Source organism: Aythya fuligula, chromosome 1 (assembly GCF_009819795.1).
Source record: "Aythya fuligula isolate bAytFul2 chromosome 1, bAytFul2.pri, whole genome shotgun sequence".
In the NCBI taxonomy this organism is placed as follows: Eukaryota; Metazoa; Chordata; class Aves; order Anseriformes; family Anatidae; genus Aythya; species Aythya fuligula.
Window position 1 is genome coordinate 82,846,540 of NC_045559.1, and position 68,832 is coordinate 82,915,371.

General features: G+C 47.9%; 4 protein-coding genes across 11 annotated transcripts in view; 3 read left to right on the forward strand and 1 right to left on the reverse strand.

Annotated features, from left to right (window-relative positions):
* ZNF384 (zinc finger protein 384) overlaps positions 1 to 15,399 on the forward strand; it is a 21,482-nt gene extending 6,083 nt beyond the window's left edge. For 5 of the 7 annotated variants that reach the window (XM_032196695.1, XM_032196704.1, XM_032196713.1 and 2 more), the window contains 5 exons: positions 10,527 to 10,751; positions 11,410 to 11,592; positions 12,414 to 12,492; positions 13,330 to 13,488; positions 13,620 to 15,399. In XM_032196695.1, coding sequence (XP_032052586.1) covers positions 10,527 to 10,751; positions 11,410 to 11,592; positions 12,414 to 12,492; positions 13,330 to 13,488; positions 13,620 to 13,898 — 925 coding nt within the window. In that variant the 3' untranslated portion in view covers positions 13,899 to 15,399. The remainder of the gene's footprint in view (positions 1 to 10,526; positions 10,752 to 11,409; positions 11,593 to 12,413; positions 12,493 to 13,329; positions 13,489 to 13,619) is intronic. The other 2 variants (XM_032196743.1, XM_032196734.1) reach the window with 1 other exon arrangement.
* An 8,696-nt stretch (positions 15,400 to 24,095) lies between these two features.
* On the forward strand, positions 24,096 to 34,447 carry ING4 (inhibitor of growth family member 4). Of its 2 annotated transcripts, XR_004254539.1 has the most exons (9): positions 24,096 to 24,148; positions 31,037 to 31,108; positions 31,511 to 31,677; positions 31,844 to 31,958; positions 32,280 to 32,388; positions 32,743 to 32,890; positions 33,281 to 33,342; positions 33,577 to 33,750; positions 33,844 to 34,447. XR_004254539.1 is itself a non-coding variant. In XM_032207856.1 (8 exons), the coding sequence occupies exons 1-8, from the start codon at positions 24,112 to 24,114 to the stop codon at positions 33,614 to 33,616; spliced, it is 750 nt and encodes a 249-aa protein (XP_032063747.1). In that variant the 5' UTR covers positions 24,096 to 24,111; the 3' UTR covers positions 33,617 to 34,447. The 2 variants fall into 2 exon arrangements, 1 of the variants encoding a protein (XP_032063747.1); XM_032207856.1 differs by having other exon boundaries at positions 33,577 to 34,447.
* An 8,005-nt stretch (positions 34,448 to 42,452) lies between these two features.
* ACRBP (acrosin binding protein) lies at positions 42,453 to 55,305 on the forward strand. The gene is made up of 10 exons (XM_032181007.1): positions 42,453 to 42,477; positions 42,717 to 42,926; positions 46,053 to 46,147; positions 46,289 to 46,405; positions 46,674 to 47,071; positions 53,688 to 53,820; positions 54,017 to 54,196; positions 54,291 to 54,449; positions 54,522 to 54,608; positions 55,192 to 55,305. Exons 1-10 carry the CDS (start codon positions 42,453 to 42,455, stop codon positions 55,303 to 55,305), a joined length of 1,518 nt encoding a protein of 505 aa, XP_032036898.1.
* Positions 55,306 to 56,153: 848 nt separating this feature from the next.
* LOC116491168 (protein Wnt-4-like) lies at positions 56,154 to 58,784 on the reverse strand. The gene is made up of 5 exons (XM_032190976.1): positions 58,720 to 58,784; positions 58,133 to 58,371; positions 57,281 to 57,412; positions 56,976 to 57,118; positions 56,154 to 56,621 (listed from the first exon to the last, which is right to left on the reverse strand). Exons 1-5 carry the CDS (start codon positions 58,782 to 58,784, stop codon positions 56,154 to 56,156), a joined length of 1,047 nt encoding a protein of 348 aa, XP_032046867.1.
* Between the last annotated feature and the right edge of the window lie 10,048 nt (positions 58,785 to 68,832).

The window sequence follows — 68,832 nt, forward strand, 5'->3', positions numbered from 1 at the left end:
AACCAAAGCTTTAATTATAGCTCCTTGTTTATTTGTAAGTTTGGAAATAAAAAAAAAAAAGCCAATGACCAGGTGGAGTGACTCAGCAGAAACTTTATGAACATGCAGAGTCTGTGTAACTGGTCATGGGGAAAAAATGAGTTTGTATGTGGGAGCATGTCAGCAGGAAGACTTTGTCTTCATGCTTAGTCCAAGTGTGGTACCTCTGCCTCTTCATCCAGCCCCCATCCCAACCTGGGCTTCCTCTGGGCACTGTTAAGGTGCAAGACAGCTACGTTGGTATTTACTGAAGACCACCAAAGATAACTTCTGCCTTCCTTGGGGTCTTCTCTTTGTCTGCTGCTTTCCATGCGCAAGTTTGGAACTAAAAATAATTGTTCCAAAATAAAAGAAAAGGCTGTCGTCTTTCGCAGCTGTGGAAGAGAAAATCTTTGCAGTGCAGTTTGTGCATAATATGCATATGAATGGGCTTGCGAGTGAAAACTTTGAGGACTCCTGGGTTCCATCTGTATTCCAGATTACGATAATTTGGGGAGTTCCCATTACTATCACACACAGACATACACTAGCCAAATGAAGGCCGTGTGAGGTTTGTCTACTGCTCCCTTCTCAGGCTGAAGGAGGAGTTGCTTGCGGTGTACGTGGGGATGTGTTTGTATGATTTCATCGATTCTCACGGTGATGCACTAAGGACAAGCTAGTCAGATGCCTGGAAGGAGTTTGCCATATTGATCAATCTGTTTATTTTTCAATAGTTCATTCCTAACGCCTGGAAAGGTTTTGTCAAATTGATCTTTTTTTTTTTCTTTTTAAGTTCTGTGAGCTGTCTTGTGTGTGTCAGAGCAGGTGTCTGATGTTGTGAGCTCCAGACTCATAGTGATGCAGGCAGAGCGAGGCCTTCAGCAGGTAGCAGTGCGGGCAGGTTTTGAAGGCATTGGAGCACAAAGATGATGCCCCCAGTGCAGATCAGCCCACTGAATGGAGCGGTTCCTGCTCCAGCAAATGGCAGATGTTTTGCTGCTCTAACATCTCCAGAAGTGAATTAGTGAAATTGGTGCAAGAATCTTTTATGACCAGGTTTTTCTTTGTAAGGAAAGGCGTGAAGCTTTTGCTAATGGTGTTGCTTGCAGATCTCAGACATCCAGCCTTAGGATCAGTCTGGCACAGGCCTTGGCGCTTTGCTTTGTGGCATTAGAAAAATGCTCGTAGCTGAAGGGGACAGCATCTGAGCCAGTTCCGTGAAGCCTTTTCCTTTGTGAGTTATGTCGCTTCAGTCTTGTCTGGATTCAGTGCAACTTTATTAATCTTCCCTGACATCCTTGCAGAACTTTTTCTGTGGAAAACAAGATCATCGAGACAACACATTTCTAGAAAGAGGCAGTGTGTGAAGCACATGGTTGCTCATCAGAACTTCAAAACATGCTGAGGGAGAGAGAGAGCATGAATCCTGGAGGCAGTAGGGTCATTTCTTAGGACTGTTGTAGTGCTTGTATGTACGCGCTTCTTGAAGCTTGTGGTGTGGTGTGTTAGACGAGGCTGATTAAATGGCTCAGCTTATCTGTTCCAGATCATCCGTTCTGTCTCAGAAAACAATTCTCCAGATAGTTTGATCTTGCATTTGCAAGAGGAAGAGAGCTCTTCATATGTGTTGCTTGGTGGTAACACTGAGTTTGTAAAGGCTCTGGTTCTTAATCTGGAATGGTTTTGCAAGCTATGCCTCTGAACCTAGTACACCCAGAGAAAAGTTGTTGCCTTGAGAAGAGCCTTGCTGTGATACTGTAACCAAAGAGCTCCATTTCCACTTTCAGTTGTGAGTTCCCTTACTTGCAGTAGGGTGTGGGCACATCAGGGTGTTCTGGTTTGGAAAACAGTAAGTAGCTAAGGGACGTACGCTTCTGTGGTGTGTCCAGGGAGAAAAAGCGTGCAGAAGCCATGGAAGGCTTAGCAAGAAACAAAGATCAATGAGCTGTGGAGGGGGGAAAAGCCAGGCAGAGGACCTGTTAAGGAGGAAATTAGGGACACAAGAGGAGCCAGTGGCTTGAATACAGCACGTGGGCATGTTCTTAGCTCATTGTCAGCCTTTTTTTTTTTTTTCTTGCTCTATGCTGGATTTAATGTTGCTCTTCAGTGACTTTCTGATTTTTTTTTTTCCTGGATTTGAAGTCAGGTGATTATGGCTTTTCTAAGCCACAAATATCTGTTAAAATGTGGCCAAATTTGGCCAAGTCGTAAGCTTTGAAAAAAAAATCTGTTAAGCACGCTTTGAGACGCTTTATACTTCAGTAGTTGAAACAGGCAAGGCTGTTAGATCCTCTTTGGTGTTACTTGAGGCCTGCATGACTCCAGGCACTGACCAGCCTGTCCATCTCCACGGAGGAACCAAAAGCACTCTGACCTCCAGGCATCTCTGAATGCTGAAGGGCCAAGCACGCTTTTCCTTCAGCCGCAACTCCTCGTTCTGCTTCAGAAGGGAGTCCTGCTGCCCGTGTTTACAGGAACCTTCCCCCTCCCCTGGGCACAGCAGCAAGGTGAAAGAAGGCTTGATTCAAGGGTAGTAGGGATGAGAGTGAGGGTATGGCTAGCACCTAGAGCTGATTGTGTCTAGGAGGTCAAGAAAGCTGGCAGAGCAGAGATGGGAACAGAAAGGAGGGAGAAGAAAAGACTGGAGCCTGCAAACCAGAGGGGATGGCGGAGAGCGTGCTTGCAAGGGAGAGGGGACTGAGAGAGGCTAGGAGGGGCCAAGACTTGAGAAGGCAGAGAAAGAGCAAATCTACTAGGGGCTGAAAAGTGAATGGGTATCTAGAATTAGTGGAACAGATGGGGACAGGGGCATGGGATGTGGACAGACAAAGAGAAATATGAGGGAGAGGACACAAATGTGAAGTGTGAGAAGGAAACTTTGAATATGCACTGCAGTGGAGGATGAAGTGGGGCGCGTGGGACTGGGTCTTGGTGCAGGAGAGAGGGGCTTGCAACGGGCTGGAAGGCTAGGGGCAAGGGGAGAATAAAGTTTGAAGTATCAGGCAGAAAGTTTGACCACATTCCCTCCAAAGCCTAGAAATACTAAATCCAATGTTCCTAAATTTGGCCGTGTGTCTGCTGTCAGCACGAGAACGTGCCCTCCTCTGGCACAGAGCCTCGCCCCCCTCTAATGCTAGCGAAAGGTGTCAGACTAGCACTGCTGTCACTGATTGTCCTTGCTCTGCTGGCAGAGGTCTGTGCAGCGGATCTTAAGATTGCTGATGACCAACGTGGGTGTCGGGACGATGCCACATGTTGGAATTTCTGTTTGCTTTTTTTAACAAGTAGTTCCGTGAGCAGCGGAACTAATGAAGCCTGGTTTCCAGCGGCTCTCTCCTGTGTGGATTCTCTGATGTCTAATCAAGGGTGAGCTTCCTAGCCTTTCCCTCAGCAGGGGGCTCCACGAGGGTCTCTCATCTTTCCCAGCTGCGTATTCTTGTGAAACTTGTAGTGACTTTAAAACCCTTCCCCCTTTTTTTTTTAGCTTTGGTTGAAATTGGCTTATGATTTCAAAACGAAGGAGGACAGGTGTGCATGAACTTCCATATCTACACACACCGTACACATGAGCTTTGCTTTGGATATGAGTGCTGTGCTTGAAAGTTAGAAATGAGACTGACCGTATGCCTCAGGATATAGTAAGGTGGAAGCTTGGTGCAAGTTCTCTCTCTAAAATTAAAATGAATTTTAATTTTAAATTAAAATGAATTTTAATTTTAGTGCTTTTTACTTGCATACAACCATTCTACTGATGTGCAAGGGAGTGAAGGGCCAGTTACAGTTTCAGCTGGAGAGAGAGAACGTCAAAACTCTTCTGTCACTCATCTATCTGGTCACACCTTAATTTGGCCCTGTTGAGTCAGTGCACTTCGATACATCCTTGATTACTGTATATGTGATGGCCTGGCAGCGTCCTGCACAACTACTTAGAGAAAGGAATAATTTTGTCAAAAATAAAGTAAAAATGACTTGGGGTTGTGGCCTAGAGAAGGATGATTTGAGGAAGGCATTTGACTGCTGGTCTGAGGAACTGTAGGCTCTGTTTGCTTCTGCTACAGATTTCCTACAGTATTCTACAGCCACGTGGTTCAGGCCTACAGATGATCATGCCTTGAAGCCTGTGCATATATGAGTTAGGTTGAGCTTTCTGTGGATTTGCATGTGCTGCAGGCTAGGAATGACCATAGACAGTTATCCTGAAGTAATTAACATTTGGTATTCCTAAAACCATAATCCCTTCAAGTGTCATAGAGTAGTCCTCTGTTACCTGTTGGATCCTGTTTTGCTTTGCAGAGGCATTGGATCTTATATGCAGCACAGAAGTCCTTCAGGAGCTGTGATTTAAATGTAAATAGCATGAAGTTCTTTTAAAAGAAAAATAGTGTTTGCGGGCATCAGAATTACGTCCTCCTAATTGTTTTTCACTCCTCTGTCTTCTGCTGCACCCTTCCCTTAAAAATAAACAGGGGTGTTGTGGAAATAAATGAGTGTCTGAGGAGCACCGATACTTCTGTGGGGGTCCAACAGAGGAGTAATTCTGCCAGCTGAGGTCAGAATTGCGTGCGGTTGATGAGGCTCAAGGCTGTTCACATCACAATGGTGATGAAGAGTACTGAAGGCTTGCTTGTTAACTATCTGTGCAACATGATAAGGATGCAGTTGTGTGGGAACAGTCAATAAGGATGTATCAGGACGTCCCTGCATTGCGGAGCCAAATTATGGTGACATAGATGACCGTAACTTCTGGCACTCCCAAATTTGTTAGTGTTTTCTCTTTTGTGCTCTTTCAGTAATAACACAAGGTATTATCACTGCACGAGGAAACACCTCGCTGTGTTTCGTTGTTTCGCTGCTCTCTTGCTAATGGTGACTGATTTCAGAAAGTGGTAGAGAAGGTCTTAGGCTTGATGTTGTTCAGTGATTTCGGAGATCAACAGGAAATTGTGGCTGACAATTTACAGGTAGAGGCAGTGCTGGTGGATAGGTAAGGAAAAAAATGGGAAGTTGTGTGTGCTGGTTAAGCCAGAACCATTCAAACAAAATGTGTTTTTATTACAGCTGAATGGAAGGCTTAGTTTCTTGGTTTATTAACCCGTGTGATTTCTCCAGCGGAGTCAGGGATTGAAATCTAGATACTCAGACACGATATAAACAACCATCCAATTAGGCCTGGATAGAATTGGAGCAGGAGTTGGACTTGACGATCCTCGTGGGTCTCTTCCAATGTGGGATATTCTGTAATTCTCTAAAGTGGCCTGTTGGCTGCTGTTGAACACCTTTGATCTAAAGATACGGAATAATAGTCATGAGGAAACAGTATCCTGGAAAGCAATGGCTATGAAAAGGACTTTTAGGAACTAAATGACATCATGTGAGCTCCCAGTGCGAGGCTGTGATGAAAGAGGGTAAATGCAATTGCTGAAAGCACAAGTGCTGAAGTGATTAAAAGAAGGCAGGCAACTTGTGAAGCGTGCTGAAATGCCACAAAATTCTGGTTCCGATGTTTTTCAAAATGATCTTTGAAAAATGGACAAAACATTGGAATCCCCTCAGAAAAGTAGAGCTGGAAAAATGCTACAGGGTGTTAAAAGAAATATTCAGTGCCTTGCCAAGAGCGTGATGCACACCTGTTTTCTGTAGCCTTATCAACCACACGAGTGACTGAAGGAGTGTGGAAATAAGTAGCTTCAGACCTCAGTGTAGCTGATAGATTTGGTAGTGTATGTGTCAATAGTGTAAATTGGCAAATGGAAGCATGTTAAATTTTTAATGTGATTTGGTGTAGAATTGGAGAAGCAGAGGTACAATTGTCACATGCTTTCCTTTTGGCATTTCTGTACTCAGGCTTTATTTAGGTCTTATCCGAGTTTTGTAGCCGTGTCTCTTAATTGTTTGGCCTCCTTCCCTCTGCCACTTACAAAATATTAGTAAGCAAATGTTTAGCTCCAGCTTTAAAAAATTGGGGAGTTTGAAGGTTAAATCAGCATTTATCATGCACTGTGCATCCATTATTATGCTATGATTGCATTAGTTACTTCATTAACTCTGCATTGCAAAGGCAGTACATTTCTTTCCCTGCTAAATATCTGTTGACTCGGAGAGCCTAAACTTAGATCAGGAAGGCGGGAAGTTAAACTAGTTGGTTTTTTATAAACAAGCAAACAAAAAACCTTGTTGGTCTGGTGTTTGTAGCCTAATAGAAGGAGCAAGGGTTCAATTAAATTCAAGACCAATCTCGGCGGATACTAGGAAATTGAATCCTCAAGGCTGTGTATAAAAGCTTGCATAGTTTTCACAACTGTGATACCAATTAATTAAGCACTTGATTGAAAAAATGCTGTTAATCCACGTTAGGCAAATTTTACTATGAGATGGTATTTCAGATGGCATTTTATCTCATAACAGCATCTGATGAATGAGGCGGAACATTCCATGAAAAGTGGAAAGAAAAAAAAAGGCCCCGTGCGCCTCCGAGTTGTAGTCTGGTTGCTATAAGCATAATTTTGTTTATGACTCATCGTGATGACTTTCATATGGGTGCAGAATTAGAATTGTGCATCCACCTTTTACTGGCATTTCATGATTTTTGAGGGTGTTTGTCTTAACATGCACATTCTTTTAACGTCTCGCTTTATTTCTGTAGATTCCTTATAAAAAGAAAGGATTACAAACACTGGAAGGGGTTGCTTTTGATCTCTAGCACGTTGCTGCGTATGGAGTTAACTATTTATATGGAGAAATACACCTCTGCGTTGTTAAGAATATGCTCTAAGCTAAATTTGCAGAGCCATAACAAACAGTTGTAGGGATGTTGTATAATGCTCTCAATGGGAATGCTGCAGCCATTGCTGGTACGTGCTCTCCGAATACAATGGCAGTAGTAGTAGTTTAGAAGCACGATGGGGAAAAAAAAGATCAAAAATGTTTATTAACAACAAACAACAACAGATTATTTCACATAGCACTATGTTCATGTTTAGCAGGCGGCGCTGCCAACTTTTCCTATCCCCAGCAAGGAAAAATTCACTGAAATGAAGCACTGAAGCCTTGCGAGTGTCAGATGCAATGTTCTCATTATCCGTATAGATTTTAACATTTTTTTTGAATCCATGTTTACCCACTAGAGGGCTGATTGCATCTTCCCCTTTAATATTTGATGATGTCTGAGGCAAAATGCAAAACCCTTAATTAAATGGATCATTTGTTCCATTGAAAATGCCTGCTACCACATCATACAGAACTCTCTGAAGTGCAGCTTTCTGCTGTATTCCAGGGCTCTTTTAACTTACAAGACTTATGACTTTGTTAATGCTACATAACGTTCGTGCCCTCTCAGGGCTAATGCTCGGTAGATTATTGGAAAACGAGTCCCTGCAAGATTATTTTTTTTAAATGTTGCTTGAAAAACACTGCTGAAATGTCTGCAGCTGCTAAATTCAGACAGCTAGGGTTGGTTTCTTGTTTGATGGGTTTTGTTTTCTTCTTATTTTCTGGTTTGTTTGTTTGTTTTGTTTCTAACACTCAGATTTATCTCCCATTCTCATGCAGGTGCCAGAGAGGTTTTGAAATACCTTTTTTTATATGTTTACTTTGAAAACGGAGAAGGACGTTCAGTCTCTCTCTTTTCATTAAAGTTTATTCTAGGGAAATTCTGCCCTGAAGGCAGATACCTAACAAAGTAAATAAGTAAAGGAATTGGTGCACAGCTATTACGGAAAATAAAGTAGATGGCTTTATGTCATTACAGACTTAAGGGGCTGGACTGCTTAGACTTGATGACATAGTAAAGATCATGAATTTTTCAAAAAGGAATAGACTTTTAAAATCTATGGTCATGCGTACAGCACAGAGGAGATTAGTGCCCAACATTGCGTTGGAGCTCAAGCAAAACTTCTAGAAAGGTATTACTCACTGACGGGTAGCTGAAGTCTAAAAATATTAATTGTAGGTGCCAAGTGGTTGAGATTGTAACGCAGCCTCGGAGTTGTGCCAAAGATGCATTCTTCTCATGGTTGGAATGATTTTGTTTCTTGGATTTCTCGAGCTCATACTGTCAGCTACTGTATCTCATGGTACCTTTGCTGCATAAACCAAGCCCACAGTCATTGATTTTTTTCCCTCTACGTAGATTTATACGGTTATTGACCAAGCTATCTTTTAACCTTTCCCCCAAACCAAACCTAGATAGACCGGGCTCAGTGAGTCTCTTCTGTGAAGTAGATTTTCCACACGCCATCATTCCCGAGCTCTCTGAACTTGCCTGGATCTCTCAGTACTTGTTGACTGTACAGTCTTCAGCGTCAGGCATGCTGCTGCAGGAGTAGTTGCCCCATTCCCACTTAGAGAGAGCTGATACCTGCTATTCCCCTTTGATTCATTTAGCCGTATTAGCACAACATCGCACTGGGAGCTTGTTCTCAATTGAATGATTCATCATCAGAGGAGTGACACAGTGGAACAGGCTTCAGCTGAGAATAGTGGCAATAAACATCCACTGAGAGGGAGCTTGATAGAGTCACGCATGGGGTTATGAATTAATTCCTTGCGTTAGCAGAGAACTGGACTTGGTAACTCAGTGGTACTTTCAGCTCAGCGTTCACTTAAGTTCTTTCTAGCATTGCTTTGTTCAAGGATACAGTCCTCAGCCTCTAAGTATGACTTGATAACTGCAAAATACGTATGCTGTCTTCAAGTCCAGCTGTCCTGTTTCAGAAAGTCTGGAGCAAACTGGACAAGTGTTTGGAGATAATTGGATTTATAAACCAAAAGCTGCTTTTCCTAAAAGGTGATCCCGATGTGCCTTCTTACTCCCTGTATCTCTAGCAGACCTAGGGACAAACAGCCAAATTGCTTCTGCTCCTTGATTCCAGGCAGGAGCTGTGTATGTGTGAGCGGGGAGCTACGTAAGGATGTGTTTAGCTTGTGCGTTGTGTTCAGGTGTGCAATTAAAAGGGAATAAGAGAAAGATGAAGGTAGGAAATGCAGAAGCAACTGTTAGAGGTGATCATGAATGTAAAGGAGGAGGAACAATGTTGTGGCAGGTGTGTGGTAGGATGCTTGGTAGGGAGGCATGGCTTCCAGTTACATGGCTCAAAATCAAGCTGTGGCTTTGAAGGGCCTGTGGAAGTTAAGGTAGGTGCTGGATAAATGTTGCCTACATTACATACACCAATTAGACCGCACACTTCCTAAAAGCTTCTGGCTCCAACATCAATAGCCGCAACAGTAGATGTAATGATGTATCCTCCGAGGAGGAAAAAGAAGTAGCTGAATGTGGGCACAAACAGGATAAGCTCTCTGTGGTGTGTAGTACTTGCAGAGACTTCTGTCACTGGGTATCTTTTTTAGACACTGATAAAACTTAAGGAAATTCCCAGACAAAAACATAATGAACACACCACAGCAGGCAGAACAGAGGTCTCCTAGGTGGCATTGTTCCCTCAGATGTGACCCTGGAAGTTCCAAGTGCAGCTTCCATTTTGTCTTGTTTAATGGAAAAGCCTGCACATGGAAGGACTTAAATTCAGAGAAACTTTAACTCTGCTCCTTGTTGTCACGCATTTTTTGAAGACAAAAAAAAAAAAAAAAAAAAAAAAAGGCCAGCAATGGGTGCAACCTCTGTGGTTAAAATGACAGAGAGACAAAATCTTTTACCATCTTGAATTGTATAGCAGTGCAGGCTTCTCCCAACAACCCGGTGTCATGACGGAGGAACAGTTTTTAACAGCAACATCCATAGCAGATAATGCCAACTGCTTCTTCCTGTTCGAAGAATCTGTGTTACCAAATATGTTTCTGATCTTTATGGGAACAGATGGGTCCAAATTCCTAGACAAAACATTGTAAAACATCAGTAAGATAGAATTGGTGAAAGCCAATTAAACCAGTGAAATAGCTGATTACGTTCTCAGAGTATCTTTGTGAGACCCACTAGGAAAGTAGCCCTGTTATTTCCAGCATTGCCTTCAAATACGTGAATGTCTTCCCCAAAAACGGGAGCAGAGTTAAGTGTTTTGGTCATAACTGCTTTTGCAGACTTTGCAGTACGTGGAATTAACTTTTATTATGAAGACACACCTTAACCTGGATTTTCAGGTTTTCCAACTTTTTTTTTGATTGAAATAAATCATAGATGAACAAAGTGTTTTTTGTCTGGGAATTCTTATTCCTGTCCCCTTCAGATTGCCCTTGGAAAATTTCCCAAGTGCTACCCTGTCTCCCTTGTAAGCCTGATAAATTAATCTCTCTGATTCTTCCAAGACCTTTCCTTGTGTGGCTGCAAGGTATAAGTCTGGTCTTTCCTGCCCATTCCTAGCTTAGGTTTGTCCCTCTGGGACTGGAGTACTTGCAGCTGAGCGTAGTGGCCGAGGCGAAACTTCCCCTGGTCCGCATGGTCAGAAACTCTCCTTTACTCACTCAGTGTGGAAGACCCCTTCCACTTAGAGCTGCTAGATATTGGGGCCCGCCCCGTGTGACGCTGTCTCTTCCCCTCGCCCCGGTCCCAGGTGCCGGATGTGTTCGCTGACCTTCTACTCCAAGTCGGAGATGCAGATCCACTCCAAGTCCCATACGGAGACAAAGCCACACAAGTGTCCTCACTGCTCCAAGAGCTTCGCCAACAGCTCCTACCTGGCCCAGCACATTCGCATCCACTCAGGGGCCAAGCCCTACACGTGCAGCTACTGCCAGAAGGCCTTCCGCCAGCTCTCCCACCTGCAGCAGCACACACGGTAAGGGCCAGAGGAGGCTGGGGGCCCTCCGCACTGCATGTTGCCGTCGTCCCAGCATGCCGTCAGCACCTCGAGTGGGTGACCGCCTGGGGAGACCCTGCTGTTTTCCGCGGGCTGGTCACGCCTCAGACAGAAAACAAAGCGGCGGTCGTGGTGTCTGACACGTAGTGCTTGTCATTTTCCGTGCGGGGCTGGGTGCGCGCAGAGGTTCGTGCTGCTGACTCTAAGGGGCGTCTGCAGCGGAGCGGTGTTTTCGGACAGAAGGTAGCACTGGCTTTGTCAGCACGAGCATAGAGTTGGGCGTAGGAGGACTGTTCCCTGTCACCCCAGCCTAGTCCTGCCAAACGTCTCAGTCCGGGCTTGCAGCCCCCTGCTATTTCAGCCATAGGCTTCCCACACAGCTCTGCCAATGCCCCTCAGTCCAAACTCTGTAGTTCCTCTCTCTGGATCCTCCCCCGGTGCGGACAGACCATGGTCTCTTGAATCCACGGGGAGCACGGTTTGAGGCCGAGCCAGCTCCGAGCTAGGGCCGTGTGTGGAGCTCCTCTGTGTAGCAGATAGCGTGGTGCTGTCCCACCCCCTTTGTGCCCTCATTCCATCAGCACTAGCCAGATGGCGGTCGTGTCCAACTGCTGCTGCTCCTCCTCCTCTTCGGCAGGATCCACTCCAAGCTCCACACGGCGATTGTCAAGCCCCACAAGTGTCCTCACTGCTCCAAGAGCTTCGCCAACACCTCCTACCTGGCCCAGCACCTCCGCATCCACTCGGGGGCCAAGCCCTACACCTGCCGCTACTGCCAGAAGGCCTTCCGCCAGCTCTCCCACCTGCAGCAGCACACACGGTAAGGGCCAGAGGAGGCCGGGGGCCTGGCCCTGGCCCCCCCGCGCTGCCGGCATGCACCCTGTGGAGCACGCGCGCCAAGCATGCGGGGGGCGGGCGGGGAGAGCGCGGCCGGCTGCACCCCCAGGAGGAGGCGGCCCAGCAGAGTGGACGGAGTGGCGGCTGCGCAGGAGGCACTGAGCACACGGCAGGGCAGAGGTGGGCACGTGCTGTCCCGGGGGAGCCTTGGTCTGGCACCGCGGGGGGCACAGAGAGAGAGAGAGAGAGCGATGGAGAGAGAGGCATTGGCCGTGAGGGATCCTGGCACCACCACGGGGGTTGGACTGAGCGTGTGGAAGCTTGTCCTGGCATTGCAGGGGGACAGGGACACGTGAGCACGTTTCCCCGGTAGCGTGAAGGGAGGAAGGCTGTTGTCACGCGTATCCTGAGAAGGAACAGAGCTGTTTTCTCGGTGCTGTGCAAGCAAGAGAATGAATTCCTCTTGGTCACAGCGTGGGTCTCCTGAGCTTGGAGCAGGGTGTCTGGGCCAGCAGACCCCCTGCCATTCTTAAGTGACCCTCGTGCCAAGCATTCATAAGCTCTTGCTCCTCAGTCCTAGTCACGTTCTGAACTCTGCTTGATGGCACATCCTTTCTAACTTCTAGCTGGGCACAGGAGCTGGGCAGAGCTCTCTTTGTCCAGGTAGAACAGCATCTGGCGGCACTGTCATCCCCTTCCCCGCGCTGCTGAGCGGCTGTGAGATTGCATCACAGCATCAGGCCCCGGCAGTCTGCGCTGCCTGTTTGCTCACTGCCTCCTGTTTGTGCTCTTCCCCCCCGACAGCATCCACACCGGGGACCGACCCTACAAATGTGCTCACCCTGGGTGTGAAAAGGCTTTCACCCAGCTTTCCAACCTGCAGGTAAGGGGCTGGGCAGGCCCTGCTCGACAGTGGGGGTGGCAAATCTGGATGGCGAGTGGGAGGAGATGGAAAAACTGGGGCAGCTGGGAGGAGGAGTGAAGGAATGCAGAAAAGGTGTTGAAGGGCTGGACAGGGGAGAGATTGGTGGCAACAGTGACCCAAATAAGTCACATAAGTGGTTACATCCTGTAAAATTGTAAGATTGACTTGCAAGCGGTGATAGCTTGTTGGAGTTCCTCTGATCTGTTCTGCAGACGTTTTCTAACATAGCTGGGGTAAGGCTTTTCCTAAATCTCACATGTTGAATAAAATCTCAGGAATAGGTGTTCTTGTTTTATAATGAAATGGGGGACGTAAGAGTAGGGATTTAGGGAAGCAGAGGTGGTGCCTCCTGTTGCAGTATCCTGGAGGAGGGGAACTGTAGGCAATGCCAACTGGCAAAAAGCTGTGAATGCCTGTGAGCAGTGAAAGATCCTGCCTTGAGAGTTGACAGATGTGGAGAGTAAATGTGAAGAGAGGTAGAAAGGGCGCGGGGGGAGACTGGAAGAGTTGCATGGAGACTGAGAAGATGGGGATTGCGGAGAGTTGAGAGACTGCTCTTCAAATGCCTAATAGGGCTGAGAAAATACGGCGCCCACCAGAAAGCTCTGGGGACTGGGGGGCGGAAATCACCGTCCTGCTCTAGGAGCCAGGCGTCCCTTGCTCGGCATCCTGGGGCTTAGGGAACTTGGAGGCTGGTGGGAAGGGAGTGTTAGAGGTAAGGCAGCCTCCAGCGTCAATATTCGCTTCCTAACCCTTCTTGCCTTCTCTCTTTTCCCACCCCGCTGCCGCCCCCAGTCCCACAGACGGCAGCACAACAAAGACAAACCTTTCAAGTGCCACAACTGCCACCGCGCGTACACGGATGCCGCCTCGTTGGAGGTGCACCTGGCTACGCACACGGTGAAACACGCCAAGGTCTACACCTGCTCCATCTGCAGCCGGGCCTACACCTCGGTGAGTATTTCCTCCCCCGGAGGGGGTGGCAGAGGTGGAAGTGCTCCTCGGGGAGTCCGTCCTTGGGGTCCCCGCGGGCTTTGGCTTCGGTGAAAGCCGTCCCCTCCTCTCACGCTGCCGTCCCGTTGCAGGAGACGTACCTGATGAAGCACATGCGGAAACACAACATCCCGGACCCCCAGCAGCAGGTGGTTCAGGCCCAACAAGCCCAGGCCTCTCAGCAGCAGCAGCACTTCCAGCCGCAGGGGGGTGGGGCAGCAGGGGGCCCTTCTGGAGACACTAACCCACCCAACCCTCCCCCTCAGTGCTCCTTTGACCTGACTCCTTACAAGACTTCAGAGCATCACAAGGACATCTGCCTCACTGTCAGCACCAGCGCCATCCAAGTGGAGCACCTCTCCAGCTCCTAGAGAGACCTCAACCCAGGGAGCAGAAAAGCCTCTTGTGCATAGCCTGCGCCCGGGGCACCGCTTGTGCAGCGGCCCTCCTCGTGCAACAGCCTCCGGCCTCTCCTCCTGCAGCAGCCTCTTCTGGCCGTGTAAACCCCGTTCGTGGCAGCCCCTTGAACGACAGCCTTGTCTCAAGGGGGTGCTCCTTCCGTGCAGCAGCCTGCCTGGTAGGAGGATGCTTCCTTGTGCAAGAGCCCCCCTTCCTGTGCCGGGATCGCTTCCTCACGCAAGAGCCCCTCCTTTCAATCCCAAAGAAAGGCCCCTGCTCTGCCTTCTCTCTCTCGCTGTAGGCTGTGTGGGAAGGGGGTGGGGAGGCGTTGAGAGGTGCGTGGTGTGACGGGACGGAGAGCTGGGCCTTGTACAGGCGGGGGCTCGGACACGTTTTCAGCGGGCCGCAGAAGAACGTGGCAGGGGGTCACAGCCGGATGGGTATTTTTGAGGATTTCCTTGAGTTGTCTGAGAGAGAAATATCCATTCCTGTCCCTCCTGCTTTGCGAAAGGGAGGAGGGGTCGCTTGTCCTGCCCCGAGGACCGGATGGGAGAAGCCTTCTCCCCAGCGGAGGGTGAAACCGGTGTGGGGGAGAGGTGAGGCGTGTTCTCTGGGCTGGACAGGTGCCTGCGCTGCCCGAGGGCTCTGGAGCGTTGCACTCTTTCTTCTCCCCTGGCGGAGAGCAATAGAGAGAGGAGTCTGGCTGAAGGGGCTGCCGCCTCTCCCGGCTGTCTGAGCAGCGTGACGGCCAAGGCCCCGTAGGAATGTGGGTTCCTGCTCATTGCTCTTCCTGCCCATTGTGGATGATGTCCTAGCAGCTCGTACTTCTCCTCCTCTCCCTCCTGCTTCCCCCCCCCCCTCCCCCCCCAACCTCCTCAGAAAAGCCTGCAGGCATCGAGAACAAACCAAAAAAGCAATGGAGGGGAGGGGAAGAGACTGCCAAAATAACCATCACCCTTCTCTCTACTTCCTTCCCCGAAAGGCGGAACAGCAGCAGTTCTGACTCTTCCACACCTGTCCTGCCCCCAGTTTCCCAAAGGGAAGGAGGAGGAGGAATAGCCCAGGCTTTTCGAGGAGCCGGCAGGTGTCAGGGCAAGGCTAGCTTCTCTGCTCACCTCCCATCCGAGCGCTCTCCCGGGCTCCCTCTTGCCAAGACGGGCTGGACTCACGTGGCAGTGGTGGCCTCTTCTGGACCCCGAGCGTGGGAGAGAATCCCCAAAAGGCGGACAGTGGAGAGAAAGGGGCGAAGATCCCCACAGAGAGACCAATCTAATGAGAAGGGGGAGCCAAAAAGAATAAACTGAAGGCCCCTTGAATTTATATATATATATATATATAAATATCTATTCCCCGCCCCTGGCCCGCTCTGTCCTTGCTGTAACTGTTTCTATCTCTGTGTTTATAAAACGCATTATCCTGGCGAATTTTTATTTTCAATCTTTGTTTGTTTTTCCCTCTCTCTTCGTCTTCAGATTCCCTCCCCCTCTTTTTTTTTTTTTTTTTTTCTTGTTTTTTTTTTTGGTCCACATGACTACTAGTCTTGTGTGTCACTTCTTAGTTTCTTTGGATCATGGAGGCTGACTGGGAAGAGAACGAGAAGGCAAGGGAAAAAAAGCATGTGTTGCACTCAAACCCTATAGAATCCCAGACTTATGTATGAACAACCGGTAGGGGCTTTTATTATTATTATTTTTTTTTTAACCACCCTGTGTAGAAATAAATTGGTGTAAAAGGCTCCCTGGAGGTGCTGCTGCGGGCACCCTGCCCCTGTGCCGTGTCTTCCTTCCCCACGCACACCGAAACGCGGCAGGAGCGTCCTGGACGGGCTGCGGGAGCGCGAGCGGCGCGGCGCAGCCCTGCCCTCGGGCAGCCTGGTGGTTTGCAGGGTGGAAGGGGAGCTCTGCACCTGCACAGCCCGCGGGGAGAGCTGGTGCTCTGCGCTTACTCGGCAGGGTTGGCTGCGAGGGGTTGAATTGTTTTTTTTAGGTTCACAGATCAGGCTGGGAGAAGCCCTCTTCCTCCCGCGTTTTCCAGGCGACGTTTCAACCCATCTGTCCTGTTCTGAGCCTCGGTGACTAACGTGCGTTTGAAGTACGTGTTCCCGAAATGGATTGGCTTGATTTTGAGGCACGGGGACACAGCGAACCCCTTCCGTTGGTGGCCTGCTGCAAGGGCTTTGTGTTCTGGCTTGAAAATATCCAAGCCCGATTTCACTTCTGGATTTGTTTGGCTTTGGCTTCTAGTTACTAGTTCAGGCCTGTCCATCCCACCAATTCAGAGACCCACAGAGCAGAGTGGGGCTTTCTCCCCTGGTCTGGTGTTTAAACGCTGTAATAGCACCTCCTCATCTACTCTTTGAGAAGCTAAATGGATGAAAACTCCTTCAGTCTTCCACTGTAAGGGATTTCCTCCAGCCTGTGAATCACTCTCGTCTTTTATTTCTACATCTTGGCAGATCCTTCAATATCTTGTAGACGCGTTCATGTCAGAATAAAGTGTTGAAGCCCCGTGGCCGTGGACAAGGTTGCCCTGCCCTTTGCCTTAAGTCTGCAGAGGACTGCGTTTGCCCGTTTCTTGCAGCGTTTTACTGGAGTTCACATTAGCTGCTTACCTGGTGTGACTCCCAGATCAAAGTCTCAGCTCCCCACAATAGCGTTTTCCCCCTTTCTGCAGGCATGGTCCGAGTTCTTCCCGGTTACTGAACGTGAGTCTCTATCAGTCTGTTGTGTGTGAACAGACCCAGCTTGCCGATGGTCCAGGTTGTGCACCACCCTGTCCGTTTTGTCCACCACAAACTGCATCAGTTGTTACTTTTTACTTTTCGGATCCGGGTTGAAAGTGCTATGTTGCATCTGACCTACACTAACTTGAAAAGCATCGTTCAGTGCAACTTTTTATTAGCTTCTTTTTGAGACTTGCAGGCTAGTAGTCGTTTCTTAATCTTCTTAGTATGTGATTATGTACAGTAAATCTTTTTGACTTACGGTGCTAGGTCAATGCCTTACAAAAATTTAAGTATGTTGCACCTATGCAGTCCCCTTTGTTAAACCAAATGTATAATGATGTCTTCAAAGAATGAAATTAGGCTTTTTTTTTTTTTTCTTTTTATCCTCTACAAAATCTATATTCCATAAACCTTCGGATTATAGGTTTTATTCTTCATTCGTTCATTCTTCATCTCAACAGCTCTTCCATTCTTTTGCCTCAGACTAATTTTGACGTTGAATCATTTCAGTTGCCTTTTGGGAATACTGTCACTGAATGTCTTACGGTATTTCTCTAATATCCCAAGTTGAATGAAAATCAGAATCAATGGGCTGGAGAGCTTGTTAGTCAACTGGAAAGACTCCTGCTTGTTTGCTGACTTGAAAATATATGTCCCCGGCAGATGTTGTCTAACTTCCTACTTTGATACTAAGGTACTGGAGAGAAGTTGCTATTTTCGTACTACTGCCACACTCTGTTTCTTTCTGAGTATGGGATTAGAAATATTTTGTTGACTGATTGTCCTTGTTCTGTGTCACTAGCAATTTAATCATTTTTATTTAGCATGGATCAGTACTATTAGTAATATTTGTTTACTTTTTATTTTAAAAAATGAATGAGAGTTCCCAAATCCATATTATCTGTAGTTTTGCTAGCTGCAGAGCTTTCCTTACCAGTTTTCTCTATTTAATAATACCTAATTTATGTCAGTTGCTGTCTGGCCTTCCCCTTTTCAATGTGTTATATTTCGGCCTTTTCTCTCTCTTTTTAAGTTGTTTCTTCTTGCTCACAGACTTTCTCACTGAACCCAGGACAAGCTTTTACCCAGTTTCCCCCTCTTGATTGTGGAATTGGAGCTTTTTTGGCCATATAATAAATTTTTCGTAATAGTTTTCATTCACACTTTTCCGTTTTACATTTTTTTTTCTCATGGGCAACTCAGTTTACAGTTTTGCTCACTTTGGAAATTGGCTTTGAGAAGCACAGACAGGATAGGTTTATTACTGCTTGTGGCTCTCCTCCGCATGCCCGTATTCAGTAGGAACAGGACAAAGCTGCCAGTTTCCGCTCATGTTTTTGTCTTGTCTTGTATGCATCACCTCAAAGTCTGAAAAATTGACCTGGTTTGGGTGCAGTGTCTTGTATTGAGAAAACTAGTTTTAAAAATTGGAAGTATATTTTGCTGACTGGCTGGATTCCTTGGGGAGTGTCTTGCAAGTTACAATTCCTTGCAGTGTTTTTTTTTTTTTTTTTTTTCTTTTTTAAACGTGTTAAAGGTGCTTGAAATCACCTTACCTTGTTTGATGTGTTGTTTTCAATGTCTTCTATCCTTCCCCTTCTTGGAATCTGTTACCAAGCATGGGGATCTATATGTATTTAAGGCTGTATGATTCTTTTGTTACCAGTTATTTCAAAGATATTGCTTGTGTTTGTGCAGTTTGCCGCTGTTCCTGTAACTTTTACTATTGCCCAGAAAGAAACCAATGATTTTTATTAAGGGACTTTCCCACCAAGTTTCAAAAGTGCCACTTTATTCCAGGATTTATTTTTTTTCCCCTCATCAATGAAAAATTCTTATTTCTCTGTTTACCCAGGCTCCTGTTGGTGGTGTAGAAATAATTGAAAATACCTTGTTCTCATTGTCTTGTTTGTATCAGGTCTTCCTCTTCAAATTTCTGAGGCTATTTAACACATATAAAGTACTTCAGCTGATTTTAAAAGTATGGTTTCTACCTGCAGGATGCAGAATATAACATCCACACAAAATTATCCCCTGCTGAGATGAAGCTGCGGGTTCCACAGTCTGCAGCTTTTCAGCTTTGTACACTCAAGGTGACAACAGTTCAATTATTTAACTTCCACTCACAAGAATGGAATATTCTCTTTACTTTCTCTTCAGCTCCCTGAATTCTTTAACTATGCATTTTCTTTGTGATGCCAATCCATTTGTTCCCGTGTGTCTGTGCCCGAGACCTTACGTTGACTCTGGAGTTCTGCGTTCGGCTGCATCTTGAGTCTCTGCTGGAAGGCGGTAGCACTTTTTCTTCTTGTCTTTACTGAATCCATTGTCAGTTCTAAGCTGGATTCTGCAAATTATCACTGCTTTAAAAGGAAACATCACGTAGGCTGGAAATCATTTAGAAAAATCACCCACAAAACAGTAACTGAACCTCAGCTGTGACTAATGATAGTATTGCTGCTCTACCATTCAGTTAAATCTTCAAGAAAGATTTAAGACTTTTCATAATTTAAAGACTTATGTTTAATCAACCATTATTAAATTTTTTTGTTGGTTATCACTGCCATTAAAAATAGCATTCTATTTTACTTTTTTTCTTTTCTTTTCTTTTCTTTTTTTTTTTTTTAACTTCATAGGGTCTTGTTATGCCTGTGTTCAGAACATTAAAGTCTTCTGCTATCAGAAATCTTTTTCTTTTGTAATGAGTTACAGACCACGATCAAGCCACTGTATTCATCTTTCCAAACAGCTAAATTAAGTCAAGCTGGTTTAGGTATTTCATGGTAAGGCTTAGCTCCATCCTCCAGCACTTACCTATTGCCTTTCATTTTCCCTTATGAACAGCCAGCCTGTGCGGTATGCAGATGCAAGTCTTGATATGTTAGTCCTAGACAGCTATTTTGAACCACCAAATTTATATGGCCATAAAAGTAATTCTTTTAATGAGATCTTTTCCATTAAATTAGATCAAATAACATTATGTTTCCTTTTTTAGCTGAGTGTAACCCAAATTGATTACGCTCTGATTTTGCCAAATCAGTGTTAGGTTAACTGGCTTATAGCAACCTGGATAGCCCCCCTTACTTTTTCAAATATTTTTAAATGAAAGTATTTACTTGTCTTCTGGGATGCATTCAAACTCCAAAGTTCTTCTGAAAGGAAAGCCCGTTGTTTCCATCTGCTTGCCAGATAATTCTTTTAAATCTTGATTGTGAGCTTCTAGCTATGCAACTTCTAGGATATTTTATGGGTAGATGGGTAGAACTAAACATCTTCCTAAATATCATGGACAATTGGTAATCTTTCATTACTTCACAAATTTGTCTACATCTTCCATCTTTCTTCATAATATAGAATATAATTGAGATCCTGCCTGTCTTCTATATTTTTATTATTTTATCATCTTTGTATCAACTAAAGGTTATATATAATGTCTAGGGTTTTCTTCTAATATTTTGCAGGTGATGTACCTGAAAGATGCCCAAGTTTACTAGTACAGTTTCAGAACATAGACTGAAATCGCTCTGTACATTTCATTAACTACATGATAGGTACCTGTTCAATCGTCATTCCAGGTACAACAGATTAAATTTGTGTGCATGGTTTCTTGTTTCTGTATAGGACACCGAAGTTCTAGAGAGATGTAGTGACTTGGTCCAACAAACATTTCGATTTCATGTAGTGTCTGTGTAATGAATGGAAAAAAAAAAAAAAAAAAAAAAAAAGAAAAAAAAAAAAACAACTGCAAGAAAAGAAATCATGACGCCAAAGAACTAGAGTCTATGCCTAGTTTTGCTGCTCAATTAGGATATGTTTTTGGAACGCGCACACAGCTATACCATGGGGCATTTGGCATCCTCTTCCATATGTAAAGCTGATTTACCACCTTGGGGGCAGGTGCTCCAGTTCAACTGATGTCTGTGAGAACGAAGTGTGGGTACGTCTACTCCTTTCTGAAGAGAAGGAAATGCAGAGCAGGGACCTCTGAACTGAGAATGTAAAAGAGAGAAGAGTCGAATGTGTGCCTCTACAGCAAAAAGGGAACTAAACACGAAACTTTGGAGTTGTAGGCCTACTGCTGCAGTCTGCGTAACAATCCCTCTCAAGCACGGACTACCTTGTGGCCCTTGGAGAACACTTAAAGAGGTCTGTAAGGTAACTGAAAAGCCGGAGGCTTAAATTTTATGCAGATGTTCACATTTCCAAGGGAAAATACACAGGCATCTGTAGATCAATAAAGGCTGAGAACCTAGTCTAGACTACTTCAGTAGGCTGTTTAGTTTCCCTCTGCGAGATGCACAGGTCTCCGCTCACTGATCAGCCAGGTCCTGCACCAAACTGGGAGGTATTTATCACCTAGCAATATGATTTAATTGAAGTAGCAAACTCCTGTGTGGGTGGAAATATCCCTTGCAGTTAAGCAGATGTGGCTTTGTTACCTACAGTCGTTACATAAGGATCAATACATGAGGCTGGGTGGGGCTAGATGGAGTCAGATTTCTCCAGAGCATATTCCAGTCGAGAAAGCATCTTTCTGCATCAGTGCTACAGCTTTCACCTGTAGAAACATTTAAAAATATCACACTTCTCACCAAATACCTGCAGTGGTAACACCTCATCTGCCAATCAGGTTGCTCCTGGAACCCAGGGAGACATACTTCCACATGAACCTCAGTGCCTCAGCTTTTTAAAGCAAGAAAAAATAAAACTTCTAGATTCAGAGTTCAGGAACTAGCTTTTCCTGAAACCGTTTCTACTGCCTTAACTTGGAGGATAAACTGAGATTCCTGGGTAGTCTCTTATTAACCAAATCAGTGATGTCTAAGAATGCCTGTTTCTTAACATCAGCTCCATTCAGCACAGTAGCTCCGAACACAATGCATTTGGGGGTGCCTGGTTTAGTGTTGTGACAGGGCAGAGGATGTAGACTTTCTAAGTAACAGCCACATCCTTCTCCGTAATTAAGGAGTGTAAGGCAATTTATACAATTTTTAAGTACTTTAAAAACAAAGCGAGGTTTAACAATAATATTTAGCTTAACTGAAACCAGTTCCTTTGCAACAGAACTAAAGAGCAAGAAAGTTTTTTGAATAATTAAAAACATTGAGTAACTTCAATGACTTTAATTACCCCATTCAACACTACAGGCTTGGGGCAAGGGTCTGGAAAGCTGTGCACAGGAAAAAAATCTGGACGCGTTGGTTAATGCTCGCCCAAACATGAGCTGGCAGTGTGCCCAGGTGGCCAAGAAAGCCAACAGCATTCTGGCTTATAACAGGAGTAGTGTGCCAGCAGGACCAGGGAGGTGAACGTCCCCCTGTGCTCTCTCTGGTGAGGCTGCACCTTGGGTACTGTGTTCAGTTTTGGGCCCCTCACTACAAGGACATCGAGGCCCTGGAGCGTGTCCAGAGAAGGGCTATGAAGGTGGTGAAGGGCCTGGAACACAAGTCCTGTGAGGAGTGACTGAGGAAACTGGGTTTGTTTAATCTGGGGAAGAGGAGGCTCAGGGGAGACCTTATGGCTCTCTACATCTACCTGAAAGGAAGGTGTGGGGAGCTGGGGGTCAGCCTCTTACAGGTAACTAGTGATAGGACTAGAGGGAATGGCCTCATGTTGCACCAGGGGGAGGTTCAGGTTGGAAATGAGGAGACATTCATCTTGGAAAGAGCAGTCAGGCAGTGGAACAGGTTGCCTGGGGAAGTGGTGGAGTCGTCATCCCTGGGAGTGTTTAAGGAAAGGTTGGATGTGGTGCTTAGGGACATGGTTTAGTGGCTGACATTGGTGGTAGGGGGATGGTTGGACCTAGGTGAGGTATGGGAGGTCTTTTCCAACCTTAATGATTGTGTGATTCTAGCAGAACTATTTGCATCTTCAGAACAGAGAGGTTCTGTGAATTAACCAAACAGTGCATCAGCAAAATGGCCAGTAAGTCAAACAGTTGCAGTTCATTTCTCATCACAGCTTCTCAGAGTCGGGTTGCAGGTTGCTAAAAGGCTTAATCCTAGAATGTCCCTATAAATAAATATTGGTATGGTGCCTTGGAAACTTTTAGGAGGAACAAGAAGCCTGGGGGAAAGAAAGCAACACAGGTGAGCGAGTGGGCAGGAGAAATGCAGATGAAGTTTAATGTTTACCAACTACAAACTCAATTATGGCACACAAAGTTAACCCTGACCTCCTGAACAGCAATCCTGAATTTAGGTCCTAAGGACCAGAAGATGATAATGGTCTCAATTTATTTATAATTAAATTTGTGACCTAGAACACCTTGTGTGTACCATCACTAGCAAAGGACTGCTTAGGGATGGGCTCCTGAAGTCCATAGCACGTGTATCTCTAATCTAGAAGCCATATGTGGTGTATAAGAAACAGTGTGACCAGCGGGGCTAGGGAGGTGATCGTTCCCCTGTACTCGGCTCTGGTGAGGCCGCACCTCGAGTACTGTGTTCAGTTTTGGGCCCCTCGCTACAAGGACATGGGGGTGCTTGAGCGGGTCCAGAGAAGGGCAACCAAGCTGGTGAAGGGCCTGGAGAACAAGTCCTACCAGGAGCAGCTGAAGGAGCTGGGCTTGTTCAGACTGGAGAAAAGGAGGCTCAGGGGTGACCTTATCACTCTCTACAGGTACCTTAAAGGAGGCTGTAGCGAGGTGGGGGTTGGCCTGTTCTCCCACGTGCCTGGTGACAGGACGAGGCGGAATGGGCTTAAGTTGCGCCAGGGGAGTTTTAGGTTGGATGTTAGGAAGAACTTCTTCACTGAAAGGGTTGTTGGACACTGGAACAGGCTGCCCAGGGAAGTGGTGGAGTCACCATCCCTGGAAGTCTTCAAAAGACGTTTAGATGTAGAGCTTAGGGATATGGTTTAGTGGGGACTGTTAGCATTAGGTCAGAGGTTGGACTCGATGATCTTGAGGTCTCTTCCAACCTAGAAATTCTGTGATTCTGTGATTCTGTATGGCCATGGAAGTGGTTTTGCTTAGATGGAGGAAAAAAAAAAAAAAAAGAGAGAGAGAGACGGCAGACGTTGAGCTTCACTTCATGGGTTTATTGCTTTGTTAGGCATGTCGAGCCTGTACCCCAACCACCTCAGCGCAAAGCCCACCTCTGGTTATAACGTCCCAGCAGTTTGTCGCAGCTGGCAACGCAGTAAATGGACGCATACAGTGCTGTAAGGGACTAAGAGCACCTCCCCACGCACATTATCCAGCAGAAGTGCCCAGATAGCCTCCTGCCAATTATCGGTGGCCAGGGGGCACCCCCGTAGCCCTGCCGAGGCCGAAGCCCGGCGGTGAAGGACGCAGGTCTCCACCCCCCCCCCACACACACCGCCCCTCAGGGCCCAAAATGGCGGCGGGCGCCAAGCGTCCCGGAGCCAGGGCGGAAGCGGCTTCACCAGCCGGGCAAGGGCCGCTTCCGGTGGGGGCGCGCCGGCTGCCGGAAGTGGCGGTGTGTGGGGGGCGCAAGATGGCGGCGGGGATGTACCTGGAGCACTACCTGGACAGTAAGCGGCGGGGCGGGGGCGAGGGGGAAAAAGGGAGGAAAAAGAGGAGGGAGAGGAAGAAGAAGAAGAAGAAAAAGAAGAAGAGGGACAGGGGACGGGCCCTGCCCGGGTGCTGGCCGAGCCCGGGGCGCACGGGCCTGCTGCGAGCCCCGCGGCCGGCGGCTCTCGGCCTGGCCTCTGCCCTTAGGGAAGGGAGGCTCTTGAGAAAGGTTAAAAGAATTTTAAAAAGTTCAAGAATTGTAGTAAGTAATGCTCTGCCACCGAGGCTGAGAAGACAGTGGGAGCGCACAGGCTGTAATGTTGCTCTGGGGTCTGTGAGGAGGGCGCAGAGGGCAGTGGGAAGGGTGGGCGAGGAGGGGAAGATGCCTGAGGGGTGGGGGCGAGGCGAGAGGTGGATGTGCGGGGTGGGCAGGGAGCTGGTCCGGGGGGGAACGCGGTGTTTCCTTACTGGGTAGAGCAGAAGTGTATGTGAGAAGGGCTGCAGAGATAAAGGGGTGAAATGCCGGGATTTGAAACCAGTAGAGGTAGGGTAGGTGTTAAGACAAGAGAGAGAGGAACCTGTAGGTTATCTTGGTGGCTAGAGACTGCTCTGGTTCTGGATGTCCAGCTTCTGGATGTCACCGTTACTGTTAGCTAAAATCTATGAACTCCATGGGAATGCCTCTGTTCCCGTCTAGTACACATACTTGCGGAGGAAAAATATAAGGTCTTCTATTTTGTCTCAGCTGAGATGTGTGCTCCTGCAATTGAGTTAGAGGTTGTCATCCTGCTGAAGGTGGATATTAATACAGTGGTGGTGTCATTTTTTTTAAGGTGTGTCACTTTACTTTTTTATGTTCACAGTCTAAAAGTACGTAAAATATCTGGCTACAAGACTGTTGGGAAGAGCAAAAAAGCATTCGCTACGGTGGCTTTGCCTTTTTTAATCCGGTATCGCGTATCTCATATACAATGTGACTTCCCTTCGTTAGCTAGCTGTAGGACAGTTGCTGTGCTCTAATTAGAGTTTCTTTAAGAAAGGCAGTTTACATGGGTATTAATACATAAAGTTGAGAATCCATCTCAGTCTTCAGTGGGTTAGTTTGCCAATAGCTTTCCTGTCACAGTTTGACTTGTCTGTAGCTAATTTTCACAATTCCACCACTTAGTCATCGCACCTGTGCCTTTTACCGGGTGTGTTGAAGTGTCCCCTTATTAAAATCTTCTTCCTTGTGTAGATTCTAATTAATTAAATCTGAACTTTCTTTCTGGTACCTTAGGGAAAAAATGAATTTCTTATGATAATGTATTTTTCAGTTAGCCATATTGTTCTCCTCCAAGCCTGCTCTCATCTTTTGACATCCTACTTGAGGTTCTGACTCTCTGAATGCACACGGTCCTTTATTACCAGTCTTTGTTATGGTGCTAACTAAAGAAGTCGGGTTGGGTTATTGTTTTCCTGTTGAATATACCCTTACTAAAAAGCCTTTCTGATAACACGTCAAGTTTTTGATCCAAGTTGTAGTTCAATCATTGAAAAATGATATTTTTGCTAATGATATGTACATTATTTAAAAATAATAATATTAAAAAAAAAAAAAGTTTATCAGGAAAGTCGGGGAAGGGAGGGTGTCACAACTTAACCTGCGTTGTCACCCTTGTTGAATTCTCTGAGGTGATCCCAGATCAGCTGTTCCATTTCTTTTACTGGTTTCATGCCTCCCGATTGTTCCCCCCTCACTCCTTCCTTCATTTTTTTTTTCTTTGATGATTATTTCAATATAATTTTTTTTTAAGTTCACTTTTTAAAAGTTGAGTAACGTTCCAAAATATCCTGTAAACTGCTACAAATAAATAGTCCAGAACTTTTGGTCAGCTCTTTTCAAAAAGTCTAATATCTGCTTCTGCTTGTTGCACTGAAATTCTTCTTAGTGTTCTTTTCGCATCTAACGTAGATGTGGCTTTCAGTTGTTTGTGTTTTTTTTTTCCCTCCCACAGCATTTCTCTTTCATATTCTTTACTGTCTGGGTCTGCTCAGGGGTTGAATGAGGAGTGTGTGATGAAAGAGGGCAGTTCGCTTGTCGGACCTCTTCAGATGCTTGAAGAAAGGAAGGTGTGTAATGGAGTAAGTGAGGATTGTAGGAATTAAAAAGGTGGTGTCCTGTTGAATGCCACCCGGACAAAATGTGACTGATTTTTGTGTTTCCTCTATAGCAGATGTGCAGAACGCTCATAGCTGCAACTAAAGCGTGCTTTGAACAAACAATCCTAAGTAGTGAGGATTTGTAGCATTGACATGTCAAGAGGTGTGTTTGCAACAAGCTGCCCTTAGTCTCTTCACCTCAGTTATTCATTTTCCTTGTGAGGGAAGCGGGCTATTCCACTGTGCTGGGAAAAAACATTCTTCTTTCAGGTCCTTGCTGTAATTTAAAATTGATTTTAGACCTAGGATTAGACGTGCCTTTGCTCTAAGCCCTTCATGGCAAAGTGTGGCTGTCTGAAGCGTGTTATGCCCCTAGCAGGTGTTCTTGCAGCAAAAAAATGTGCGTGTTCATTCAGTGCTGAAAGTCCCTCTGTTGACTGCCCTGATCCCCTGCCCGCCTTCATCATGCTGAGGCTGGCCCTTCAACGACAATACTGAGCCAAAGAATTCGGGGAAGGGGAAGAGGAGGAGTGGTTCTTGCTCCACGTCTGTTCTCCATTGTTTCTTTCTATGGCTCTTTCCTCAGTTCTCCTTAGTGATTGAAGTTAAGCATAAAAAGCGTTCCATCTCTTCAAATGTTGTCCTCCTGGTCTCAAATCGATGTTATGCCTGCTTCTGAGGGGAGAAAGCAAGGTGGGGAAGCGCTTGCCTTCACGCCAAGAAAGCAGCGCAACTTCAGCAGGAGGAAAACTGTGGCTGCAAATGAATTAGAGGTGTAGAAAGGGGTGGAGGAGGAACGAGATGAAAGAAAACCGTGGTATTTCGTGGTTGCGTGTGCATGGGAGCTCCCCAGAGGAGTTTGGGGTTGCTCAGCCTGGAGTTGCCGTGTTTGGCTCAGCATTTGCATGCTCACAGGCTTAGAAATACCGTAGTGGAGGCTTTGAGTGGGAGCAAGGGAGGGTGACTAATACAGATCCTCCAGAAGATGGGATGCAAACACCGTGTTTTCTTCACGGTTAGATGTTTCAAGAGGCTTGTAGGGTTGTTCAACAACACTTCCTAATGCTGGTGCATCCCTGTTTATCTGGTCAGAGGGTATGGAAATAAAGTAAGCATGGGGACACCACACAAATCTATCTTTTACAGCAACAGAACCGAGGAGTGCACCTCTCCTTGGCTGGCCAGTTTACTGCGAGCTGCTCACCTTCCCTGATCTGCTGCTGAGGATGGCTGACCAGATGCAAGGGTCATGTCTGTGGGTGTGCTTCCTCCTTAGAGAAACAAGGAGATGAGATGCCACCTTCCCTGTTTGTTCCAGCCAACCCTGCCCACCACATTTTCTGCCTGGACTGATGAGGCTCTTGCTTTATTTGTCCTGCTGGATGTACAACTTTCATCATCCCAGTTGGGAAGTGTGCACCGGACTGGGAGGAAATTCACATTTCCATTCAAAGCTGGTCAGATATTGAATGAATGTCAGTGTAAAGCCTGGGTGAGGAGAATGGTAACAAAGCAACAGAAATGTTCCCAGCTTTCCCCACCCCATACCTCTGCGCATCTAGATTCGGCCAACGTTTAGCTATCTCACTGCACCATTAGCTGAGGAGTCCGCAGTTAACACTGAGTTAACTGTACTCATTGGGGGAGCTTTCTGTTCCTGCCTATCGAGCTTCCTGCATCATACTTCAGGTTTGCCATCTCTTCATCCTTTCCTTCTATGTTAGACGTTGTCATGGATTGGAAGGTGCTTGTCACCTTCCCCAGGCTTTGGGTTAGGTGGATCCGTACCGCAGCACACAGGTATGGAAAATTGCAGATCTCCTGCAAGGGAGAGGGTTTGGTGATTCACAGGCATCCTGTGTTTCTGTGAGAGCTGCTGGCACAGCCCACACTGAGCCAATGCTTTTGCTGCTGGTAATGGCCAGTTCACTTAGAACAGATTTGGTCATTGACCGCTGTCTTCAGCAGAGTTGAGAGAAAAGGATGGTACAAGATGGAGCGTTCTGCGTTTTCTCTGTATTTCTTCACACATCTGATCTGCCTGTCTTGGCAAAAAGCCCTCGAGCCCTTCAGTGGTGGTCCCTGCCCTTGGAGATCTGTGACCAGCTGGAAGCGTTGTGCCTCTTGTTTGACATCTCAGTCCTCCGTGTCCTCCGAACTTCTGACATCAAGGCTGATCTCTAACGTAGCCATACAGTTCCCTGGTGTGGTACTCCTTACAGGGGTTATCCTGCCCTTGTGCAAGCCTGTCATCTTCCCCATCCTTGGCTTCCTCTCTCGCTGCTCTGCCGCGTCTGTGCTGAGAGGTCTTTGCCTCTCCTTATTTTTCTGTCCAATTGTTGCCTGTGGCAGAGTGACCGCACTCGCCTGTGCCCTAGCAGTCGAATGTGTCTGTTAGGGTGTCCTGACTGCGCTTGCTCAGACAGACAATTTCTTTTTCCTGTGATCTCTTTCAGAATCTGAGAACTGTTTGGGTACTGGCAAATACAGCATTTAGTCCAGAAGAGCTTGGGTGCGTCCCACTGTGAGAAGAAAGCATGAATGGATTGTAAAGGGGAAAGGAGAAACACGGGAGGAAGCAGTTACAGAAATACCAAATCGTTTTGGAAAGACAGAGGGGAAAAGGTGTTGGTGTAGTAAGAAAGAGACAATGGAAATTTTAAACCTTAGATTTATTTATTTTTAATGGACTGCACAACACAGGCCAAACAGTTTCAGCAAGTGTTTGGCCCACGGCGATAAACGGTGTGTGATGAAGGGCTCTGCTTCAGAAGGGTCGGGAGGAGCTTCTGGGTTAAGCTGCAGAGGTCAGAAAGCTCCCCCGTGCTGAGGCAAGCCGACTGCCACAGAAATAGTTCATCCAGGCTCGTGTAGCTGCAGCTGGATCGCGCTGTGCTTTCTGTGTAGGAGGGAGAGGCGCAGGTAGAACAGAAGCTTCCCAGGCGAGGGCACGTGATGGTGGCAGTGGCAGCTGGTGGAGGATTTTCACAGCGACATCTGTAAAAAAAAAAAACAAAAAAAACAAAAAAAAAAACAGAGCACAGCCCCTTTCAGGTGCTGTAACGGAAGCAAATTCCTGTCCGAATTCCTCCTGCTGGTAGCACGTTGCTGTGAAACCCAACCGTAACCTCATTTCGGGTTGTTCTGCCCGAAAAATAGCGTCCTGCTGGTTTTTGTGCTAGCCCAGGTGTGCTCTGAACCGAACGGTTCGCAGCCCTGCCGAGAGAAAGCTAGGTATGTGGTGGAATGTCTGCTTGCAGCAGCTGCCTTTGCTTTAGAGGAGAAAAAGGAAATTACATAGATATTTTTCTGAAATCTGCCAAGTCAAGAATTCAGAGGTCGCGATGGTCCAGGATTAATCAACTGGTGCATATCTGGCACACGGCGTGCAACGCAAGAACAAATGCTGATTTCTCCTAGAGGAGAGGAGTAAAAAGTAGTGTGCTGCTGCATGAAACATGGTTCATTTCTGCACAAATTGGAAGGCTTGGAGTCAACGAGGATGGGGATTACAAGAAAAGGGAACGATGTTAAGGTACCTGAGCTGAATTTCATCCCTGTCATTAAGTTCCCTTTGTAAGCAGCGATGTTTCTCAGCGTTGTGTCACTGATTTGATTTTTTTTTGAGATGTTTTTTGAGCTGTAGGGATGTAACATCAGCTGCGGGCTGCTTGAGCCTGGTGCAAAGTCTGTCAGAGTAGGCCAACAGGAAGCATCAAATCTGGGAACATTCACACAGCCTTAATGTTGCTGCTTCCTCATTTATTTATTTTTTTCAGAAGGTAGTTTGGCACTGTTAACCTTGGACACAGGGCGGCGATGCGTGTGTGCTGCGTGATCATGTTCCTGTATTCTTCAGGACACCTGCTACCTGCAAATCCCTCAGATATTCAAAGTAGAAATGGCAACAAAACCTGTTGCAGCAATAGCTTAATTACCTACAGGGCCTTTGTATGTAACTCACAGTGTTGTGTGTGTGTGAAAAAAGAAGTTTAAATATCTTCTAAGCTCGGTGAAGCCTACAATTGCTTTTACCTCTTGTACGAATAAATTTCACGGCCTGTGTGCTGTACTTTAAAAAAATAAAAATAAAAAAATCTCTTGTTTTTCAGGAAGTGTCTCTGGTGTAGAAGCATATGGCAGTGAAAGCAGAGAGCACTGCTGGGGCCATTGTGTTAGACAGCTTTGATTACGGGCAGAGACGCCTTCATTTACATTCTGCCTGTGCTGCAGGGAGGGTCCAGGAGGCAGGCGTGCTTATGTTGTGTTTCTGAAGAGCTCTTCCTCCCCACCTCCCCCCCTTTATTTATACCTGCAAGAGATTTTTTTTTCTGTCAGGTATAGAGGTGGCAGCGATCAGGCTTGGACTTGATGTTAGTGCAGTGATGGGAGCCCTCCGTTTGATCAGACAGCCGCGGAAAACGAGAATTGTTTTTATCAGCTTTGTCAGTGCAGCATCTGCTGATGGCTAGGGGGCGAGTAGCGCTGTGCGTTGAGAATTAATTGACTCTCAGCTTCACGTTGCTTGTGCTGAGTTGTAGAAACATTTGTTATTCGTGATGCACAGCACCTTGCAGGTGCTGGACAGGCTACGCTGAGGTTGTGGGATAGGAGGCAGAAGAAGGGACAGCTGAGAGCAGAGGCGTGCTCGTGTGCAGCAGGAAGGCGTGCTGGGAGTGGCGGGGCTGGTGTAGGTGCTGTGATCAGCTGCTAGCTTGGTTCCTGCCTTGAACCTGACTGCTCCATGTGTCCTCCTTCCCCTGCAGGCATCGAGAACCTGCCTTTTGAGCTGCAGAGAAACTTCCAGCTCATGCGAGATCTGGATCAGAGGACGGAAGGTGAGCATCGGAGACGGTTTCTGTGATGAGATGGAAAGCATGCGGCCTGGCCAGCTCTTCTGTGCTGTGCCTTTATCACAGGGTTCTCAGTGCAGGAAAGGAAACCTTCAGCTGCTCTCATCCTTTCCCAACCTTATCCCAACCTATTCTTTCCTATCCTTATACTTCATGGTCTTTCCTAACAGAATCATTCCATAGAATCATTAAGGTTGGAAAAGCCCTCCAAGATCTGGTCCAACCACCCCACTACCCCCAATGTCACCCCCTAAACCACATCCCCAAGCACCACGTCCAACCTTTCCTTAAACAACCCCAGGGACGGTGACTCCACCACCTCCCTGGGCAACCCGTCCCACCAGTGTGTGTTTGTGTATTTGTGTACTAATGCTAAACTTGTTTCAGACCTCAAGTCGGAGATCGATAAGTTGGCCACGGAGTACATCAGCAACGCGCGGACTTTGTCGTCAGAGGAAAAACTGGGGCTCCTCAAGCAAATCCAGGAGGCCTATGGGAAGTGCAAGGAGTTTGGGGATGACAAGGTTCAGCTGGCAATGCAGACCTACGAGATGGTATGAAGGGAAGTGTCTAGTGGTTATTGTATGACAGGCTGTACTGACACCCCCAGTCGTGGAAGGCCCTGATCTCTTTTTCCGGCCCTGCACGCTCTTGCTTCTCTGCTCCTTGCTCCCTCGGGCTCTTTTCCGTGGTAATTCCTGCTCAATGTCATCTCTGCAGGTCGATAAGCACATCCGGCGGCTGGACACAGACCTTGCTCGCTTTGAAGCAGACCTGAAGGAGAAGCAGATAGAGTCGAGTGACTATGACAGCTCTTCCAGCAAGGGCAAGAAGAGTGAGTACCACCACTGGGCTGCAGATTGAGACAGGAGGCAGCCGAGTGCCTGTGGAAGTGGTGGGGATGAAGGCAGGCACTGGAGTGGTACAGATCAAAGACTGTTACGCTGGAATCTGAAGGACAGGTAAAAAGATGGTGTCCTGGGCTCTTTTCTGTGAGCGTGTGCAAGGCCGCTAGATAAAACTAAGATGGGGTGCGTGGCCCAAAGCCAACACACGCTCCACAGCAGGAGCGCGTCTTAGTGCTGAAGAGGGTGTTCCTGTCAGGGGTCTGTTCTGACGGGGTGGCAGGTGCAACAACTTCTTCTCTTGTTACCAGAGGGCCGAGCCCAGAAAGAGAAGAAAGCTGCCCGTGCTCGCTCTAAAGGGAAGAACTCTGATGAGGAGGCACCAAAGACTGCCCAAAAGAAGCTGAAGCTTGTCCGCACGTAAGCATTTAAGAAATTTGGGGAAGTGAGGAGCAGCAGTGCAAATCAGACCAAGGGAGACCTAGCCAGACTTCCCTCTGAAGGATCCGGTCCTCACCCAGACCAGGCTGTGTGTCTTCTGTCCCTGTTTGGGGGGAAAAAAAACAAAAAAACAAACAAAAAAAAAAAGAGGCCTTTTATTTGTTTCAGGGGAGTGTGGCATGAAGGGGAACACAGGTCACATCGGGGGAGGTGGGTGTGTGTGCTTAAAAAAGAGGTGTGGCTGTCTGGCAAATTAAGGGCATCATCGTGGGGGACACGAAGGGAACCGATGCTGGTTCATTTGCTCACCTAGGTTATTCCTTTCTCCTACAGTAGCACGGAATACGGGATGCCTTCGGTCACTTTTGGGAACGTGCACCCTTCGGATGTGTTGGATATGCCTGTGGACCCCAACGAGCCTACGTACTGCCTCTGCCACCAGGTCTCCTACGGGGAGATGATTGGCTGCGACAACCCAGACGTAAGAGCCCGTGCATGGTGGAGGTGGGGGAGGAGAATCTCCTACAGGATGTCTTGTCCCACGTTGGGGGCTGATGTAGCAAGCAGTGGCAGGAGGAGGTCTTACCTCGGGTAGTTTGGCAGAGCAGCGATGTGGCCTGTTACGTGCAACTCCCTCCAGGTTTGCTCCTGAAATGACAGGCTGCTTTTTTGGCCCCACCCTCAGCAAGCACGGAGGGGAATTCTGCTCACTAACATTGTATGGGGTGGGTGTGAGTGCCCATTTCCTGACTGATCCCGTTAACATCGCTGCTAGCAGGAGTTTGATCAGATGTTGGGAAACTTCAGTAGTCCAGAAACAAAGATTTCCAAAGAAAACTGCTCTTTAACTGCCTGCTCTCCACCCCAACAGTGTTCCATCGAATGGTTTCATTTTGCCTGTGTGGGTCTGACAACAAAACCAAGAGGAAAATGGTGAGTGAGGGCTAAAAGCAAACACCTTGGAGGGCCCGTTGGTCTCTGGAAAGGGGAGGCCCGGGGTGGCAAGAGGGAGGATATTGTATGTGCACGCTTAGACGTCCTCTGCAGAAGGAAAATTTGAATTAAGGCTTTGGTTGGAACCTTGGAAAAGAGCTTTTGAGACTGTATCTTTGTATATGTTTATATATCAGGCCATAAATGCTGGCTTTTTACTTCCCTTCCTACCAGGTTCTGCCCTCGCTGTTCCCAGGAGAGGAAGAAGAAATAAAACCCCATGAGCCCTTAGCACTGCTGCAGGAGCTCTCTTCCCCCTGCCAGGGCCTCGTCCCAACTCCCCCAGCCCTTGGGGCCTTGGCTGGGGGGAGCCTTGCCCTGTTTGTGGTTTCGGCCATCCCTGGAATGGTGTGTACCCTCACGGCACTTCCTCTGTGTTCTGGGTCCCTGGTTGCTTCCAAGTCCCTAAGGGAGGCCCTCTCTGTGTACTATTCCAAACAGGTGCCTGAACCTCACAGGGAATGAATGAGGGCACCAGGGTAGCCACCAGATTCCCAGGGATTCAGGTAGCCCCTGATTTCCCTTGGCTTTCCTTCAGCCTCCTCAGAGTTCATTGCCCGCTCTCTGCTTAGAGAGCAAGGCTATGGGATGGGGGAAGGAAAGGAGGTAAGTCCGCAGTATTTTAGGTCTTTGATTTGCCTGGATCTTCTTCAGGAGAGAGGGAGTAACCAGGCCACTGCTTAATCTAGTGGGCTGGTTGAGAGACTGAAAACCTAATGTACTCCTTATCTTTAATCATTCCACTACTCTGTCTGGCATTGAGCTGCCTCTTTTGTTGGGGTGAGGAGGAAGGAGGAGTGTTTAGAGCTGGCTGTCTCCTTTACTCCTGGGGTAAACCTGCTGGCCTTTGAAGCACACTGTATGAAGGAGGAAGAATTGCTGGCTGCATGGCAAGAAACAATTTGATCTAGCCTGTCCTCTGGCTCCAAAATTCTCCCTCCGTTTTGTGCAGTGGAGCTTCTCCATTATGTTCATGATGAGAAGTTCTGGGATCCAAATCCCACTTGTATAATACAGAATTAAATAAAGTTCATTGGAACAAATACTCTGTTTGCCTTGCTGTCACCTCCAAAGTAAGCAGTGGGTCTCTTCAGTTATTTTTTTCTCTGTCAGCTCTGCTTTTTCTCAGTGGCACAGCTTTCTTCAGGTGATAATCCTGAACAGTTGGACACGCCGTGTAAGTCAGGCTTGAAAATGCACCCAATACACTTAGCAAAGAATTATGCAGCATTCTAGTGTCTGTGAAAAGCACCTGCCCATTTAGTCACGTCCCCCCGTGCAACGGGATGTTTATTCACATTTTTGTTGGATCATTTTTGCATCAGTTATCCTCTCTCAAACAAGAGCGACGGAGGTTATAAAAGACCAACCCTCGCTATGACTGCACGGCAGCACAGCTGAGAGAGTAAGCCATCAAGGCAAAACACATGCATACAAGAACGTGGGCAGCTTGGGCAGCTTTTTGAGGTACCTTTTAACTTGCTCCCCAGTGAATCCCCTACACTTCAGATCACCTCGTTGCCAGAAACTCCAGAAGCTGTTACTAAAATGCATTAGGCTCCAAAACAGTGACTGGAGGCGTGTCTCTCTCTAGTGTCTGCAGGTAGCTGTGAGATGATCCATACTGAAGCTGACCTTTGTCTATTCCAGTGGCTTGGCCTGGAGATTGATGAGTTTTTCTTCCTGCCTTTCCTCTGCTATTCAGGAGGATTTAAGCTTTTCACAGGAAACAATAAATGCTTTCCTCAAATAAATAACTTTTATGAGGATTGGTGGAGCAATTTTGTTCCCGTGGTCACAAAGCAGGAGCTCTTTTAGGGGTTCATCATTAAAACAACTCAGAGATCCGTGTAGCTGGAGAGTGACACCATCACCATGTAGTTATGTAATTGTATGGGGATCCTGCCAGAGCCATCAGCTCAGGAGCTGCTGCCAAGCCTCCTGTTCAGGTGAGTTAGCACTGGGTCGTTCTTTCCTTTTGCTTTGGGAAGGGCTGCTTGGGTTCCCATCTTGCACAGAAAAACGCTGTGGTAAGTTCTTACCCAGACTGGCTCATGTGGTTGGTGTGCTGCTGCCACAGTCTGCGTCCTGGAGCTTCCCTCCTTAAATATGGAAGAGGAAAATGCTGGAAGATGTTGGCTGTGAATCTGACACAGTCAAGAGGAGATGCTATGCCACCGTGCGTCTGTGTGAGAAGGAGAATTAATTTATTGAGCTGGGGTTCATCCGGATACCAAACGAGTGATAAAAGTACAAAAGAAGGGCATGGTTTGAAACTGAAAACTGGCTTTTGGCAAAGTGCAGGGGAGACAAAAGATGCAGAAACTATTTTAAATGGTATGATTTTGAGGGGATGTTGGCCATCATGGGATCAGTAATCACTGGATTGTGGTGGCCAACGTGAGCAGCAAGACCTCTAGGAAGCGGGGGTTAGAGAGGTGTTTGAGGTGGTGGCTTTGTTACGAAGCCACCACTGATACGGGATGATAAGTGCTGTGTAAAGGCACACGGTGTGAAGTGAATGCAGTGAGTGGGCAGGGGGTTACTGCGTGCCAACCCAGGAAACACGGTGACCTGTTGCCTAGGCACTGCTTACCCTGCAGGCACAGTTCTCTTCAGGGTAGCTCTGGTTTGTGAAACACAACTCAGGTCCTCTGCAGTCAGCACAGGGCGCTGAGGGGGGAGGCAGACCAGAATATGCCCGTTTTTAGGCTAAAGCCTGGGCAGAAAGTTATCATTGTGTTCTTCGGGACACAAGGGATGCTTCCCCACCCCCTGTTATTGTACAGTTTGTAGCTCCTGGTAGGCTTTTTGGTTGTTTGCAGGGATGCAAATAGGTGGAACGTCCCCTTTACTTTAACACAAAACACATGAAAAACACCTAGGCCAGGTGGAGAAAACCGAGTGCTAGGGAGGGAAACGGGATCCATTGGTCCTGCCAGTGTGACCTGCTGCTGCTGGGTGAAAGGAAATCCTGTCCAGTGGTGTGCAGCATTCGGGGATCGTTTGCTGCAGGTGGGGGGAATGCCCTAAAGCAAACTTGCAGGAAGAGGGAATTTAGACACAAATGTGAATGAAAACCAAGACATTTAAAAAAGTTTACAGTGATGGATAAAAATGAAAGGACATAAAGTGTTGGAAGAGAAGGAATGAAGACAGCAACTGTGCAATATTTAATAACCAAAGGGGGGAAATAATGGAATCAAGAAAAGCTAGAAATTACAAAGCACAAAAATGAAGCCATTGGAGACAAAGCCTGTAAGTGAAGAGGCTAGAAACATAAGCAGCTTTTTTTTTTTAGAACGTCTTTTGTTTCTGGTGTAATTGAACATGGCACGTGTCCATTGCCAACTGCAGATAGCAGAATTGTTTGTAATGAGAGGAGGGGGAAGTGTTCTGTAAATATTTGCTCTGTGTTGGTGCTGGTGTCATATTAGGATGATGTACTTCCCAGGCAAACAGTGAGGGGGATTTTAAATAGCATCCACTGGGGTGAACAATTTTGATCAGTGATCTTCAGCAAATGGCATTTGTAGCCCTGTGAAAACCGCCTGAAGGCACCTGTGCTCTGCTCTCTGTCAGGTTCTGGAGTGCTGGGGAAAGCCTGCAATGAAAGAGAAGAGACAGTGCTGTGCTGGGCTTTAAGGACGTCAGGAGGACTGCTGCAGGTCAGCTAACAGCAGCCGATACCGGTCTAGATGCGAAATACTGACACACCAAATAAGCAAATGGCTTCTCTGTAAAACAAGCAAGAATTCCAGGTCAATAAAATTAAATTGTTCTGGCTAGAAGTAGCAAAACAAAAAACAACCAACAACCAGAAAAGTCTGTCAAAATGACCTGATACGGTTTTTTGAAAAGGCTGCTTTAAATAGTCGCCTGTAGCACTGTTATAATCACTGGAACAAGCATCCAAAAGTTCATCCCACCTACAAGTTTGTGATTATAATGCTTCTCTTAAAGTAATCACAAACTCCTTTAAAGAACTGGGTAACTTGCAGCTTTGTTGGAGTAACTGTCAACGAAACACAACCACCCTTGAAAGTGGAACTGGTGAAATTGCCTCTCAGATTGACTGGTAATAATAAGTAAAGGCAAGGCTCAGTTTCAAGAAGCTGCAGCGCTGCCAGAGGTAAGACTTTTGCCAGCATCTTTAAGCAAATTTATTGATAAAAATTTGATCGTGCACACGAATGACTGGTTTATCTTCTCCAGCTCTAATTGTCTTAATGGTGGGCATCACTCCTAGGTTAGCTGGGCAAGTGTGACTGATAAGACTGTCTAGCAAAGTACGCTCATTTGCAGTGAGCACATTTTCAGTAATCTCTCATCCCTGGGACTCTTTTCTTGTGTGCGTTTTGCCATGTGCAGGGTGTGTAGAAACTGTGCCAGCCATAGCTGTCACCCTGGACCAGCACGGCTTTCGTCACCAGTTACACATCTAAAAGTGATTAAAACAGTCACCACTGCTCAGCAATAGCTTTAATTAGCACTCTTAATTATGTGTTCACTTAGATTTTTGGGGATTAAATTTTATGAGATTTTATAAGTGCTTAAATTTTATAAGTGCTTAATAATGTTCAGAGGGAACCTCCTGTGTTCCAGTGTGTGCCCATTGCTCTTCTCATGACATTGGGCAGCACAGAAAAGAGGGTCCCAGATCATCTGGTGTTGAACTTAATGCTTTCAGCAGTGCTGGTGAAGGGCACAAGGGAACAGCAAACACCCAAGGTTAAAATTCTGATGTGAAGTAAAAGGATGCCTTGGTGCAAACTTGGTGTGGATACACTTGTTTTGTCCTGTCCTGTCCTGATATTCCAGTGTACCAGAGCTGGGTGTGATTACCCATGGCTATCTGATCCAGATTGCTTCCTTGTTAACTACCAGTGCATCAATATCATCTCTGCAAGGCTTTCAATGAGGCATTAATCTTGTCAGTAATAGTTTAGACCTCTGGCTAAGGAGCTTGCAGAAGGCTTTGCTTGAACAGACCATGTGCAAAGGTCTGGGTTTTACTTCTGTGCCTGAACAGAAAGAGGATCTTGCGTTTCAAAGATTAATAAAACAATGACATGAAAGATCATGAATCCCTCAACAAGTCCAGGCCCCAAATCTCCCATATCACTTCTACTGCTGAGAAATCAAAGGACTCCCTTACTTCCACAAGGCAAAATTACAAGCAGCTCTGTGACTACATGAGGACCTGCTATGTAAAGAAGGACAGAGTCCAAGAGATGCTGGTGGGAAGGGACCTCTAGGGCCTGGCCAGTCCTCCCTCACTGTGGTCATGTCAGCTTTTTACTATTGGGACACAAGGTGTTACTGGCAGAATAATTTCATGTCATCTGTTTGTTTGTCCGGATTGCCTAGAAGAGATATAAAGCTCTTTACTGCACCTGGTTCTTCTTGTAGACCTGAGGTCCCATGGGTCCTTTTGTATGATTCTGTCTCCCTGGTTAGTGTTTAAAATCAAAAAAATAATGGATGTGCTCTCACTTCATAAAACTGGAGGGGGCAGGATGCTAACGCTAAGTGCTGCCTTTCACGTCTCTTGCTAGGCAGTGAGCATACGTCCTCTGTTTGGCTCAGTGATTTGGGTTTCTTCATTCTCCTGTGGTGGGCTTCCAAAGGAGAGGTGACACCTACTTACAAGCTGACCTCAAGTGTTTAACTTTTCTTGGGTAACACATTCATAGAGTTAAACACTAGCAGAAGAAAACAAAGTGTGCTATCTGTCTTTCAAAAACAACTGAAGGAAGTTTCTCCAACTCTGTTGCCTAGTGGTTACAGTATCAGGAGACACATAGCTGTTTTTATCAAACAAAATGCATTTCATTTACAAAAATAGTCCAACATCTTGATTAATTTATGGTAATTTATATTTATTCTTCCGAATGCATAAAAGAAATTAAAACATTCATTTAAAAAAAAAGCATATTTTTTTTTGCCCACATCTTAAGGGCAGGCAAACCTGGGATAAACACTAAGCTAAAGCCTAGTTTGCAAAAATGTTCTGTAAATTACCTACTTTGGGCTGTTTTTTGAAGATTTAATTTTTGCACAATTTAGTTTTTGTACAATTTAATTTCAGTGGATTGGGTCATTGCCACTGAAGGGATAACTCATTCAAAGCTGAAAACCAAGCTGGGAGGAAAAAAAAGGTTGGAATTATTTTTCACATGTCAATGACAAGCATTCAGAAAAAAAAAAAAAGTGTGAGACAACGAGATTTCCTTGTTCTGAAAGCCTGAAGGGCTCTAATTATTTGCCACAGAGAGATTCAGGTGGGAAGGGGCCTCTGGAGCTCTGTAGCACAACCCCCTGCTTGCGCTAGGGCTAACTGTGGTCAGGTTGTTCTTGCCCTAAACAAGCCTGCCTAAAAAGACCAGGGCAGTTCATTCAAGCATTCTTGTATGAGCCCACTCCATTTTAGGTTGTATTATTAATTCACGAAACCGTTTTTAAATACCGTTTTTTGCAATCAATTAAATCTTCCATTTTCTAAACGACAAGGGAAAAAAATGCTTCATTCATTATTTCCTAACAAAATTAAATGTAAATTAGCTTTCTGGATTAATGCACATTATAACTGTACAGTGCCTGTATAAATGTGAATAGATTAACATATCCACCAAGTTAAAATGAGCGCTAATCTTAATGTAAAGGCTATATTTATCAGCTCATTCGAATAGCTCTCAGTCAGTGACAGTAAACCTACAAAAATGAAGTGCAACTCAGAAGGAAGATTAGGTAACCTGTTATTAAAGCCATCAATTCATATCATTTCGGTTTAATTCATCGCACTGCCTCATGCTTTTGTCTTTGGAAATGGAGATGCCAGCCCTGCTCTGAGCGAGATGGTGCCCATGTCCCTTCCCACAGGGCTGTAGCCATCAGGAGGATGTGTTCAGTACAGGGCTACCGGGCAAGGTACTGGTTCTGTAATCCCTGCCTGATCTTTGTAACCTCCATCGTTTTGAGTTTCCTGAGCTGACGGGACATCCTCTCCCCTAATCCACCCCCCAGTTCAACTCATGTAGCTGGCACAGTCTAACAAACGTGGCCATCAGCCCAATGAAGGAAGGGGCAATATTCCCCTTGCAGCAGAGGAAGGAGGACTCGTGAGCTACAGCCCCAGGGGTTTCAAGAGATTTTCAGCCATTGCTGCTGTTAGTGGTGTTTGTGGGCACGGCAATCAGGTAGCTACAAGGAAAATGCATCTCCTTTCCTTGTAGCAGCTGTGTGCTGCTATCCTGCTGCCGTATTTACCTACTGCAGCAGTAAGGCGTGCTGTAGGCCCGGGGCTTACATCAGTATACACAAGCTCGCTGAGCTCCGACTAGCGCAGGGACATGGTCTGCTGGGAGCTGGGTCTTGTGGTGGCCCTGAAAATCAGGTCACAGATCTGCTTCAGTGCATGAACGATGCGGCTTGTAGTGGTGCAGCCTTATAGGTGCCAACTCAAATCTCAGGAAATGCTGGAATTAATGTCACTCTTGTGCTTCACCTCACAGACCTTTCCCTAAGGAGTAGACACCACCACCACCCAGCGTGCTGCATTGATGACTCCTGCTCAAACTCCTGTTTCTCCTATCCTCATCCTTGTCCCAAGGATAAATTATTCTTTGCAGAAACTTACAAGTGTCCCATAGCCACTCACCATCTCTCAGCCCTGCCGGGTACACACTGCAGTCTGGCTTTTCTGTGCACCTGTGGGCCATAAGAGCTTCCTGAAGGATTTTTGACAGCCTGAACCAACAGAGGTAAGCTGGGCTCTGGGCCTGAGCAAGCCTCTTTAAGTATGTGGGAAGTACAAAGCAGCCAACCTGTCCTCACATCACTGAACACCATCTTTTGAAATATGCAGTAGCTCTTCACAGGCAGAGCTACTGGAACATCAACCATGGATGATCTCCTTGTCAGCTCCTTTATCTTCTGCCTTGTATTTCAGCTCTCAGAGTATGTTCAGAGACTCCAGCCCATTCATTCATGTTTTCTGTTCCTATATGCCATAAAATCTGAATAGGAGCCCTTGTGATAACACTGCATGTCATGTGCTTCCCTAGGTCATCAATTTCTATCAGCCACTGAGGTCAGCACTACCTTCCCCTGTGAAGCTGCCCAGTGATGGCAGAACTCATCCCGGGCTCCTTTGTCACCGGGGAGCAGAGGTGATTAACAAACTGGGGAGCTGAAGGTGTTAGGGTTGCCTAAAATCAGCTAATAAGCAATGCGGCTCAAGCTCAGTGACAGGAGATGAGGAATCAGATAAAGCTTGTGAGCTGCAGCAGTGTCACCTGTTTTAATGAGTGGCAAGAGAGCGCTGACAAATGGTCTCTGTGTTTGTAAGAAGCTGTGAAAACATCCTAAAATTCAATGCTGTTGTTAAATGGTTAGCTTTTTGGAAACGCTGCCTTCGTGCTCCTGGAGCAAACGATGTCTTGCCTCCTGTAAGGAAGCGCAGAGCTACGTGCTGTCGGCAGATGCCTTTGCAATGCATGGCTGCAGAGATCTGAGCTTTCGCCTTTCGGCCTGCGTGGCAGCTTGGGTTACTGGCAGATGATGCCCAGCCACTGCAGCTGGTTCACCCGCCGTGCTCCCTGCAGCTGCTGCGCAGAGCAGAGCGGCTTGAATCTCCTGGGGTTTGTGCTAGGATCGGCTTCTTCAGGAGCACCCTGCTGTGCTTACACCTCCTTTGGGCTGTCCAACACCATCTGCTGTGCCGACAGCTCTCAGCACAGGCTCCTGAATTGCTCCTTGTGGTTGCCTTGTCCCCAGAGAGCTTCTCTCTGCCCCAGCTTCCTCATCTCTTGTGGCGTGGCCGTGCCAAAGCCCCTTCACACCCCCACATCACCAGCCTATGCTTCAGGTCCCCTGCACTGCTCATCCCAGTGCCCACCAGCCCTTCCCACCCCCTGGTTCCAGGGGGGCTCGTGTCCCCTTGTCCCCCCGTGTTCCAGCTGTGACACCACCCCCTTCTCATTCCGCTGCTGCCAGGGACACCAAGCAGAGGGGTCAGCAGGACAGGGGTGCTGAGGAGAGGGGCAGAAATGCTGAGGCTGCCCTCCCTGGTGGGTGAGTGACCCCCCCAGCTGCTGCCCTGCCTCCCAGGGCCATCAGCAGGGCCTTGGGACACGGCTGGGGGCAAAGGAGAGGAGGGAAGGAAGGGACATCCTCATGGAGGAGCACGGTCCTTGGTGTGCTGGACAGGGCTGCTGGTGGTGAAGGGGGCATGTGGGAGGGGTGGGCAGCAGAAGCTGCACCGTGGGCGCCTCCAGGGGCATCAGGCAGACAGGTCCCTGCTGTCTCCCCAGGGCTGCTGATCTGGCTGACGTCTGCCGCCGCGCCACCCGTGCCTCCCGCAGGCAGCCCCCTGTCTGACAGCGAATACCAGCTCTTCTTCTCCAGCCTGCGCCCACCCTGGAAGGCCCAGGCGTCCTGCCACCTGCGGCAGGTACACGGCTGCCTCAACCCCGCCGTCCTGCGGCTGGACCAGCAGGAGAACCACGGCCACGTCCCCAAAGGTAGGGCGGTGCGGGCTCACCCCACCTCCAGGGGCAGTGGCGGATGCCACTCCAGCTGTCACCAGCTGCCAAAATGCCACCAAGTTGTGGGAATGGTGGTGGAATGGGCACTTTGGTGGGTGTGTGGTCCAAATTCAAGCTCAGAGCAGGACAGTCCCAGCACTAGATCACTGTTGCTCTGTGCAGATAAATTTTGGAAACCTCCAAGGGTGGTTTTGTTGCCTCTCTGGTCACAACTTCCAGTGCTTCTCCTAGGTTACCCACCTTTAATTCCACCCTCTGTATACTTTCTTTTTGGGTTTGGGTTTGGCAAGGAGCTCTCTGCTCATCCACACAGGCCTCCTGGTGTTTCTATTCATCGAATGCACCACTCTTGGAGGAGGTGATCCTTAAATATTAACTTTAATATTAACTTAGCTTTCTTGGGCCCCTCTCCTGCAGCCTGATCCTATGGGGCTCTTCCAGGCAGATCTTTTAAGAGGCCCCTCGTTATTGCTGGGCATGAGGTCCAGCAGATCACCCCTCCTCATTGAGTCCTCTGTGACTTGGAGGAGGAAGCTATCGGTGCAGCCCAGGAACCTCCCGAAATACTTATGCCCTGCCGTGCTGTCCCTCCAGTAGTTTTTGGGGTGGTTGAAGCCTACCAAGAGGACTAGGGCCTATGAATATGAGGCTGCTCTTACCTGTCTGTAGACTAGGGCCTTCCACCTGACTGAACAAGTGCATCTCCCCCAGCATCTGTCCACAGGTAACAGGCTGAGGCCTTGGCCACACCGCTGGCCCTTCACCCAGCCCTTCAGTTCCTCCACACTCCTATTGAACTGTGTGTGGTGGGGAGGCAGGGAAAAAAAATAAAATAACAGCCGCCACATCTTTCTGAAGCACACTGAAGCTCGTTGGCTCTTCCTAACAGTTCATCTTATGAATTGAACGTTTCTTTCCAGCTAGATCTGGGGTTTAGTGCAGAAGCCTGATTCATAGGTTCTCATAGGCCCTTAAGAAACCACGAGCTGATAATCTGCTTTTTTTTAAGTGTTTAACGTTTCAGTAGAGGAGAAACATCCCAGTTCAGAAAGTGCCATAGCAACAGCACCCTTTAAATCTCTGCAATCATCCTTTCCCTGAACCCCTGCATCAGTGAATTTAAGTGGCATAATTATATCTGTGCAGCTGAAAAACTTGGGACTACTTCTGTTGTATTTTTCTTCAGAGAGAAAAAAAAATAGGAACAATTTTCTCATTAAAAATATGTCTTTATATTTAGCTATGAACGTCAATGAACTGAATGATCAGCCAACTGTCTGTGCTTATTTGGACTGCAGCTTGAGGGCAACTATTTCTTGCCTGCCTCTGCAGCTGTGTCAGGGGAATGGTTCCCATCCCGCATCGCCAGACCCAGGGACAGGTCCTGGGCTGCTCCCTCACTTGCTGGCACCTGCAGTCGGTGATACCAGGGCTCTGGGTGCTGCAGGGCTGCTGCTGGTTCTTCTCCAGGCAATGTCTGTCACCATGGACCTCTGGGACACCACGGTTGGCATGGCAGTGCTTGGAGATACTTGGAGCACTGTAAGTGCACACAAAACCTTTCGATGTTCTTTGCCATGGAAGAACCCAGTCAGGATGATGTGTCCCTGATGAGTGTATGAAAACGTCTTGGCTGGCTCCACCTTTCAGTGAAGGTGAAATTGTTAATTAGTTGTTCTTGTTCCGTGGAAGCCCCCAGTGCTGGGAGCTCCTGCATGCGGACTTGGCCACAAAGCTCAGAGAGGTGGCCTCCTGACTTCCAAGAGTTGTAGCCATTTGCAGCAAGCAAATGGGCAGGAAGAGCACAGGAAGGAAGCAAAAGATCTCATTGATTAAATCAAACAAATAATACTAGAAGGGCTCCTCTTGACAAGAAGGTCAGAGGAGTCAAAGAAAGGGCAAAAGGCAGGGGACCATCAGGCTTGTTCCCATCACACTGGGCATTTTTCTGGTAGATGGCTGAAATTCTGCTCTTGCTAGTGAATTTGTATGCTTGGCACAAGGGGAGAGGTATGATTTAGGCAGGGTTACGACCTCCTGCTTATTGCATGGCATAGGGCCACTTCTCAAGCAATCAGCCCAAAGAGCACTTAACGCTGGTGTTTTCTGCCTTTCATGTATTATGTGTTTCTCACACCCTTTGCAGACTGCTGTCTTGTTCATCGTGTTGTCCGTATCTGCCCTTATTTGGTGCAAAATGTCTGCATTCCCTGATTCCAGACTGTTTTCATGTTTGTAGCTCTCGTCCTGTCCATTGCTTTTGCCAAAATTAATAACCAAATTCAACTCTAAGCTAAAAACAAAGCAGCACAGGATGCACTGGTCTCTGCACAATTAACGCCTAAAAATTTGGTTTCAAGGGCAGTGTGATACGCCAGTTACTCCATGCTTGGCAATAAATGGGGGGAGGAGGGAGAGCACCTGACTGTGCAGCGTGCTGTGGCTGGCTTTGAGCACAAGGTGAGGTGCTGCCATGTGCTGCTCCTGCATGCAGAAGTACAGGAGACACCACTGCACCTGCACTGCTTGGCTGCCATGAGCCTACGAGTGCATGGGCCCTTGTTAGAGTGCCTTTGTCTGATCTGATTCCAGCTGCCTCTAGAGCTGAATAGCGATGGACTGAAAAACAGGCATTCACATTATGAACAAAAGATGTACAAGTGTGCATATTATGTACAAAATGCACACTGGGAGAGTAGCAAGAGTGGTGTAATTTCACTGCTGAACTCCTCCATCTCCACCTGCACTTGACCCTCACTGGCAGGCCTTCAGGGGACTGTCCTGTGGTCACCACGTTGTTTTCTGAAGGATGCTGAAGAGATACTCTTCTCTCTAAAGTTTTCTCCACCTGCTTGCATGTAGCTGGGCTGGGGGTGTACTGAACCCCTAGGTGGTGTGTAGGGAAACAAGTGACATGAAATGTTGGTGGTTTTAACAGCACAACGCCGTGATCTCCACATGGGGGCAGACACCTTTGACTCCCCGTTCAACCACAAGCGTGCTCTGAAAATAAGCATCTGAGAGGTGCCAGTCTTCACGCTCAGGCCAAGGGACGTGTCCCTAACCCTGTCCACACCTGCCCTGTCTCTCACTCGTCCCTAGGACCTGTCTGCTCTGCTGTCCCGGAGGCACGGTGGTTCCAGAGCTTCTGCCAGTTCGCCCAGTACCGCTGCTCCAAGCGCAAATTCTACATCAAGGTGAGGTGTGGGGCTGGGGTTAGGAGGTACCAGCGTCTCCTGGGAGAAGGAAGGTGCCAGCTTTAGGAGACAGGGTCCCAGGTTGGGGTGAGAAGGGAAGGAAGAGGGCACGGTAGTACTCTTGTTTTTCTCTCCACTCAGCGAATCCCGTGTCCGAGTGGCTCTCCTCCAAAAGGTCTTCTTCGTCTAGCAGAGAGGCTTCACGCTGTGGGCTTCCAGGCGAAGGAGGAAAGCTCTCCTACAGATGGAGGTATGGCTGTTGGACCAGATGGCCTCCAGAGGTCCCTGCCAGCCTCAGCCCTTCTGTGATTCTGTGAAGGGTCTGAAGACTGGCAGAAACCTTCCCAGTCCCACATGTGTATGCATAAGTGCAGCAACAGTAAGCACGTGTGCTGACTGGCTGCAGCTCTGGGGAGGCAGCTTTCTGTCTGGCCCCAGAAAGCTGCCCTCCACCTCCCGAAGGGCAGACACGGAGGCCAGCTCTGCTCCCCAGCCCTCCTGTCCTCTTCTCTCCCCAGCACCCAAGCAGGCCTCTCTTTCGCCCACCGACATCCACCTGCACTCCAACGTGGACATGCTCCTGAAGTACTCCTACGCGCTGTCAAGCCAGAAACCCTTGGCGAGGAAGCTCCCCCCGGCCCTGCCAGCGGTGCCGAGACCCTCGGGGGACCAGGGGCTGCCTGAGCCCACACCAACCCTGCTGGTCCCAGCCCCCCTGGCCCCCTCGCCACCCGACAGCCAAGCAGAGCGAGCCTGGCAGCGCCGCCTGCAGCACAGTGTCCAGCAGCTCATCGGCTTGGCCCTCACCTTGGAGACCTCGGCGGGCACGGAGGACTCTACGCCAGACCCCGACACCGTGTCAAAGCCGGGGAGAGTGCCCAGCGGTGCCGAGGAGGGGATGCAGGAGGAGGCCTCCCGTGGCAGGTGAGGGGGAGACGCAGCTCCCCACCCGGTGGGGTGCTGGTTGCTGTATGCCGTGTGTGCAGTCCTCAAATGGAAATGTTCCCAGCCTGGTGATGTGAGTAAAGTGCCTCCTGACCGTGCCCGAGATTCAGTCAGGGCTTTATCCTCTGCACATGTCCCATGACACATCCCCATCCTGCAGCCAGTTGTGCTGTGCGATCACCCCTGCGCCCATCCACCTCCCAGCTCATGTCTGCTGGCAGTCTGAGCGACCTGCAGAAAGCCTTCTTGCAGTCGCGGGTCTTTGGGATGCTGGACTACACCACTGTCTGCCTGTGCTCACCTCCACGCAACAGCAAGCAGGTGTTTCCTGAAACAGCCCGGCTTGAGGAGAGCCCTGAGCCGTGCTCTGTCCTCACCCAGACAGAACTAAAGCAGCCCAAGGAAGAACTAAAAACCAGGAAACAGGGCTGGGAGCACAGAACAGGCTGGCTTGGCAGGACCAGTGCGACTCCTGTTTTGAGCCTTTCATACTTTGTGGCAGAGGACCACTTCCTCTGACTGTAATGCAAAGATTACTTTGCTTACCAAAGTCATAAATGTGCTATCTGAATGTGATTTTCATAGATAAGTAATTTTGGTTTCACTTAGTTGTGGGCCAGTGATATTCCTGTAAGCACATCAGTCTGTGCGTGATTGCACATGTGGTTTCTACTGAAAACACTGCATGCTACTGCAGTTGAGCCTCAGATCCCGCTTCTACATGTACAAATAAATTGCATCATATCCTTGAAACTATAATTGTTCCCTTACAAGGTTGCAACTTGTGCCATCCTCCTTCCTAATACTTTAGGAGGCTTTTACTGCCCAGCAAATATTTTCCTGGCGTATGTACGCTAAGGCAAAGTTATGTTTCATTGAAGATATGTTCATCTTCCCTGCCTCCGAAATTGAGCTTTGCTCTGATTTAGTTATATCGGGATTACCGGGGGACTGCTGTGATTACAGATGACACTCGTTGTTCTGCTGCAGAGTTCCTCAAAGGCACTAATGCTGACTGTGTCTGCAGCCTGACAGCCGGGCCCCATCAATCATGCTAAGCAAAGCTTAAATTCGAGTGAGATAGAAAAGCGAGCTGGGCTACGCCTGTCGGCTTTGCTGCTCACCACATCCTGCCTGCTCGCAAGGGGACTTCAGCACATGACCTAAAACAGGGGCGAAATGCTCTGGGGCATTTCCACTCCAGCCAGAGTGATAGTGACGGGTGGGACTGGTCAGCACACACGGGTGCTGTTCAGCGTCTGGTTTAACATCAGGTGCACACAGTTGTGACAAGGGGCAGTGGAGCCAGGGCTGCACGTCTTCTGCAGTCATATGTCTCGCAGGATATCCACCCCACCTTTCTCGGCCCTGCTTGTGGCAGCTGCTCTGTGGTGCTTGGTGAAGCTAGCTGTGACCTTTAGAGAGAGAGAGAGATGCCAATTATATCAAAATAGCAAAGTGAAAAACTCACAGCACACTTTTGTGGTAGTCCTGCTAGCAGTGATTCATTGTGGGGAAAAATATGTCTCTTATTAAATTTATTTAATTATTTTCTTTCCTTTGTTGTTGAAAATTTGGCTGTTTGGTAAGGCCAGGGCCCGTTTATTGTTTCCATGTCATCACTGTGTGTGGCTTACTTTGAAGAGGAGTTAGGTCTCATGGTACAAAGGATCCAGGCAAATGATGAAACTGGCTGCCCCACCAGCGCTTGGAAACCTCAGGTCCTGCAAACCAGAGCCTCCTATTTAACAAGGACCTGGCTGGGCTTTTTTGCACTGGCTAGCATTTGCAACAGGAACTTCAGGTGATGTAATGTCAAAAGTTTACCCCAAAGTGTAATTGCTTAAAGAATACAATTTTTCCCAGAGTCTGCATCCGCTAGCTCTTGGCCAGGTGTTATGTCCCATTCTTCCAATGACTCCTGCACCCAATTACCTGCTGATCTTTTCTTCGTGGCATCTGGGCCACCTGCAGGCTGCCAAGGCATCGCTGGGACTTTAATTGTCACAGGTGATGTCAGGCGGCCAGATATCCCCTTGGTCGGCTCACTAAGAATTAGAGATGTTTTCTATACTCACCGATTCAAAAAGATTTATTCTTAATATGTATTGTTAAGCACCCTTCTCTGTTGTGAATGGGCTGGAAGATATTGCTCCAGGTGACACAACACATCAACAAAGACCGTTTGGCTTCATAACATTATAACATTATAACCATACAATGTACTGTATGGGTATGCTTTAAAAAAAATAATCTACTTTTCTATCTGAGGCTGTTAACTTCAGCTTTTCCCTTAGTGATTTTAGTTTCCTACAGCAACCCACACAAGTCAGAAGTCATAAAGTGCTGGAAAGCTGTTGTTTGCTCCTTATCGTCTTTTCTGCTTGCCTCACGCAGCCTGCTAATATCAGGGAGGTTCAGCAGCTGAAAGTTAATGGCCCAAATCCTTGTCATTATGTTGAGGGAGAAGTGGATGTTGTCAGCCAGCCCTCTTCAGAGACACCACTGAAGTAAAGTAGGCAGAGTATGCGTCACGCCATGCCTTGAGTTGCTAAAACAGCATGGGCTTTCGTCCAAAGTTTTCTCTTTGAGCCATTGAGGAATTACTGATCTCGGGTGACAGAGTCTTCTCAACTCTATTTTTTTAGAGAGAGAGGTAGCAGCAGGGGGCTTCTCTGAGCATTACGTTGCCAGCTGTGGTGCCAGGAAACCAGTGGTGGCAATGGGTGCACCCAGAGCCTTGGCATCATGGGCTGCGGGTGCTGGCAAGCAGGGGAGGAGCCCAGGACCTGTCCCTGGGCCTGGTGATGCGGGATGGGAACCTTTCCCCTGTTACCTCTAAGCTGCTTTCAGGGGCTAGCTGTCACTTGGGGATGATGTAGAGTTACCTCACCCACCTGGTGATAGTAAACCAACACATAAATGTGCAGCCGTTGCGGCCAGAAAGCCTTGCAGTGGAGATGTAGAACAGAGATAGAGCAGGAAATGGATGTGAAATAGAGAGCAGCAGAATTTCTTGGTAACCTCAGGCAGATGGCACGGCTCGATTTCCTGGATGGGTGAGCGGATGCTATGGACTCAATTTGTGTGCTTCTGCAAACATGGCCAGCAGCAAAGCATCAGCGGGCAGCGCTTAAGAGTGCGGGGCTTTCTGACCTGGGTGAAGAGATCAGACTCAGAACAGAGTCTGTTCTGAACCAAGTAGGTCATCAGCATTCAGCAGATGTTTTATTGCTGCTTATGAGCTACTTATGGAAGCACTCTTCCTAGAAGAGGCTGGGGCTGAGTTCCCTTTTACTGCCCCTTTTCCTTGCAGTCCTCTATTTGCATCTTGTTTGGGCAGCACTCGTTGGACTGGTGCATGTGCAGGAGCAAGCAAAGGCTGTTAAGCCCATTTAGTAGAAGCCACATTTTAAGCTTTAGGTTCTTAATTATTTACTAGTATCTTAAAAAAAGTATAACAATCTGGACAGTTTTTCTACCTTGTTGAGGAAAATATCAGAGCTATTCATACCATGTTTAATGACTGTTAATATGCCTCTCACTTTAATGGCTTGATCATCCTGGCTTGATGAAGAAGTAATAAAATCAAAACGTGCCACTGGCATAAAAAGTGGGTAGTGGAACAAGAGGCAATGATGATATATTTGTGGGTAAATTGTTTCATGTAATTTTTGGAGAATGATGTCAGGTCATTAATCAAATTAATCACATTTTTGAGTCCCACCAAGATGACCCAGCTAATTTACCAGTTTTTAAAGGCCAAGAACCAACTGTGAATGAGCAGTCAGGCTTCTGAGTGCTGGCAGGGACTCCCTTCAGCTGTCACGGGTTTATCAGCACAGCGGACAAAGAAATCTGGATCTCATGGGCTGCTCTGAAGCAGCTGCTTGAGAGAGAGAGAAACTGTAAGTGTTAGGTAATTCCCACTCAAAGAGCAATCCTCTATGGAGGAGAAGTGCTAGGTGTGCCCGCGGGCTGTCCCTGCTTCCTCTTCTAGTGAAGGCCAGCATCCAGTCACAGTAAAACGCTGAGAGGGTTTTATTAAACAACCACAGACAGGGTTTTCATGTGGGATCAGTACAGACCAGAGGTACTTCTTTGCTAAAATTTCAAAAGCTTTCCTGTGAGTGTTTGCAGAAGAACCAAGGAAAAAAAAGATTATATGGAGAAAAGAAAGATTATAGGGGATACAGGAGTAGGCATAAGGGTCTTGCAGGTGCTGGAAGGGCTCTCTCCAGGATGAGCAGGCTTTGTTTCCCTTTTTTTCACTGGCACATTTTCATTCTTTCCAGCTGTGTCTGTTACTGCTGTCCTCAATTTGCATTCTTTTGTCTTTTCTGAGCTCAGATCTTCCCTCCACAAACATATGACCAGGTTGTTCACAGTGTGGTGCATTGCAGTAATATATGCACAAGCTTGCAATGCATAGATTTCTAGGTTTTGAACTGCCCTCATTTTTCCAGTGGATGTTGTTGATGTGCGGTGGGTTGGCGCCACTGCAATTTGTTCATGTGTCTGTACCCTTGGAATACCATTTGCAGCCTGTCCAGAGCACAGCACAGCAATGTGAGTTGAAACAACATCTTCTCTTGTCTCAATGCAGGCTCAAGCAGCATCTGCAGTGCTGTGATAAGACAGGTTTGACCATTATGTCTTTTTAAAAAAATGGTATGGAGACATTCATGATATTTTCTGCAAACAAGATTTTCCAGGTTCTCTTGTACCTAAATGAGAGTGATGCCTTCAGAGACCCTGACGTGCTCGTTTGCTTCTGCTTAGTGTGAGCTGTTTGGACACAGGATCACTTGCTCCTGACCTGCTGCAAGTGCAGAGTATGTGCCATGAGCTCCTTCACCTGCAGTGTGTAGCAGGGCCTAGGGATCTCTTAGGGCTTGACCTCATGCTGCCTGCTGAGCTCTTGCTCTTGTATGCATGTGTGATGGACTGCATACAGATCCTGTTATGTACGTACAGAGCAAACAAGGCAAATTCTCATGTTCACCTGCATACATATCCAGTGCATGTGTCCTCTTACACAGGTGCACAAAACTTCTTCCCAAGTTCTAACACTCACACATATTTGCAAGAGCACACTCAAACCCAGTGCAAATGCCTGGCATTCACAGGTTTCAGCACATACGGTATAAACTGCACCACTGTGCATGGATCTGTGAACACCAGTTGCTCCTTACAGCATTATTTCTACTCACAGAATGTAATTGTTTAATGGCAGGGAGATTGATCTCTTTTGGCCTTCAGACCTGGCAAATTTTTCTGATGCCCAGCAGAGGACATGAAGCCATGCCTGGGGATCCCTGAAGAAAAAGCAGTATCCCATGGCTGAGCTACAGCCCCTCTCCTAACTGAAATTTGGGATTTCTTTATCGAGTCTCCAAGCCATGGAGAAACTATCTCATAAGCTGCTCCCATGGTAAACACCCTTCATTTCATGCAGCTAATTTCTGATTTGAATTCATCTCACCCTGAATTCCAGTTGTTGTAAGTCAATGCTCTTCATCTGATGAACAGACTCTTCCATCTGACCTTCATCTTGGTAAAAGGACAGACTGACTGACTGGCCACTCAGTAGTGCCTTTGCTCAACTAAGTTCAGCTTCTCCAGCTTCTCACTTTGAAAGTTTTCCAGGCTGCAGGAAATCTCATCTTAATGACCTCCCTCCAGGTTCTCCACCTATTTCTTTTCTCTTTAAGGCTAATCTGAAGGCCTCCAAAAAGTCTCAGTCAATCTTAGGACAAATCCTCCATACAGGTTAGCTCATGCATGGATTTTAAGAACATTTTAATATAAGTAATTGCTGCTTTTTTTCTTCTTACTTTCTGCCAGATAAAAAAATTATTTATCTATTTATCACTGGATTTGTTTCCAGACAGAGAAGAGAAATATTTAATGAGTGTTTTTACCTCTTCTGCTTCATTGCTGATAACTTACATGTCTAATACCAGTCTATGATTTCTGCTGTTCCTAAGATGGAAAACATTCTTATTGTCATTACCTGTCCTTATACTGTCCTTAATTTTTCTACCTTTGGCTTCCAACATCAGTCTGAACGAAAATTTAATTCACCATCATTACCAGTTTATTCCCCTTTCCATCAAAAATATTGTCTCAAGCTGGAGAGAGGCTTAATAATTTGTCCATTTCAGACCCCAGTGGGGCTGCCCTGTGACCAACACTCAGCAGGCTCTAACAAAGATCCCTTTGCTGTGCAGCTGGACAGACAGAACTACACAGCAGCTGCTTCGGTGGTCCTGGAAAAGTTCCCAAACCTGTGCCTGTCCAGTGCCTCTTAAATGTTCCTGAATGCATCCCCATCCTACACGTTACACAGGCACATGCAGACCCTGCTGACATCCCCAGTCTGTGCAGTTTGGCCAGGACTCCAAGGCTTCTTCATGAAGGGCTTTGTGGTTTGTTTGTTTGTTTGTTTGTTTGTTTTTCATTTTGCATTGGGGTTGAACTCTGCCATTGCACCTCCTCCTCCCCACACCTCTTCTGTTTTTATCTAAGGGCCTATCTCTTCAGCTCACGACAAGGGAAGAGAACTGACTTCCTCCATCCCTTTCTTTGCCAGCCTTTTAGCCCTGAAGAAGAAGGAAGCAGTGATGATCCTGTGCTATGCAGTGCTGGAGGGAATCTGTGTTTCATCAGTTGTCACCCAGGCCTGGAAGGAGATGGAAGGAAAAATCCTTGGCTTTGGAGATTCGGTAAGGATGCTGAAGCCCATATTTGCCCCCCGCTGTGTGCAGAGCTCCCTGTAGTACTGACAGTGCTCACCAGCACTGCCTTTACAGGTACCAGCTCTTGGGAGTAGCTGAGCTGGGTGACTGGGTAGGCAAGACCCAAGCAGGGCTACGGGAGCTGCCTCTTTTCTTCTTGACCTCCCCGTTGCACCCACCCTAGGTGTGCGACAGCCTTGGGCGGCGGCACATGGACCTGTGCCCTGACTGTGCCTTCTGCTCACTGAAGAGGGAGCAATGCCAGAACTCCAACAACCTGAGGCGTGTTCACTGCGGGAAAGGCAACTTCATCACCTACATCAACCCCCAGATCTCAGCCCAGCACCAGGCTATGGGCAACAAGGTACTGAGCACGCCGCCTCTACAGTCGGCCTGTGCAATGGGTGGTGGGGATGGGGAGAAAGAAGCAGAGCTCTCTTCATCCCACCACTTTGCAGACCGGCTTCCCAGAGCCCTACGGCATGCAGTTCTCCCAAGGGCTGCGAGCAGAGTACTGGTGCAGCCAGATAGCCACCCAGGGCTGCGACGACCCTCGTGTGATGCTCTGGCTGCAGGCAGAGTACACCGCCTTCCGAGCCGGGGACACCCCAAGCCAGGTGGGTGCCGGGTGGGTGCTCCCATCTCTCCTTCTCCTCTCCCACCCCTGGCTTTCATTCCTATCTCCCCAGATCTGCGACTCGGGTGGAGTTCAGCACCCCAGTTACTGCGCCTTCAAGAGCCACCAGTGTCTGCAGCACAGCCTCCACAACCAGAAGGTGAGAAGCAGCCTGTGACCTTGCCTTCTCCTCCAAGGCCCCGCATGCTCCAGCCATCTCCAAGTCCCTGCAGAGCTCACTGGCCCAGTGCTTTTCCTGCCAACAGCACACAGGTGGTTGTGTCTGGGAAGGGGGATCAAAAGTACTGACCTGAGCACAGAGGGTCTGCTGATATGTAATTGAAGCAGTGGGATTTGTGCGGAGGTAGTAAGAGATGCCTTCACAGAGGAAGCCATGGGGAGCCTCCCAGCCATCAGGGTGTTCTTGTATTTCCTCTCACAGAGGAGCATCTCCCCCATATACTGTGTGCTTTCTAGCCAGTAACAAAACCCAGAAACCCCAGAGCAGGACAGAGGACTGATTATCCTGTATCCTGCAGGGAAACACAGTTCAGCTATCATCCGCTCCCTAGCACTCCCAAGCAGGCTCTCCCCTCTGGTGGGCTCCTCTCTTGTGTCTGTGAGATGGGGAGGGCTGTCCCACCTACACGGCTGCTGAGAGATGCCACCCCTCATGGAGTCCCCTTTGCCAGGGGAAGGACAGGCAGCGGTACCAACCCTATGAACTCAGGCTCTCCTTTCAGGTGGTTCGCCATGGCTGCCTCAGAAACCAGACTTACCATGTGCTGAGTAAGGAGGAGGGAGAGGAGGAAGTCAGGCAGTGGCACCAGAGGTTCCTCAGCCTCATCGAAGGGTGAGGCATGGTGCTGGGAGACGCACGTGAGGCACAGGGCTCCAGAGCAGGCTCTCCAGAGCCGTGGCAATGTGGAGAACCTGAACAGATTCGGACAGCTCTCCAGAGACTCCTCGTGGCCAGGTCTTGCCACCTGAGAACCTGCTCTGCGTTCATGACAGCAGCACACCAGGATGGGAGCGACATTCAACAGCATTTCACTGTGCTGTCTACTCAAACTCCTTCCTGCAAGAGATTTCTCCAGCTGAAGGAGTGGCTGAGTACTGGAGAAGGCGTTGGTCCCAGGATGTGGATTTAGACCCACCAGCCCAAGTGCCTGAAGTCCCCAGCAACCTCTGGCTTTCCTGCCCCTGCAGGCCCATACGAATCAGTAACGCTCTCAAGGCTGAGTCTTATTTTATAAAAATGATACCACAAACCTAACTTGTGCCCTTCTCTCTGCTGCTGCCGCTCTGTCAGACCCCCTGGAGACCCCTCTCACATCTGAGCAGGCTCCCCACTTCCCTCTGCATGGCTCGCTGGTGTTGCTTGCTCACCACTGCCCACGTGGCCCTTGTGATAAGGCTCTGAGGGCATGGTTCCCTCCAGGTCTAAACACAGCACGTGAGGAAGGAGTTAACGTAGACACTCTGCTTTCTATTGCAGCTGCTTTATTTCTAACGTTTAAGGGTTTCTGGGGCCTATGTCCTCCAACCCTCCGTCTGGAAAACAAGTTTAAACTGCAAAACTCGTGATGAGACTGGGGAGAGAGACCCAGACAGGTTTCCCCCACACCCACCCTGCCTCCCCCCACCCCGTGGCCCTCTCCCTGGGCTGTCTTCTGCTCGGTCCCCGGCCACCCCCCGTCCCCCCTCAGCGGCAGCTGTGCACCTCCACCCGGTGCCGGCACTGCTTGCACTTGACGGAGCAGCACCAGCGAAACTTGCAGCTGCAGCGCTCCACCACCTCGGCCTGCGTGGTGTGGAAGCCCCTGCCGCAGCACAGGAGCTCGCAGCCATCCATGGCCGGGGATGTCCGGTTGCACTGGCGGCCAGAGGTACCGAAGACCCCGCGCCGGGGGTCCCGGTCACAGAAGTCTGGGCTGGCCAAGAGGTAGACCAGGTCGTGAGCTGTGTAGGGCTTGAAGCGAGAGCTCTTGGGCACCAGCAGCTTGCGGGAACCCACCCGCTGTGGGTGAACCTCAGTCGCCCCCTCGAACTTCTCCTTCAGGACGTTGCCCACCTTGCGGAAGGGGGGCATGACCCTCCAGCAGGTACGCACCTCGCAGGAGCCTGACACACCGTGGCACTTGCACTCCACCTTCATGTGGGCCAGGAGCGCCTGGGGAGCAGAAGGTGTCTGCCAGACAGATTTGGGACACGATGTGGGGCACCTGCCCCGTGCCTGTGAGCCCCAGGCAGCCTCCATTCCCTCCCAGCCTTCCCATATGGGGCCTGGCGGGGGGCTTCGGGAAGGGGTGTTCAGCTGGAGGGCAGCATCAACCAGAGGGATGGGAAGGGGAGAAAGGGGGAGGCAAGGCAAGGCAAGGCAAGGCAGCAGGACACAGACCTGCTCTGTGAGCTTGTGACTGCCCCAAACTGCTACTCTGGATAAGGGGCTGGAGCAAGCTCTGCCCAGCCAAGGAGAAAGCCCGAGAAACTGGGCTTGAGTCCCAGCTCTTGTTCCTGCCCTTACCTTCCTCCCCGCCTCGTTATTGTGCAGGTTCATGAGAGCTCGGCTGGAAGAGATGCCGCGGCTTCTCTCGGGATTGTCTACAAAGGCTTGAGAAAAGGCAATCCCATATGACAGGTTATCAGAGCAGCCTGACCACTGGAAACCTGCAGAGGGAAAGCAGCCGTGAGATGAAAAGTGAGAGGCCCTGGGAGGAGTTCCAGAAGGGGGCTGTGAAGCAAAATGAGGTCTCACTTCCCCTGGTGAGGGCTTCCCCGATGGATCTTATCCTCTGCCACCTCAACTCTGCTCCTGGCCTCCTCCATTACCTTCAGGGCTGACTCCTCGGATTTTGCGGTCGCAGCCACACTTCTCCAGCTCCCCACGGCTGCAGGCACGAGTCACGGCAAAGGCAACACCCGCGGAGGAGATGGCATGGATGAAGGCGGATTCCCGTGTGCCTGCAGTGGGGTGAGAAATGGCAGAGCTCTGCTGAGCTCAGTGCTCTCTCCCTTGCGGAGAGGGGGAAGGAATTGGTGGGATGCAGCAGGGGAGGGAGGCTGTAAGTGCAGGCAGGATCAATACATTCAGCTGAAGACTGCTTAGGAGAAATCACAATCAGGATGTTCACCTGGCACTGTGGTTCCTAAGACCTGAAGCCAGCCTGCAGCACCCCCAGCTCCTCGGCCTCGTGTCCCATTGATGAAGAGAAGTCAGCAGCCCTGCTGCCCAGAGGCAGCTAAAAGGGGAGCCTGGGGGTGGGAAGCTACAGAAACCCTGTTTATTGCTCCCTGTATGTGAAGCATGTGCAAAACCTGTGCAGACTGGTTTTGGAGACATAGGCAGAGCCTTTTTCCCGGCCTGAAACAAAAAAGGGACTGTGACCTTGAAGCAAAAGGCTCGATTTGATCTGATATTCCTGGGGGATGATGGCAGGGGTTAGGGGCAAGATCTGCCAGCCTGCAGAGCTGATACCCAGCACGGTCCAGACAGGACCCAGCCAGGCCTGGCCAAATGGCAAAATTTAGGTAGAATATTAATATTTGCAGTAGCACATGTATGCCATTCCAAAATTGCTGTGTTAGCAGCTATGTTAGCATGTGAAGGAAGCCACACCAAGCCACCCTGCATACTGAAGGGACCCCATGCCAACCCCTCTGGCTCAGCCTGCCCCTGCTGACCTTGGATGGCGACTTTGCCGAAGACTTGCAGCCCCTGCAGGGTGGAGCAGTTCCACCGGCGAGAGTGAAACTGGTACTGGCACTCCTCCACAGCCAGCTCCGCTCCTCGCTTCACCGCCTCCATGGCTTCCACCTGCCGACGGCAAACCCGTACCTGCTCTTCCACCAGCCCCGTCAGACCTGCGCAGACACCGGGGTCCCTGAGGGCCCCCCGCAGGGACGTCTGCTTGGCCAGGTGCCTGTAAGGCAGAAGAGAGTCTCAGTCACAGGTGGGCTGGAGACAGGGTCGTGCCTGCAGAGGATTACCCCTCTGTAGCTCTATTTTAGAGGAAAAATGGGCAGGGAAGGGGATGTGCACCCTCTTCTCTGTGGCAAATTGGACATTTTTGCTCCCCTGCTTGCATCTCTTCCATGTCACTGCCCCTCTCCCTTCATGCTCACCAAGATGCTCCTTCTCAAATGCTTCATTTGTGTTGCCAAAGTTCCTTCTCCCACCCCTTTCTCACAGATCCGCATGTTTTCTTCACAAACAGCACCTCCCCAGGTGACTTTTCAACCTATATAGTATAAGTGCAAAGTATACTTACAGCCAGGTCACGGCAAGGACGTGCTGCATCAGGATCAGCACCATGCACAGCCACACAATCTCCATCCTTTCCTTGGCCAAACTCCACCTTCAGCCACAAAGCAGCAGCCACCCAAATCCCTGCCAAAGACCTGAGAGACCTGGTGGCCCACAGAACCAGCTGGATGGAGCACGTTCATGCAGTGTTGTCCCCTACAGCTCTGCCAGTGCTATGGAAGAGCTTTGAACCAGGGCTCTGAGGTGGGCACCCATCACAGGTAGCTCACGGGGCTGGGGATGGCATCAGTGCCTGAGCCCTGGTCTTTGATGTCCTGTAAGCGGTGTGATCTGTTTGTCTTCCTCCGTAGGCAACTCACTTCATCAGCAGGAAGCAGCCCAAGATCCCGCTGGCAGCACACAGATCTTTCCATGCAAGAAAAGCCTCGCAGATGTTCAACCCAGAGGGTCTAGAAACTCTACGGGTGCAGGCAGCTGTTGCTAGACACATGAGCTCGTAACCGCATAGTCATCAAGCCCTGGGGAACCAGAGGCTTTCCCGGCCGTGGCAGTCCGTGAGGGCAGAGAGGGGAAGACCTGCTGCTTGCCTTTTCCCCAGCCACTGTCCTTGGTGAGGCTCCCAAATCTGCCTCCTCCAGGCTGGACATTCTTCTTCCCTACCCTGCAGCCCACATAGCTACAGCAAACAGACAGAGCCCGGCAGCTTCCCAGCTCTCTTAACTCTTTCCCTGGCAGGTCTCCCTTGTATACCCCCTATTCCCCGTGTCAGGACCCCTTTCAGCCCTGCCGTCCCCCACGGCAGGAGGGACTGTCTCTGCCCTTCTCCCAGGAGGGTGTAACATGGTGGCTGCTCCTCTTCTCGGAGGGAGATGTAAGCTGTATGAACCACCCCGAGAGCAAAGGCTGCTCTTCCCTCTCTGGGCCGGGGAAGTACCGTCTGCTGTCTCTGCAAGGTGATAATCCTCACCCAGCCCTGAGGTTTCTGCTTTCCTTCTCTGAACCGTTCAAAGAGCAAAACGCTGTGGCTCTGGCCTTGTTACAGTTCATCCATCTCCTCTACATGCAGGTTAACACCTTTGCTGTGCTTGTCTGCATCTGCCTGCACAACGAGTTCTGAAAAGCATTGGGGTTTATCAGGCATCCTCCCAAACCCCAGCAATTTCTCTGCTGCGGCAGGCTTTCTGTTTCTCTGCTCATCTTCCCAGCTCCCAGCTCCGCTTTGGTCCTTGCTCCTGCTTTCTGGAGCCGGTGCTCGGCGGCGGTGGGCATGTTGGGATCTGCAGCAGCACCAGGGTGTAGCCTCCGACACACACCCCAGCAATCTGGTCTTACCTGCTGGAGGCTCAGGCAGCAGCGAGGAGCGCTGGGGGCTGCGCTGCTCGGCCCTGCAAGCTGAACCTCCGAGGGGCAGCAGCTGAGGGGCTTGGGCACGAGCCCACCTGGGAGGGCATCGTTTGTGGGCTTCTGAGACCCAGCGAGGTGAGTGAACCTGGGGAGCGAGGTGTGAAGGATGCAGTGGGGTGGCACGGACACGCAGGGCAGCTCTTCTGACACACGAGGTGCAGGCAGGGCTGCCAGGCTGCGGCAGGGAGGTGGGGGGAAGGCAGCGAGAGGCTCAGGGGAGGGGAGAGGCCCCACAGAAGGTTTTAGGGATTCTTTTTGCAAAGGGTGAAGCCCCCACTCCTCAATATATTTGCAAGTCTTTCGTGGTACAAGAGACTTGGCAGGAATTGGGGAGAAAAAAAAAAAAAAAAAAAGAAAGAAAGAAAGAAAAAAAAAATCACAAAGAGCTGTGAGAACAAAGATCCCAGCAACTAGGAAGTGAGAAAGGGGGACTGGTTAAAAGAGAGAGACAGTGAAGCAAAGCAGAGTGAAATCAGCAGTTCGGGTGCTATTGTACCCTCCGAGGATTTACGAGCAGCAGGAAGATATATCCCTCATCGTGTCACTCCCTGAATGAGGCAGAACAAGGGGCACAGGGAGTGAGAAAGTCAAACATCAGCCGTGACAGCCAGCAGGCGGAGGTGCTGGGAGCCCGTGAGCTTCATCTGGGGCAGAAGGCAGCAGCTCTCCCGGGGAAGGACGACAGTCAGGATAGGAGCGTTCCCATGGTCCCCGCCTTCTTCCAGGTATGCTGGGACCACCAAGCAGAGACAGGACCTCAGGAAGCAGCAGAGTGCCAGATGGGCTCTGAGGAAGAGCAGACCCCCTCCCAGCCCTGCCTGGCAATGCTGGGTCTCGTGGCACCATGCCTCTACCAACAGGGATGACACTCGTGGCAAACGTGCCTTTGCCTACTGCAGGCACTGACAGCCCTTCAAGAGCTCGGTTATTTGGGGTCCCTGATGCTTGCCAGCCGTGTGAAGCTGTGCCCCTGGGCAGGGCATCTGCCCCAAAGTGCCCCCCATGGGGCCATCAGGACGCCCAGCCACTGTGCTGTCTGGTGATTAAAGCCTTTGTGTGCACGCACTAGCTCTCACTTCCCATATTTCACTTCTAACTTCTGTCTGGCAATGTTGTGGGGAAGGGGGGGGGGTAATTTTCCCCGTGGAGAATTCAGCCGTGGGGGTGGCTGCGTTATCGTGGGGGCAAAGATGAAGAAATATTTGGCACGGTGACTGAGGGCATGCCTCCTCTGTTTCTAGTGCACCTGAGTATTGCGTCTTTCACAATTGCAATCACTCTCATAGAATGTCTTTTAGCTTATCAGCCTCAAATAGCAAAGTTCATGCTCTGTGGCCAGTGCATCAGGAAGTGAGGAAGGAGGGAACATGAACTGCAGCTTGACAGATATAGAACCAGCCACGGCAGTGGGGACGGACGTGATTTGGATAAGCAAGTAGACAGAGAGCCTGCTTGGTTCTCTTGTATTTCAAGCCACTGGCAGCCCTGGTGAATGAACTGAAATCTCTGCAGTGAGCAGACAGCAAGCTCTCATGCACCCTCAGCTCTTCACCAGCAGAGAGGTAAGTGAGACAGAAGCAGTTCACTGGCAGGATGGTGTGGGAGTGTTGGGCAGGTGCTACCAAAACTGATCATAGGGCACAGGGAACCCCCTAACGCCTCTTTGGTCATCCACTGAATTGAGAATTGCGTGGCAAATCTCAGTGTGCATTCAAACACGGGCTTTCTTTGGAGTCCTCTGATACTAAGAGCGTCAGCAGCTTGCAGAGCTTGCTTGACATGGTGCCCGCAGTGGAAGTCCTCTTCCATGGGGTCCTTACAAGGTGAGGGTGGGTGAAACCTCTAGGGAGCAGGCAGTACCAGTGTGATCAGTCCTTTTGAGTTATATACTGAGGTTTGAGCCCTGGTGCCATGCACCTCATTAAAAACAAGACATCCCGAGTCCCAAGCCTTAGCTTTCATGGTTCTAATTACCACAATAATCTAATTTCATGTTTAGAAATAAAGGTGAAAAGTGGGGTTTAAATATCACCTACGTTGAGTAAAAATTATCCACATTTCAAAAAAAAAAAAAAAAAAAAAGTACCTTCAATTTCTAAAACAAAACTGGCTGTTTTGTTGTTTTTTTATATTGAGGTCTGGCACACTCCTTGTTATTTCCTCTTGGTGTCAGATCTACTAAGCCAGCTTGTGTAGTTTGTGTTCTCTTTGGCACTGCTCTGCTCATTTGCTACCTGATGCTGTGCTTTCTTCCTGCATCTACAGGCAACCCCAGAGTGCACTAGAGATTAAATAACAAGTCATTCTCAGAAACACTTACTCTGTGGCATGCTTGGCAAGACTTTTTTAGCTCTCTTTTTTTTTTTTTTTTTTTTTTTGCCTCATTTCCCTGCCCCATGCATAACTCTACTCTGCTCTCATAAGTATGGAGGACTGTATCCTGCTCTGGGGCCTGCAACATAAGAAATAGATGGATCTGTTAGACCGAGTCCAGAGGAGGGCCACAAAAGGTGATCAGAGGGCTGGAGCACCTCTCCTATGAAGAGAGGCTGAGACAGTCAGGGTTGTTCAGACTGGAGAAGACAAGGCTCAAAGGAGACTTTATTGCAGCCTTTCAAAACATAAAGGGGGGTTATAAGAAAGACAGAGAAAGACTTTTTACCAGGGCTTGTAGTGATAGGACAAGGAGCAAGAGTTTTAAATTGAAAGAGGGTGAATTTAGATTGGATATAAAGATGTAACTTTTCATGATGAGGGTGGCAATACACTGGAACAGGTTGTTCAAAGAGATTGTGGAAGCCCCATCCCTGGAAGTGTTCAAGACCAGGTTGGATGAGGCTTTGAGCAACCTGGTGTAGTGGAAGGTGTCCCAGCCCATGTCAGGGGCATTAGACTAGATGACCATTCTATGAAAAACCTGTCCCACTATGCTGTGGTCATTCATAATTTTTGTGGTGCTAGGCAGCAGTGGCTCGGGTAAGATATTGTCAGAAGATGCCTAAGACTAGGCAGAGAGATCTCAACTCATCTCATCAGCTCAGCTCAGCTCAGCTCAGCTCAGCTCATCTCATCAGCTCATCTCATCCCAAGGCCTTCCTGTTTCAGCCCCTGTAAGGAAGTACAGCTATGGTTTCCCACCCTCCGAAATGTAAAGTCCCACAGGTTTGGCATGTCCTGTGGGATCTGCTTGCCTAGCAGCTGTTTTTCTACCTCTGATGTGCTCACCTTGGGCCTGACCTGTGGCTTGTCCCCTGCTGGTGCCATGAGGCCATCAGGAGCACCCCATACCAGCCATGGCCCTTGGGCAGCTTCCTAAGCACTTGGACGAGGCAACGTGGCTGGCTGTAGTCCATGCAGGGTGGTCACAAGAGGGTGTATGTGGGAGGGGAGCGTGACATGTTCTCTTTAACTGGTTTTCAGGTTGTTTACCAGCATGGTGTTCTTCTCTCCCCTCATACATCATCAGCAGTCAACATTGCCTCCGTTTCACACCTCTACCACCACCTCTTCCTCCCTTGACACTGCCTTCCCTTCGTTTTAGTTTCTTCATCTCCTTCTCCCTTGCAGAATTTGCTTAGTGTGTGTGTACATGCACGTGTCCATGTTGTTCCTCCTGTCCCCTTCCCAGAGCAAGAACACCACCAACAAATTCAATTCCTGCCTGAAGCCATGACAGGAAGAGGTATCTGCTTTGATGGCATCGGCAGTTTGAATTACTCTTTTCTGTCTCCACTGGGGAAAAGGTCCTTCAAGGTTCGTACTGATCTACACTAAAAGGTGAAAAGATGCTTACTCCTACTCATGGGCCACTTAAAGTCAGTTGCCAAATAGGAATCTCCTTCAGGATTTCAAGACAGCATCTCATCACAAGGAATATTATTTCTGTAGGAGAACATTGGAGTCAAAATATCTATTTGGTTGCTCTTCTTCTAGTGCTAGTTCAAGTTGTGGTACCATTCCCTGTGTAGGCACAGCTGACGACTTGAGACCTCTCAGCAGCTTTTTTGTAGAGCTTGAGGTTCTTTTGGAAATAGCCACAATGAATGGTGCCAGTGGCTTTGAACATTAACTGACGTGGATAACTGAACCAGTTTCAGTCCCCCTGCTACCAGCCTGCTTTATCAGGAGATTTCCTCATCAGTGATGAGCAGTCAAAACTGTACCTTCAGAGCTCTGCAGAGAAGTGCTCTGCCCCCACAACTTCCTCTTTCCAAAGACCGTGTACAAACACATCTTAAGTTGGGTCTTTGACATCTCAATTACAGTATCTATTACATCAGATTTGAGACTATCACCTTATTTTTAATAACACCATCATTAGCCTCTAGTAAAACTCAGCTCAAGGATTCTTGCTTCTGTGTTTCCATCCACCCACAAAAAAAGAAACCAATTCACCTGAAAGAAAAAAAAAAAAGTTTATTTTTCACTCCCAGTGATCTTTGCTATCAGTTCAGAACTCTACTATCTGGTGTCTCAGAGGCTTAAGGGCTAATACATAAGGAAAGACCACTCAGAAAAAGGAAAAGGTGAAGGTGAGTAGAAAATTAAACAGATTTATTGCCCCGGTGTTCATGTCAGGAAAGTCTGGAAGATTTCCACAGCAGAAACAATCTTTAAGGGGAAATTCATCAAAGGACTGCCTCTGATGAAAATGCTGTTATGAAGGGTTATAAAGCAGCAAGATTAAGTAAGCACTTATTAAATCTCTGGCTCTTATCCCAGTGGTCCTAAAACAACTTAAGTATGAAAGAAGTGACTATCTGTGGTGCTCACTAACAGGCACAATTTGAGGAAAGGCTTTTGGGAGATTTTACACCAGGGAGCCTGATATCTGTGCTGAACACAATTAGTAGAAGCGATAGAAGAAGGGGAAAAAAATCAATTGGCATGCAGTCACATCTAATTACTCGGGAAGAGTCAACATGGCTTTTGTAAAGAGATGCTGTGCCTCACCATCCTACTGGAATACTGTGAAGGAGTCGACAAGAACATGAACAGTGGCCTGTGTGGGTTTCCAAAAGGCTTTCAAAAAGGCTCTCATGAATGGTGCTTAAAGAAATTTAGAGAAAAGATTCCTATTTGGATAAAAAGTTGGTACAAGACAGGACAGAGAATGGGGGTAGATGGTCAGTTTTTGCAATGGAGTTATAAGACACCCATGCTGGGGCTTGGGCTGTTTGATTTATTCATGAAGGATGAATAATGAAAAAACAAATCTGTTGGAGACATAAAATTATTCAAGTTAGAAAAGATGAGAGTGGCTGAGAAGAACCGCAGAGATTAGAAAAAGAGTGAGTGACTGGCCTTAAAATAACAGCTGAAATTTCATCTAGCTAAGTGATGAGAAAAAAAACAATCTGAACCTACCATTACTCCTTGTGAATGAGTTCTATGCCTACTCAGCTCAGTGCATACATATCTTCAACACTCCGTCTGTACAGCTTGAGCCCCTCACCACAAGGCTTACAACGGCTGTAGAAGAGGAGGAAAAGTTCTGAGAATGGGCAACAAGGACATTCAAAGTTACAGAACAGATCCTCAGAACAGAGGAGCAACTGAGAAGCTAAGACCCTTTAGCCTCAAAAAAAAAAAAAGTCGCTGAGGGGAAGTATGGTAGAAGCTTGTAAAATCATCAAGGTGAAAGTAAATAGGAATGTTTTATTCCACTGTCTCTCCCAGTACTAAAACTAGGAACTGAATCTAGCTGGTGGTGATTTAAAGTGGGTATAAGGAGATAGTTCTTCACATGTGATGTAATTAATCTGTGGAAAACCTTGGCACTGCTGTCACTGGATGTTGTCGATGGTAAATTTTATATGGATTCAAAAAGCAATTGGAAAAAATAATAAAAGATCCCTGAGGACTATTAAATATAAATATGTCACCTCTGGCTCAGGAAATCCCTGGGCCACAGTTTGTTGGAAACAGAAAGAGAACTTGAAGGAGTATCATTGCATAATTGTACTGTTCTTACATTATTCCTTCGTCAGCCATGATCTGAGCTAGAGTATTAGTTGTAGATAAACCACTGCTCTCACACAGTATGGACCATACTTACAGACTGTATTCTCTAGAGGTGTTTATTAAATACCAACTGACAAAAATAGGCTGTCTATCTAGACAAGTCACCTTCATCTGACAGCCGGATGGTCTGGGCATGCGTTGGAGAAGGTCATGTTTTCTCACAGAGCCTGAGTCTCACTCAATTTGTCTCAGTCAAGATGAAGGTACTCTCCAATCTGTTCAATCTGGAGTCATTGCAGGGTTTTGGCTGTATCAAAAGCTGGCATATCTCCCTGTAGTTTCTCTTTTTGAGGCATCTAATCATTTCACTTGAAACCAACAACATTCTTAGAATCATAGAATTGTTAAGGTTGGAAAAGACCTTCAAAATCATCTGGTCCAACCATCACCCTACCACCAATGTCACCCACTAAACCATGCCCTTAAGCACCAGGTCCAGCCTTTCCTTGAACATCTCCAGTTTGTTTTGCTGGATCATTCTATGTTTTAAACTTAAGCAAATCTTCACACAAAGTAGTCATTCATTTTTAAAGGAGGAAAGCCATTCAAATGTATCCTGACAAACCAGCAGAAGTTTCTGTAAGAAAACTGGCTTGGCGGTGGACCTTCCCAATGACACAAAAGGATGGGCAAATTGATTACTCTCTGCTCTTTATCCCCATTCTCTCATAGTTGAGTTCCACTTTCATTGTCTAATATAGTTACCACAATGAGACTGTTGACTCAGTTCCCACCTATGAAACCAGCATGCACTTCCTCTGTTTTTAATAGATACTCCCTCTGGACCTGTGCATCACCCTACAATACCAACCACAAGGTCTGACATGCCTGTCAAGTTGCTGAGGAGCTTCCTCTTACAGTAATATCCAACTTAGGCAAAATTTTTCTCTTTTCTCCTGCTGGTATGGGGAGTCTGCTATTATGTCACCTGGAGCCTTCTCTTCTCTCAGTTGAATTAGCCCAGTTCCCTTAGCATCTCTTCACTGGGCAAATGTTCCAGCCCCCAGATCTTTTTGGTGGCCTTCCACTGGACTTAGTCTAGTTGATCAATGTTTGTCAGGGCAGTGCTACCACTAGAACCTAGAGTGGTTACCAGCCTCACACTAAGTAGGAGTCATGGACATGTTTGTCTGCATTAGTCCCATGGGTTCCTTCTTTACTGGGTTCCTTCTTTACCTGGGCATTCTTTGTGGCTGTGGGACATGGACTTCTTCATACTTCATGGTGTTGTAAGCAGGAAAGTGATCTGAGGACATGCAATTGCAATAGGCACCACTTATAACACACAAGAGAGCACCCCAAAAAGGAGCTAGAGCAGGAACTGTGTGAATGTAAGCTGCTCAAGGAAATTCAGCTACTGTAACATAAATCCTCTCTTTCCTCATGCTTAGCTGAAATTTCATAGAGAAATTGAGGCCCAGTCATTTCTACCCTGTTATTCATCATCCCTGTTATTCTGTCTTATAAATGCTGAGGAAGGAACCGAGATGGATGCCCTGGTCTCATTTGCACTCAAATCTCTAGAAAAACAAGTCAGGTTTCTAGAAGATTTCCTTGGCCCTACACATCAATCCATTGAAGTTTATCAATGGTGGTCCAGCCCTTAGCTGGGACTCAGACTTTTATGGGTTGTTTCACCTACAAAAGGGAGCTAGGGTGGAGTCAAGTCTAATTATAGCATCATTCTTTTTATCTGCAATGGTGTACAAAGTCCTGTTTCTCTGATACAAAACTACCATGCATTTTTTATTCTCTTCTAATTTCCTTACAGCCAGCATTTTTGCTTCAAAATGCTTGCTCTCTTCCTTCCTTCCTTCCTTCCTTCCTTCCTTCCTTCCTTCCTTCCTTCCTTCCAACCAACCAACCAACCAACCAACCAACCAACCTTTCCCTATTTCTTTCTTTCTTTTTCTTTCTTTCTTTCTTTCTTTCTTTCTTTCTTTCTTTCTTTCTTTCTTTCTTTCTTTCTTTCTTTCTTTCTTTCTTTCTTTCTTTCTTTCTTTCTTTCTTTCTTTCTTTCTCTTTCTTTCTTTCTTTCTTTCTTTCTTTCTTTCTTTCTTTCTTTCTTTCTTTCTTTCTTTCTTTCTTTCTTTCTCTCTCTCTCTCTCTCTCTCTCTCTCTCTCTCTTTCTCTCTTTCTTTCTCTCTTTCTCTCTTTCTTTCTCTCTTTCTCTCTTCCTTCCCCCCCGCCCCGCCTACCCTGAGCTGCCTTAACTACTTTCTCTGTGTGCTCTTATGTTGTCCCTTTCTTGCATGCATGTGCTCACAGCAGCAATCAAAACAATGTGTATTTTCTGGGAAGTGCATATCCTATACAACAGTTACCTTCTCTGGCTTCTTCTGCTGTTTAACCACTCATTTTTCTACTGTACATTTTTCTTCATCTTTCAATTTTTTTACAAAGTCTTGCAATAGAAGCCACCGTGGTGGGATTTTGACCTTTCAAGAGATTTCCCCTTCTAACTTGAACTCTTATTTCTTGGTTTTCTGCTCTGCCCAGGAATTGTGCTGACATTGAATAACTGGAAATGACCTTTCATCACATCAACATCCCCGTAACCACTGGAAAGAATAAATGAACTAGAGGTAGAAGCTGACTACATTACCATCCCTGCCTGATGACCATTGACCAACAATCCAAAGCAGTGCCAGTCAAGAGAGAGAGATGTGCCCATCTACCTCCCAGTTGC

Bases quoted from the DNA above. Each gene is read 5' to 3' on its own strand.
- ING4 (XM_032207856.1), top strand. From the start codon at position 24,112: ATGGCGGCGGGGATGTACCTGGAGCACTACCTGGACA. The intron at 24,149-31,036 runs GTAAGCGGCGGG...CTTCCCCTGCAG, and splicing joins CCTGGAGCACTACCTGGACA to GCATCGAGAACCTGCCTTTT. The intron at 31,109-31,510 runs GTGAGCATCGGA...AACTTGTTTCAG, and splicing joins TCTGGATCAGAGGACGGAAG to ACCTCAAGTCGGAGATCGAT.
- ACRBP (XM_032181007.1), top strand. From the start codon at position 42,453: ATGCTGAGGCTGCCCTCCCTGGTGG. The intron at 53,821-54,016 runs GTAAGGATGCTG...CACCCACCCTAG, and splicing joins TCCTTGGCTTTGGAGATTCG to GTGTGCGACAGCCTTGGGCG. The intron at 54,450-54,521 runs GTGGGTGCCGGG...CTATCTCCCCAG, and splicing joins CCGGGGACACCCCAAGCCAG to ATCTGCGACTCGGGTGGAGT.
- LOC116491168 (XM_032190976.1), bottom strand. From the start codon at position 58,784: ATGGAGATTGTGTGGCTGTGCATGGTGCTGATCCTGATGCAGCACGTC. The intron at 58,372-58,719 runs GTAAGTATACTT...TCTGCCTTACAG, and splicing joins GTCCTTGCCGTGACCTGGCT to GCACCTGGCCAAGCAGACGT. The intron at 56,622-56,975 runs GTAAGGGCAGGA...TCTGCTCCCCAG, and splicing joins ATAACGAGGCGGGGAGGAAG to GCGCTCCTGGCCCACATGAA.